The sequence below is a fragment of the Musa acuminata genome, chromosome BXJ3-3 (genome assembly GCF_036884655.1).
Source record: "Musa acuminata AAA Group cultivar baxijiao chromosome BXJ3-3, Cavendish_Baxijiao_AAA, whole genome shotgun sequence".
Lineage (NCBI taxonomy): Eukaryota > Viridiplantae > Streptophyta > Magnoliopsida > Zingiberales > Musaceae > Musa > Musa acuminata.
Window position 1 is genome coordinate 33,147,793 of NC_088351.1, and position 72,089 is coordinate 33,219,881.

General features: G+C 36.6%; 7 protein-coding genes across 8 annotated transcripts in view; all 7 read right to left on the bottom strand.

The window, feature by feature from the left end:
- Positions 1-4,454: 4,454 nt before the first annotated feature.
- Positions 4,455-6,980, bottom strand: LOC135632543 (uncharacterized). The gene has a single exon (XM_065141154.1). The coding sequence runs from the start codon at positions 6,978-6,980 to the stop codon at positions 4,455-4,457; it is 2,526 nt and encodes an 841-aa protein (XP_064997226.1).
- LOC135632544 (putative disease resistance protein At3g14460) lies at positions 6,861-18,222 on the bottom strand. Its single transcript, XM_065141155.1, has 3 exons — positions 14,508-18,222; positions 13,933-13,984; positions 6,861-9,587 (listed from the first exon to the last, which is right to left on the bottom strand). Exons 1-3 carry the CDS (start codon positions 18,192-18,194, stop codon positions 7,006-7,008), a joined length of 6,321 nt encoding a protein of 2,106 aa, XP_064997227.1. The 5' UTR covers positions 18,195-18,222; the 3' UTR covers positions 6,861-7,005.
- A 6,370-nt stretch (positions 18,223-24,592) lies between these two features.
- On the bottom strand, positions 24,593-29,793 carry LOC135634172 (putative disease resistance RPP13-like protein 1). Its single transcript, XM_065144447.1, has 2 exons — positions 25,283-29,793; positions 24,593-24,771 (listed from the first exon to the last, which is right to left on the bottom strand). Exon 1 carries the CDS (start codon positions 29,494-29,496, stop codon positions 25,303-25,305), a length of 4,194 nt encoding a protein of 1,397 aa, XP_065000519.1. The 5' UTR covers positions 29,497-29,793; the 3' UTR covers positions 24,593-24,771; positions 25,283-25,302.
- A 3,838-nt stretch (positions 29,794-33,631) lies between these two features.
- Positions 33,632-39,235, bottom strand: LOC108952084 (putative disease resistance RPP13-like protein 1). Its single transcript, XM_065141853.1, is given in 3 exon segments — positions 33,632-33,877; positions 34,412-38,008; positions 38,011-39,235. Coding segments are annotated over 3 exon segments (4,761 nt in total). The 5' UTR covers positions 39,116-39,235; the 3' UTR covers positions 33,632-33,818.
- Positions 39,236-44,698: 5,463 nt separating this feature from the next.
- LOC135633384 (putative disease resistance RPP13-like protein 1) lies at positions 44,699-47,382 on the bottom strand. Of its 2 annotated transcripts, XM_065142775.1 has the most exons (2): positions 45,528-47,373; positions 45,050-45,445 (listed from the first exon to the last, which is right to left on the bottom strand). In XM_065142775.1, exons 1-2 carry the CDS (start codon positions 47,120-47,122, stop codon positions 45,367-45,369), a joined length of 1,674 nt encoding a protein of 557 aa, XP_064998847.1. In that variant the 5' UTR covers positions 47,123-47,373; the 3' UTR covers positions 45,050-45,366. The 2 variants fall into 2 exon arrangements, with proteins under 2 accessions (XP_064998845.1, XP_064998847.1); XM_065142773.1 differs by having other exon boundaries at positions 44,699-47,382.
- A 6,122-nt stretch (positions 47,383-53,504) lies between these two features.
- LOC103979585 (putative disease resistance RPP13-like protein 1) lies at positions 53,505-60,006 on the bottom strand. The gene is made up of 2 exons (XM_065141274.1): positions 54,284-60,006; positions 53,505-53,731 (listed from the first exon to the last, which is right to left on the bottom strand). Exons 1-2 carry the CDS (start codon positions 59,847-59,849, stop codon positions 53,655-53,657), a joined length of 5,643 nt encoding a protein of 1,880 aa, XP_064997346.1. The 5' UTR covers positions 59,850-60,006; the 3' UTR covers positions 53,505-53,654.
- An 11,650-nt stretch (positions 60,007-71,656) lies between these two features.
- LOC135634335 (putative disease resistance RPP13-like protein 1) overlaps positions 71,657-72,089 on the bottom strand; it is a 5,265-nt gene continuing 4,832 nt past the window's right edge. Inside the window, exon 2 of the mRNA XM_065144747.1 lies at positions 71,657-71,864. The gene's annotated coding sequence lies outside the window, so the exon portion shown is untranslated. The remainder of the gene's footprint in view (positions 71,865-72,089) is intronic.

The window sequence follows — 72,089 nt, forward strand, 5'->3', positions numbered from 1 at the left end:
TCGAAAAACAATTGAGTTTATTAGACAGTGGCTTGATGATAGTGTCTTTCACCATGTTTCTACTGAAATTTCTGCATATTCTCTTTGGAAAAAATTGGAAAGTCCTTATGAAAGAAAAACAGCTGGCAACAAAGCTTTTTTGATCAGAAAACTTGTGAACCTAAAATATAGAGAGGGTGCTTCTATTACTGAGCATTTGAATGAAATGCAGAGTATTACTAACCAGTTATCCTCTATGAAAATGTCTCTTGATGATGAGTTGCAGGCATTGTTACTTCTTAGTTCATTACCAGAAAGTTGGGAGACACTGGTGGTTTCCCTTAGTAATTCTGCGCCAGATGGTATTGTCACTATGAGTCAAGTAACAAGCAGTTTGTTGAATGAGGAGTTGAGAAGAAAGAGTTCGGTAACATCTCAGAATGATTCACAGGCACTTATCTCAGAGAACAGAGGAAGGTCAAAGTCTAGAAGCAGTTCACGTATGGGTATGAGCAAGTCAAGATCAAGAAAAGATATTGTTTGCTATAACTGTGGTGAGAAAGGACATTACAAGAACCAATGTAAGCAACCTAAAAAGAACAAGAAAAAGAGAAAAGAAGTGGAGTCTACAGAGTCAAAGAATAATACTACAGCTACAGTGCATGGTGGTGATTATTTGATTTTGTCTCCTTCTGATGATATTTTTTCTTGTGTGTGTCAGGATCTTGAGTGGGTGATTGACACAGGTGCTTCTTATCATGCTACACCTCGGAGAGAGTTTTTTGCTACATACATGTCTGGAAACTTTGGTGTTGTCAAGATGGGCAACTATGGCACAGCAGACATCATTGGCATGGGTGATATCCATTTAAAGACCAACCTTGGCTGCAAGTTGGTGCTTAAGGATGTGAGGCATGTGATTGACTTGAGGCTGAATTTAATTTCAGTTGGAAGACTAGATGATGAAGAGTATGAAAGCAGATTTCACAGAGGGCAATGGAAGCTCTGTAAGGGTTCTCTTGTTATAGCTAGTGGAAAGAAATGTCATACTTTGTACAGGTTGCAGGCTAAAGCTTATGGTGAGCAGTTAAATGCTACAGATAAAGACTTCAGTATGGAGTTGTGGCATAGGCGATTGGGACACATGAGCGAGAAGGGGCTACAAGCTCTTTCCAAGAGAGAGGTATTACCAGATCTCAATGGTATACATCTGAACCCTTGTATTGATTGTTTGGCTGGTAAACAATATAGAGTTTCATTTGCTAGTGCTGCTTTGTCTAGAAAAATGCATGCCTTAGACCGTGTTTATACAGATGTATGTGGTCCTTTGAGGACAAAAACTCCTGGTGGATCTGTTGATGTTCTTTGTATAAGTGGTGCACTTTATTTTGTCACTTTTATAGATGATTTTTCTAGGAAAGTTTGGGCTTATACTTTGAAAACCAAAGATCAGGTTATTAATGTCTTCAAAGAGTTTCATGCCAGGGTTGAAAGGGAGACAGAAAGGAAATTGAAATGCATAAGATCAAATAATGGTGGTGAGTATACGGGATTGTTTAATGACTATTGCAGGTCACATGAGATCCAACATGAGATGACAGTTCCTGGTACACCTCAGCATAATGCAATTGCAGAGAGGATGAACCGCACCATCATGGAAAAGATCAGATGTATGCTTTCACAGGCCAAGCTACCCAAAAGGTTTTGGGATGAGGCTTTGAGGACTGCAGTTGATGTGATCAACTTATCACCATGTACAACCCTAGATGGTGATGTTGCAGAGCATGTATGGTCAGAGAAAGATGTTTCCTACATGCATTTGAGAGTATTTGGTTGTCGTGCATTTGCACATTTTCCAGATAATGAGAGGTCCAAGCTGGATGGTAAGACTAAAGAATGTATTTTTCTTGGTTACTCACATGATCAGTTTGGTTACAGGCTTTGGGATCCAGAAAAGCAGAAGGTGTTCAGGAGCAGAGATGTGGTCTTCTTTGATGATCAAACCTTTGAGGATTTGAAGAAGAAGGAACCAGCCAAGACTTTTGTAGAAGGATTAGCAGATTGTGACCCAGTTATTCCTCCAGTATATCAGGGTGATGGGGGAGATGTGTAGGAAAATAGTGTAGAGCCTGATGTTGATTTACCTGCAGGACATGTTGAGCAAGAAGAAGTAGGAGACCAGGAGAGCAAGTTCCCGCAGAACCTCAATTGAGAAGATCTTCTAGACAACGTCAACCTTCCAGAAGATACTCTACAGATGAGTATGTGATGCTTATTGATGCAGGTGAACCAGAGAGTTACCAGGAAGCAGTTGAGAGTGAGCAGAAAGAGAAGTGGTTAGTTGATATGCAGGAAGAGATGGATGCTCTTCAGAAGAACCACACTTATGATTTGGTGCTGCTACCAAATGGAATGAAGGTCTTGAAGAACAAGTGGGTTTTTAGGTTGAAGACTCAAGAATATTGTTCTCAACCAAAGTACAAAGCTAGATTGGTTGTGATAGGCTTTGGTCAAAAGAAATGTATTGACTTTGAAGAGATATTTTCTCCTGTTGTTAAAATGTCTTCTATTCGTGTTGCTCTTGGTATTGCTGCTAGCAATGACTTAGAGGTTGAGCAGTTAGATGTGAAGACAGCTTTCCATCATGGTGATTTGGAGGAGGAAATTTATATGGAGTAACCAAAAGGCTTCAAAGTCAAAGGTAAAGATAATTTTGTCTACAAGTTGAAGAAGAGCTTGTATGGGCTAAAGCAAGCTCCAAGACAGTGGTACAGAAAGTTTGATTCATTTATGACAGAAAATGGATACAAAAGAACGGCTTCAGATCATTGTGTGTACATCAAATGGTTTGGTGAGGATTTTATTATTCTCTTACTTTATGTTGATGACATGCTTATTCTTGGGAAAGATATGTCTAAAATTGACAGGTTGAAGAAGGAACTGAGTGAGTCTTTTACAATGAATGACATGGGGTCAGCAAAGCAAATACTAGGCATGCAGATTTCTCGTGACAGGAAAAGCAAGAAGATATGGTTGTCATAGGAGAAACACATCGAGAAGGTATTGGAAAGATTCAGTATGAGCAATGCTAAGCCAGTTGGTTCTCCTCTTGCAGGTCACTTCAAGTTATGCTCAGAACAGAGTCCGTCAAGTGATGAGGAGAATGAGAAAATGCAAAAGGTTCCTTATGCTTCAGCAGTTGGAAGTTTAATGTATGCAATGGTATGTACGAGACCGGATATCGCATATGCAGTGGGTGTTACTAGCAGATTTCTTGCAAATCCAGACAAAGAGCACTGGGCAACAGTGAAGTGGATTTTTAGATATCTCAGAGGGAGCTCTAAGGTTTGTTTAAGCTTTGGAGGTGGACCACATGTGTTAACAGGTTACACAGATGCAGATATGACAATAGATATAGATACGAGGAAGTCTACTTCAAGTTATGTACTTACTTTTGCAGGGGGAGCTGTGTCATGGCAATCCAGGTTACAAAGGTGTATTGCTCTCTCCACCACAGAAGCAGAATATATTGCTGCTACAGAGGTATGCAAAGAAATGTTATGGATGAAAGAATTCTTACAAGAATTGAGGCTGAAACAGGAAAATTATGTGGTGCATTGTGACAGCCAGAGTGCCATCCATTTGTGTAAGAACCCAATGTTTCATTCCAAGTCAAAGCATATAGATGTCAGATACCACTGGATTCGAAATGTATTTGAAGAGAAGCAGTTGCAGCTTCAGAAAATTCATACAGATGACAACGGAGCAGACATGTTGACGAAGACCTTACCAAAAAAAAGACAGGAGATATGCCGACAGTTGGTCGGCATGGCTTCACATTGAGGAGTCATGGGACAGCCTCCCTTATGGGCTGAAGGGGGAGGTTGTTGGGCTGATGGCCCATATTCAGCCCATGTGGGCTTTATCAGCCCACAGCCCACACCCTCTCTTAACCTAACCCTAATTAAGATTAGGGGGGTGTGGTGGCTGCGTTTTAGAGGCAGATTAAGGCTATAAAAAGGCAGCAACAAGACAGATCTTGGAAGCCACGAGATTCCAAAGAGAAGAAGGAGAACAAGGCAGAAAAGGAAGAGAAAGAAAGGGAAGAAAACAAGGACAACGCAGAGAGACTATTCACAATCATCTAGCAGTGTTCTCATCTCAGGTTAGATCAAATCTACAGTAGGCTCTTGCTGTGATTACTTGGGAGGTTTTAGATATTGTGGGCAGTAACGTGATCCTTGTATCCCAGTTATTCTCTTGTGGTTGTTGCTTGGGTTTTGGGCAAGAGATTGAGATTTGTATATTCATTATTCTCATAGTGGATTATCTCTAGTTTGCCCCGTGGTTTTTACCCTTCACATTGAAGGGGTTTTCCACGTATATCTTGGTGTTCTGTTTGATTGTGTTTCCATTTTATTCCGCTGCGTATTTTGGTCTTCTAGTATTTGTTCCTATACAAAGGTTATTCCTGTTTATATCCCCATCACAGACATCGTCGGTCGACGAAAGTTTGAGATTTTGAGAATACGAACGGATGGAAGTGTCCTTCTTAAGAGCGATAGTTTGAACAGGGCTGTGTCGTCGATGCATAATTCAGTTACCGACGAACCCTCCACTTGCTCATTCCCTTCGTTCAGCAACAACTCGTCTTTTGATCTCAGCTCACCACATTTCCAAAATTTCAGATATCGAAGTCGTTTCAGGTGAAGCAGCAACGTCGCTGGCAGAGACTCTATGCACCGGCAGTCGCCTATTTCCAATCGAGTGAGTGAGGTCAGGTTGTGCAGGCAGCCCGGTAGCAATTTTCCCAGATTCCCACAGTCAGACAGCACTAGTTCCTTGATTGTGGGTGGAAGGAGGATGTCATTGTCCCCATCTCGCGTCATGCTCAAGAGCTTCGGGCAACTGCGGATTGACAACTTCTTAAGGGAGGTGAGTTCTTTAAACTCCTTCACCGGCAGCAACACGAGTTCCGCGCATTCCAATATCGCAATGTCACCGATATTTGGGAAGTTGTGCGATAGCAACCCTTCTTCCAGATTTCTTAGATTTGGACATTTATATATTACCAATGATGAAAGAGAAGCAGTTATACAACCGCCGCCTCCATGGATTCCTTCCCATAACCCTGGCAGTTCTGTCAATCCGACATCATCTATTTCTAATGTTTCAAGTGGAGGAGGGAGGGGAGGCAACCTCTTAAGCCTCGGGCATCTTTCAATTTCAAGTTTTCTCAAGCAGGGAAACAGCTGTCGGCCATCAGCCCAAGACCACTCTTCCCATTCTCGCATGTTCCTGAACGTGAGCTCCTCCAAGCTAGGAAAACACTTGTCTTGGTATCTAGAACCAAAGAATTCATCGCCCAACTTCTTCACTGCTGGCATTCTCTCGATGCGAAGAACCTTGAGATACGGCAGTCGTCCAAGACAAGGGAGTCTCTCACATTCTGGGATGTCCATCAGCTCGACCCTTTCAAGACTAAATTCTGTAAAACATGCAGTCATACTGTTGCTACTTCCGTCGATTCCTTCCCATAACCCTGGCAGTTCTGTCAATCCGACTTCATGTAAATTTAATGTTTGAAGTGGAGGAGGGAGGGGAGGCATCCTCTTAAGCCTCGGGCACCGTACAATTTCAAGTTCTCGCAAGCAGGGAAACAGCTGTCCGCCATCAGCCCAAGACCACTCTTCCCATTCTAGCATGTTCCTGAACGTGAGCTCCTCCAAGCTAGGAAAACACTTGCCTTGGTCTCTAGAACCAAAGAATCCATCGCCCACCTTCTTCACTGTTGGCATTCCCTCGATGCGAAGAACCTTGAGACTCGGCAATTGTCCAAGACAAGGGAGTCCATATTCTGGAACAGTCATACTGCTACTTCCATCGATTTCTTCCCATAATCTTGGAACTTCTATCGACTCGACTCGACATAATGACAGTGATTCAAGTGAAGGAGGGAGGGGAGGCAACCTCTTAAGCCTCTGGCACTGTACAATTTCAAATTTTCGCAAGCAGGGAAACAGCTGTCGGTCATCAGCCCAAGACCACTCTTCCCATTCTGGCATGTTCCTGAACGTGAGCTCCTCCAAGCTAGGAAAACACTTGCTTTCGTCTCTAGAACTAAAGAATCCATCGCCCACCTTCTTCACTGTTGGCATTCCCTCGATGCGAAGAACCTTGAGACTCGGCAATTGTCCAAGACAAGGGAGTCCATATTCTGGAACAGTCATACTGCTACTTCCATCGATTTCTTCCCATAATCTTGGAACTTCTATCGACTCGACTCGACATAATGACAGTGATTCAAGTGAAGGAGGGAGGGGAGGCAACCTCTTAAGCCTCTGGCACTGTACAATTTCAAATTTTCGCAAGCAGGGAAACAGCTGTCGGTCATCAGCCCAAGACCACTCTTCCCATTCTAGCATGTTCCTGAACGTGAGCTCCTCCAAGCTAGGAAAACACTTGCTTTCGTCTCTAGAACCGAAGAATCCATCGCCCACCTTCTTCACTGTTGGCATTCCCTCGATGCGAAGAACCTTGAGACTCGGCAATTGTCCAAGATAAAGGAGTTCCTCACAATCTGGGATGTCCACCAGCTTGATCTCTTCAAGACTATATATTTTCAATTCTGAAACGATCATACTGCTGCTACTTCCATCGATTTCTTCCCACAATCTTGGAACTTCTGTCAACCCGACTTGACATAATGACAGTGATTTAAGTGAAGGAGGGAGGGGAGGCATCCTCTTAAGCCTCGGGCATTTTTCAATTTGAAGTTTTCGCAAGCAGGGAAACAGCTCTCGACCATCTGCCCAAGACCACTCTTCCCATTTTGGCATGCCGTTGAACCTGAGCTCCTCCAAGCAAGGAAAACACTTGCCTTGATCTCTATAACCAAAGAACCCGTGGCCCACCTTCGTCATTGTTGACATTTGATCGATGCGAAGAACCTTAAGACACGGCAATTGTCCAAGACTCGGGAGTTCCTCCAATGCCACCATGTTCTCCAGCACTAGCACTTCCAGATTAGGCAAGAACTTGCTCTCTGTACTTAATCCATGACTTATTTGTTTCACTGCAGGCATTCCCTTCACGTAAAGTTTCTTGAGATTCGGTAGCTGTCCAATACATGAAATATCCTCCCATGCTTTGCAATTTTTCAAACCAAGAGTTATCAGTGTACCCTCTGATCGTCAAACGTTTGAGAGCCTGATGTGGTTGGAGACCTTCCAGTACCTCCTTCGACATAATTAATTCATTGCCGTCATCCGATGTCCATTCTAAGACCAGTTTTTCAAGATACTGTTTGTTGTTCAGATTAGCCTTGCTTGCTTCTTGTTTACTCTCAACGTTCTCCAGGTTGGTAATTCGAAGTTGTCGAAGTTGTTTCAGACTGCCTAATTGGGCAACCTCGTGTCCCTGATCCTTGAGTACTTTAAATGAACACAGTTCTTGAAGAGAAGTCAGCTTCCCAACATCATTTATCTCGGAAATTATTTTGTCTTCTACAATAAGATGCATCAAGTTGATCAACTTACTCATGCCGTGCGGTAAACTCTGCAGGTCACATTCAGACAGATCCAGTACTCGCAAATTATAAAGATCACATAATGACTCCGACAGCCACTTAATGTAACGGTTGTAGGATATGTCAAGGTAGCGGAGGTGTATCAAGCCACCAATTTTCTCAGGCAACTCCCGCAGGCCACAGTTGCGCAATATCAACACTCGAATGTTTTTTAATTTTTCAAACTGAATGAACAAAGGGCTCTCGACTCCAAAGCTAAACCAATGACTTTTGGAATTGATCATGAGGGTCCGCAATTTATCATAACAGGAGAGCTCCATTAACTTAGTTCCATCGGTTAATGTTGCTGATATATGACGAGTCGTATTAGGGATCTCTTTCGACTCATCATCATCGATCCTGCAAAACTCTCCCTTTGAAATAAACTGAGCAAGATCGTGTATCAAATCATGCATCACATATGTCGATCCCCAAGGAGCTTCCTGAAAGAAAGACCTGTTCACTAACTCATGGAAGTAGTCACTTCCTACAGCCTCCAACGTCATATTGTCTTTCATATTGTCTTGATCAACGTAGCCTTCTGCCATCCAAAGTTGGACCAAGTGCTCTCCATCAAACCGATTATCTTTGGGGAAAAGGGAACAAAAAACAAAGCACCGCTTAAGGTGTGGGGGAAGACATTGATAGCTCAATTGTAGGACTGGCAGGACACCATTTTCGTCATGCTGTAGTTGCCATATTTCACTCCCTGCGATGTTTCTCCAGTGCTTCTCATTCATCTGCGCTTTCAACAACCCGCCTACCGTCCTTGCCGCAAGTCGCAACCCCTTCAACCTGCCAGCGATCTTCTTTGCTATGGCTTCTAGCTGTGGAAATTCACCGGCGTCTTCGGAACCAAATGCACATTTTTTGAAAAATTCCCAATAGCTGGCTTCATCCAGACCTCCTAGAGGGATCGGTTTGCCAACCATTTCTGCAATCTTTTTAGAGCGAGTTGTAACCAAAATCTTGCTTCCTTGTTCTCCGTACCTCAATGATGCACAAAATCTTTCCCATTTCAGGCCGTCCTCGTTCCACACATCGTCGAGGACAAGCAGGAACCTTTTTGAGGTCAGCTTCTTCTTAACAACCACTTGAAGTGTATCAAGGTTGCTGAGATCACACTTTTCCTCGGTTATGGATTCTACGATGTCTTTGGTAAGCCTCTCCACGTTGAAGTTATCCGATACACAGAGCCAGACCTTAGGATGAAAATAGTCCTTCACCCTCTCGTGGTTGTAGGCTTGCTGAGCAAGAGTAGTCTTTCCGACCCCTCCGATCCCAACAATAGTTACGGTAGAGATGCTACTGTTGCTGGATCCGGATCCATCGGCAGATTTCATCAACTGTTCCAGAAGGTGATTCAGCTGTTCGTCTCGTCCGAATACTAGAGTTTCTATCGGAAAGGAAGTGGTGGTTCGAGGCACTACTGACGTTATCATCTGTTTCCCTTCAGCATCTAATGTATTAATGAGAACCTCGATGCAAGTATTGATTTCATCTAACTTTTTCCGATTTTCCCTCACTCTATTTACATAATCTTCTCTACCGACGAAGCGACTGGTAAATTTAGGAACCGAAATTCTCATCTTTTTCCAACGAGAGAGACCGGGAGCAGAAGATGATTGGTTACTTGCCTCATCACCCTGAGCTCCTTGTTGCTCGATCGGTTTCTTCAGAACCCAGAACTGGATCTCGTCAAGCAAGTCCTCAGTGTCATAAGCAGTGTCCTTCAGTTCCATCACCAATTCCTTCAATTGCTTTTTCGTGTCTTCATCTTTAATCCACATGTTCTCGACTCCGCCGATGATGTTCTTAGTCTTGGTAAGAGTAGTCTTCAGCTTGAGGAGGTCAGTTCCGTCTCCGGGATTAGCTCCGACTCCGAACACCTCCGAAACACTTTCGATCACATAGTCGGTGATCTTACCTATCAAGCTCCCGATGAAAGCCTCTCCGAGCGATCCCAAGCCTGGTAGTATCCACGACGACATCGCAGTGCAGGGCTGATCCTTCTTTCTCCAAGCACAAAGGTTAGAGGATTCTCAGAGTAGAAGGATATTTGCAGCTACAACGACTTCTCCTCAAGAAGCAGCCCTCAAAAGTGCGGTTGGCAGCATCAAGTATTGGAGGCTGCACGTGCTACGCACCAAACTTCTTCACTAGTCTGATCTAAGCCAATTCTCCACCACTTGGCTTTCTGGGAGTGTTTGTTTAGTCCACCAGCTGTAGTTGGCCTTTCGACGATGCGAAAGCCAATCCCACCAATTTAGCCATCTCACCATCGAGAATCAGATGCCTGATATGATAACAACTTTTGTCTCCTCGTGAAATCTGATGAGAGTCTTTTCCGGTCGTCGACAGAAGAATTAGTTTTATTTTCTGAAATGAAACTCAACTTTAGGACAAGAAACACATAAATAAATAAATTTCTTAGATGAAAAGTATTTTTTTTATTTAAAAGTATGCAAATACTATGCTATATGAAAGAATTAAAATCTTAGCCAAACGTATTTGACAAGATTGTCTGAATTAAAAGATAAATTTTAATTGAATTAGTTCTGTGACTCAAATTTTACATATAGTATTCAGTGTCATCTATGTGCTTAGTCCTTTGGACATTATCTCACAACATAAAATGATATTAATATTTTATAATTTAATTTTAGATAATTAATTTATCATGCATTGCTTTTAAGCTTCAATGATAAACTTCAATGTCTTGGATCGATTTCTTCTTGAATGATATCATCTTATCCTTAGTTGTATTACTCTACTTGCTATTGTGTATCGTGCTTTACTTCTTCGATGTCATGGAGGTGTTTGACAATGAAGTTTCTGTCCAAACCTCTTCTACCAAAAACTGAAACTTGTTTTGGCATTTTAATTTCTTTTAATTCTTCTAATTATATAGCATCATTAACTCTCTGATCACACGTCCAATCTTGCACACGCACTTACGGGTAAAGAGAATGTAAATATCCTGTAATTATTTTCGACACTAATAAGATAAACATATTGTCTGAAATCAATTGTTATGCCCATGTGATTTTTTTATTTATAGTAAATCGTTCTTTTGTCATGCAGGTGAAACATTTGTTATGTGCTAAAAAAAGAAAGATGTGCTACGAGATATATATAGAAAAACTAATCTTTGTGTCACTTAAATGCAAAGTATGGTGGCATAGAAGAGTGTGTAGCATCAAATTCTATTAATATAGTAAGTGGCACATGACAAAGTAGAATTATTATACATTGCATAATTGTTCCCAAAGCTTGAGAATCCTGATGAGTCAGACCAAAAGCTAAAGCTATTACTGATGTGAGATGTCTACTGGTAGTCCTTTGGATTGTGATCAGATGCCGACAATGGAAGCATACTCGTGCTGTCGAGCAACTCGAGGAAACATGATTAGTTTTCCTATAATTAAAATATCTCACCACGATTCGCCCGGATGCACTCATCTGTTTCTACTATTGAAGTTGATGCAGAATATTGTGGTCATGTGGAAACATGACGTGGACCCTCGTGTTTACCATGGAAATTCTTTAGTCTTCTGCTTTAAGCTGCATCAAGTTGATCAACTTGCTCATGCCATGTGGGAAACTCTATAGTTTACGGTCCCGCTGATTGCAAATTATAAAGACCACATAATGACTTCGATAGTCTCCAAATCTAATTTGACTATTGTACGATATGTCAAGGTAGCGAAGGTGTATCAAGTCACCAATTGTCTCAGGCAACTCCCGCAAGTCACAGCTCCGTAATATCAACACTCGAATACTTTTTAATCTTTCAAACAAGACAATTCCATTAACTTAATTTAACGGTTAATGTTGCTAACAAATGATGAGTCGTATTAGGTATCTCTTTCGACTCATCATCATCGATTCTACAAAGCTCCCCCTCTAAAATAAACTAAGCAAGATCGTGTATATGTTCATGTATCATATATGCCCATCCCAGAGGAGCTTCTTGAAAGAAAGACCTGTTCACTAACTCAAGAAATTAGCCGCTTGTTACATCCTCCATCGTTATATTGTCCCGAGTGACGTAGTCTTCTGCCATCTAAAGCCGGATCAAGTCCCGTTCGTCAACCCGATGATATTTGGAGAACAGGGGAACAAAATACAAAGTACCACTTAAGGTGTGTGTGAAGGCATTGATAACTCAGTTGTACGACTCGGAGAACACCCTCTTCGTTTTGCGATAGTCAATTGTGTTCTTTTTTTTTTTATAGAATATATACATTAGATCGACATTGTAATATGAAATTTCAGGTATAAAATGAATTCTACACCAACCTGCTCAAAAATGTCAACTGTCTCTATTAATTAGATTCATTTCTCTAAATTTTCGGGTGTAGGCTTGTCAACTTTAACAATATCTTGATCGAAATCAATGTAAAATTTTTCTATTTTACCTTGAAAATTATTTAAACTTGGTTGCTTATAAATGTCAAATAGAAATCAAGCTGGACCTACTTATAGAGCTAATTTATATGAGCTGGGAATCACATTTTGAGTTTTCTAGATCTGATAGTAACACAGTGTGTATCTACTCCACTGAACTTTAAGAACGAGTTAATTAATAATAGCATTAAGGAGAAAGAGCCCTGAATCACTGTCCACCAAAATCTTTTGCGATTGTCGAAATGATATTTTTATCTCATTGATGTATCTTGCTGTATTACAGAAGTAATGAAGGAAAGATACATCTACTTGATATTTGTTTATCATGGATACTATTAAATAAATCACAATAAAGGTTTACAGTGGCAGTGTTGTAGGAAATTTAGTTAATCATTGTGCTCCAATGTGAACTCAAGCATACAAGAGAAGAGAAGTATTCACAAAGATACCGGTCTCAGTTTGTGAAACAAATGTGAAGTTCATAGATCACTCCTATAGCTAACAGACGGGGAAGTGTTGATTTCTGAACCTGACAATTTCAAGATTGATTTTAGTTTGTTTACGAGTTAATGGCTTAATATCTCATATGTATATTTGCTAATTAAATGGAGAAGCGTTTGTTAGAAAAGTAAAGTTTGATAGTGTGGTGAAATAATTAATTCTTGTGTCTATATTGCCAATGATTTTTAGTAAGTATTTTCAATTTATACTGATTTTAAAGTACTTTAAGCTTCACATTGTAAAATGAGAATAATTCGTGTCCAAGGACATGGGTCATTCCTTACCTACGGCCAGTATTTTAAGTTTTCACTATCTTATTTCTTAACAAAGTGTTGTGATGTATAGAACATAGTTTTTATAATGACAAACATTTTGGCTCTTGATGCATATCTTTGAGTATGTATGTCACTAATCTTGGTTGATGTTACATGGGGGTTGGATTAGTTGTTTCACTAGTTTACTAGTTCTTGTTCTTCATATATATTGTGGTATGAATATAGATAGAATAAATTTTCAAATTAGAATATAAATTATCCTGTTTTGCTGAAAAAAAAAAAGGATTGTCAACCACCATGAGGTATGACTTTAAGAGACAAGTTTAGATGCAAAATCCATCAAAAGGTCAATGGGATTGACAAGATGCCCCTAAATCTCTATTCAAATGATCATGAGATAAGCTATGTCAGCCTGCTACCTCCTCTCACAATGCATATGATAATTTCATTATGATTTTTGACATGATATATTATGTTCATTGAAAAGTTGTATGATACAGTGCTATAGTATCAACTTCATAATCAATTACATGCTTAGAGATAGCTTAAAATCATGTTGCGTGTTCTGAAATGTACCACATTAATAAAGATTTTGATTCTTAAGAATAAAAGACAAATTCTCATGCGGACCAGCTTAAGTTTTATGACAAGGATTCTATAATTAGAATAATAACGATTTCCCTAATTAAAGCATTTATTGGACAAAAGATAGACATGGAAACTTGAAATTGACGACATACCATACCAAAATATCTAACTTTCTACAATTTCTACATCCTGTCTTAAAAATAAAATAAATATCTAAAATGTTATATATGAACTTGAACATGAGTTCTATCACTTGTTGTGCATGATACATTAATCAATCGAATGTCTCGAAAACATAATTTTTATATATTATTGTAAAATAATTTTATTTATAAAAAAATAATTTGACAATCAAAATGGAAAGCTATAACGCCCTAGCTAGTAGAAAGCTTGCATCGGTCCAACCTCACAAAGTTATAAATTTGCCTACAGAAATATAAGATAAAAAAAATGTAAACAAATAATTTTCATATAACATTTATTACATATTTCAATATATAATCAATCCACTCACAATACATACAGAAAATTCAATAACTCCTTAAAAGGTCATAACATTCAACTCCAAATAACACATATAAAAAGTAATCTAAATGTACAATACTGTTAAACGTACAATCCTCTTAAATAGTCCTTCAAATGATATCCGAGCTACTCCTTTTATCTGAAAATTAAAAAGAAAAATTTTATGAGCAAAGAAAACATTGCAACTCTCATACAGACAAAATTTATCCTAATTAAGTATTTTTTTAAAACATAAGAATTTTGTAAATGCATGCGTTCTACAATATACATAAATCTCAATTTTTTATACACATAATTTACAAAACTTAAACTTTATATGTATTTTAAATGCTAAATAAAATGCTTCTCATACTTTTTCTTAAAAGCAACATATATTTACATATATTTTCACAATACAAGCGTAATACAAGTAAAATAATTGTAGTATAAAGAATTGCCAATAACTAGTCATAAAAAACATAAATGTAGTGAAATAAATTGTGCCTTTTACAATTAAACCCTTACTAAGTCTTGTATTTAGTTATATGTTCTTGCATAAAAATCTAGCTATTACTGAGTGGTCTCACAGACTTGGAAGGAAAACCATCCGAAAACAACGAAAACCCAATGGTTGGATGTGATGTACCTTCACGTATCTCCAATGGATCAACAGCCAAAAATCAACCCGAGCTCTTCATCTCGGCCAAGTGCTTTTCCAGCTGCTCCCTCAGCATCCGATGGCAATAACTGAAAATTAGATTCGTGAGGGACGTCGGTAGCCCCTTCTCAGGTAGCACCTGAATCTTCGGACATCTAATTATTTTTAAAAGCCGGAGGGAGGAAAGGGCATGCAACTCTCTCGGTAGCGATTGTAGATTCTCGCAATTGAAGAATTCTAGCGATCTGAGAGCTGTGAGGCTTCGCAACAACTGCTCCTCCTCATCAGACATCGTCGCTCGAGGAAAGTTTGAGATTGTGAGAGCACGGACGGATGGAAGTGTCCTTCTTAAGAGCGATAGTTTGAACAGGGCTGTGTCGTCGATGCATAATTTAGGCAGCGACAAACCCTCCACTTGCTCATTCCCTTTATTCAGCAACAGCTTGGGACATAGTTTGATGGTCAATTCTCTGAGGGATTCCAGAACTCGCAACCCGTCTATTGATCTCAACTCACCACATTTCCAAATCTTCAGATATTCAAGTCGTTTCAGGTGAAGCAGCGACGTTTCTGGAAGAGATTCTATGGACGAGCAGCCGCATATTTCCAATCGTGTGAGTGAGGTCAAATTGTGCAGGAAGCCCGGTAGCAATTTTCCCAGATTCCCACAGTCAGACAGCATTAGTTGCTTGATTGAGGGTGGGAGGAGGATGTCATTGTCCCCATCTTGCGTCATGCTCAAGAGCTTCGGGCAACTGCGGATTGACAACTTCTCAAGGGAGGTGAGCTCTTTAAACTCCTTCACCGGCAGCCACACGAGTTCAGCGCATTCCAATATCGCAATGTCACGGATATTTTGGAAGCTGTGCGATAGCAACCCTTCTTCCAGATTTCTTAGATTTGGACATTGAATTATTTCTAATGATGAAAGAGAAGCAGTTATACAACTGCCGCCTCCATGGATTCCTTCCCGTAACCCTGCAACTTCTGTCAATCCGACTTCATCTAATCTTAATGTTTCAAGCGGAGGGAGGGGTGGCAACCTCTTAAGCCTCGGGCACCGTACAATTTCAAGAATTCGCAAGCAGGGAAACAGCTGTCGGCCATCAGCCCAAGACCACTCTTCCCATTGTGGCATGCCCCTAAACTTGAGCTCCTCCAAGCTAGGAAAACACTTGTCTTGGTCTCTAGAACCAAAGAATCCATCGCCCACCTTCTTCACTACCGGCATTCTCTCGATGCGAAGAACCTTGAGATACGGCAGTTGTCCAAGACTCGGGAGTTCCTCCAGTGCCACCATGTTCTCCAGCACTAGCTCTTCCAGATTAGGCAAGAACTTGCTCTCTGTACTTAATCCATGACTTATTTGTTTCACTGCAGGCATTCCCTTCACGTAAAGTTTCTTGAGATTCGGTAGCTGTCCAATATATGAAAGATCCTTCCATGCTTTGCAGTTTATCAATCTAAGAGTTCTCAGATTCGCTAACAATTGTGCCTGCAGCCAACTGGGTGATCTGACACCAATGTACCCTACGATCATCAAACGTTGGAGAGCCTGATGTGGTTGGAGACCTTCAAGTACCTCCTCCGACCCAACTAATTCGTTGCCGTCCAAACTGGAGCCATCATCCGATGTCCATTCTAAGGCCAGTGCACCAAGGTACTGTTTGTTGTTCAGATTAGCCTTGTTTGCTTCTTGTTGACTCTCAACGTTCTCAAGGCTGGTAATTCGAAGTTCTCCATGAAGATATTTCAGACTGCCTAATTGGGCAACCTCGTGTCCCTTATCCTTGAGTACTTTAAATGAACACAGTCCTTGAAGAGAAGTCAGCTTCCCAACATCATTTATCTCGGAAATTATTTTGTCTTCTGCATTAAGATGCATCAAGTTGATCAACTTACTCATGCCGTGCGGGAAACTCTGTAGTTCACAGCCCCACAGATCCAGTACTCGCAAATTGTAAAGACCACATAACGACTCCGGCAGCCTCCTAAAGTAGAAGTTGTGAGATATGTCAAGATAGCGGAGGTGTATCGAGCCACCAATTGTCTCAGGCAACTCCCGCAAGCCACACCTCTGTAATATCAACACTCGAATGTTTTTTAATCTTTCAAACTGGAGGAACAAAGAGCCCTCGACTCCAATGTCATGCCAATGACTTTTATAATTGATCATGAGGGTCCGTAATTTCTCATAACAGGAGAACTCCATTAACTTAGTTTTATCGGTTAATGTTGCTGACAGATGACGAATCGTATTAGGGATCTCTTTCGACTCATCATCATCGATCATGCAAAACTCCCCCTCTGAAATAAACTGAGCAAGATCATGTATCAGGTCATGCATCATATATTCCCATCCCACAGGACCTTCCTGAAAGAAAGACCTATTCACTAAGTCAATGAAGTAGAGGCTTCTTGTATCCTCGATCGTCATATTGTTGTCTTGAGCAACGTAGCCTTCTGCCATCCAAAGCCGGACCAAGTCATCTCCTTCATAAAATCGATGATCTTTGGGGAACAGGGAACAAAAAACAAAGCACCGCTTAAGGTATGGGGGAAGACATTGATAGCTCAATTGTAGGACTGGCAGGACACCCTTTTCGTCATGCTGTAGTTGCCAGATTTCACTCCCTGCGATGTTTCTCCAGTGCTTCTCATTCATCTGCGGCTTCAACAACCCGCCTACCGTCCTTGCCGCAAGTGGCAACCCATTCAACCTGTAAGCGATCTTCTTTGCTATGGCCTCTAGCTGTGGACATTCACCGGCGTATTCGGAACCAAATGCACATTGCTTGAAAAATTCCCAATAGCTGGCGTCATCCAGACCATCTAGAGGGAACGGATTGCCAACCATGTCTGCAATCTTTTTAGAGCGAGTCGTAACCAAAATCTTGCTTCCGGGTTCTCCGTGCTTCAATGGTGCACAAAATCTTTCCCATTTCAGGCTGTCCTCGCTCCACACATCGTCGAGGACAAGCAGGAACCTTTTTGAGGTCAACTTCTCCTTAACTACCACTTGAAGTGTATCAAAGTTATTGAGATCACACGTATTCCTGGTTAAGGATTCTATGATCTCTTTGGTAAGCCTCTCCACGTTGAAGTTGTCGGATACACAGACCCAGACCTTAAGCTGAAAACAGTCCTGCACCCTCGCGTGGTTGTACGCTTGCTGAGCAAGAGTAGTCTTTCCGACCCCTCCGATCCCAACAATAGTTAAGGTTGAGATGCTACTGTTGCTAGATCCGGATCCGTCGGCAGATTGCATCAACAGTCCCAGAAGTTGATTCAACTGTTCCTCTCGTCCGAATACTCGAGTTTCTATGGGTGAGGAAGTGGTGGTTCGTTCCACTACTGACGTTATCATCTGTTTCTCATCAGCATCTAATGTATTAATGAGATCATCGATGCAAGTAGTGATTGTGTCTAACTTCATCTGAGTTTTCCTCACTCTATTCACATCATCTCTACCGAAGAAGCGACTGATAACTGCAGGTACCGAAATTTTCATCTTTTTCCAAGGAGGGAGACCGGAAGAAGAAGATGATTGGTTACTTGTCTCATCCCCAAGAGCTCCTTGTTGTTCGATCTGTTGCTTCAGAACCCGGAACTGGATCTCATCAAGCAAGTCGTCAGCGTCATAACCAGCGTCCTTCAGTTCCATCACCAATTCCTTCAATCGCCTTTTCGTGTCTTCATCTTTAATCCACATGTTCTCGACTCTGCCGATGATGTTCTTAGTCCCGGGAAGAGTAGTCTTCAGCTTGAGGAGGTCAGCTCCGACTCCGGGGTCCTCCAACAATAGTCCGATCGCACGGTCGTTGATCTTTTCCATCAAGCTCCCGAAAAAGGACGATCCGAGAGATCCCAAGGTTACTAGCATCCACGACATCGCAGTGCAGGGCTGATCCTTCTTTCTCCAAGCACAAAGGTTAGAGGATTCTCAGAGTAGATGGATATTTTCAGCCACAACAACAACTCCTCGAGAAGAAGCCTTCGAAAGGGCGGTTGGCGGCATCAATTATTGGAGTCTGCACGTGCTACGCACATGAGGAGGGTGCAGCATCAATTATTGGAACCAATTTTCCACCACTTTCGTTTTCTGGGAGCGTGAGTTCGACCGGTTGTAGGACTTTCGAGGATGAGAAAGCAATTCCACCAAATTCTCTTCTGTCCACTTTAGCCATCTCACTATCAAGAATCAGATGTATGATATGGTAACAAGTTTTATCTATAAGAGTCGTTTTCCGATCGTAGACACAATAATTATTTTTATTTGCTGAAATTAAACTCAACTTATAGAAAATTATCTATTTGATGTATGTTATGATAATTTAATATGTCCTACTATTTGGCGTTCGTGCAAAGTCGAAAATAAAATAAATATCCACTAAAATATATGGTACACTATGAATGAATAACTTTTTAGGATGTAATAAAACGATTTACATGTAAATTACTTTTTCTAATATAATTTTTCTAATATAAATTATTAGATTATTTCTCTTAAAAAATTTATTTTTCATTATCTCATACCAAGTGTATCATATTTGTCTTTTCCTATATACTATCTATTCTTTTATAAAATATGAAAATACCTTTGATATTGACCTAGCCCAATAAAGAAAATGGTTGGGTCAATAGTAGTTAAAGCGAAAAACAAAAATCAGTTCAAAGTAAATCGATTATTTTTCTCTCTCTCTCTCTCTTCTCTTGATGAATCAATTTGTTGATATCTCTCTTCTCTTGATGTATCTCTAGGTGGGAACCTTCTTGATGAGAAGACTCCATAAGGAATTCTTTTGAAGTACTCTTTACAAAAAGTATCTATAAAATATTTATTATAATAATTTAATATGTGATATTATTTGGTATTTTTGTAGAGTTGAAAATAAAATAAATGATTACTAAAATAGATGATATACTCTAAATGCTTTTTAGGGTGTAGAAAAATGATTTACATGCAAGTTTAAATTTCGAATGGATGAATATAATTTTTTTTAATATAAATTATTGGATGAGTTCTCTAAAAAAAACTATTTTCCCTTAATAAAGTATCTCATGCTTTCTTTTTCTCATATAATACTTTTTTTTTATAAAATACAAATACCGTTGACATTAACATAACCTTACGAAGAAAATGGCTTACGAAAATGGTCATTAAACTAGAAAAAAAAATCAATTTAAAGTGAATCGATTTGATATGATCTCTCGATAAAAATTCTTTTCTTAATCCTATTGAGTCAATTTTATCTTTGTCTTTATATATTTATCTGTCTTCGATATATCTCTAAATACATACTTGAAAGGAATTCTCTAAATACAACAATAATCGCTGATCTGATCCTTCACTCTCCCGATTAAGGCGTGTTCGAGAGATCCCAAGCCTGCTAATATCCACGACGACATCGCAGTGCAGGGCTGATCATTCTCTCTAAGCACAAAGGTTAGAGGATTCTCAGAGTAGATGGATATTTTCAGCTGCAAGGACTTCTCCTCCTCAAGAAGAAGCCTTCGACAGGGCGATTAACGGCATAAATTATTGGAGTCTGCACGTGCTACGCACATGAGGAGGGTGCAGCATCAATTATTGGAACCAATTTTCCACCACTTTCGTTTTCTTGGGAGCGTGAGTTCGACCAGTTGTAGGACTTTCGAGGATGAGAAAGCAATTCCATCGAATTTTCTTCTGTCCGCTTAAGCCATCTCACTATCATGAATCAGATGCATGATATGGTAACAAAGTTTTGCCTATAAGAGTCGTTTTCCGGTCGTAGATACAATAATTATTTTTATTTGCTAAAATTAAATTCAACTTATAGAAAATTATCTATTTGACGTTTATTATGATAATTTAATGTGTCTTCTTACTATTTGGTATAGGTGCAGAGTCGAAAATAAAATAAATATCCATTAAAATAGATGGTACACTCTGAATGAATACCTTTTTAGGATGTAATAAAACGATTTGCATGTATATTACACCAAGTGTATCATATTTCTCTTAAAAAAATTATTTTTCATTATCTCATACCAAGTGTATCATATTTCTTTTTACCCATGTATTATCTATTCTTTTATAAAATATAAAAATACCTTTGATATTGACCTAGTCCTATAAAGAAAATGGTTGGGTCAATAGTGGTTAAAACAAAAAACCAAAAATAAGTTCAAATGGATTCTTTTTTTTCTCTCTCTCTTCTCATGTTGATGAATCAATTCGTCGATATCTCTCTTAATCCAAACCTTATTAAGTCAATTTTATCTTTTTCTTTATATCTTAATCTTCGTCTTCTCTGTATCTCTAGGTGCAAACTCTACTAGAAGACCCCACAAGGAATCCTTTTGAAGTCCACTTTACAAAAACTATCTATAAAATATTTATTATAATAATTTAATATATGATACTATTTGGTGTTTCTATAGAGTTGAAAATAAAATAAATGATCACTAAAATAAATGATCACTAAAATAGATGATACACTCTAAATACTTTTTAGGATGTAGAAAAATGATTTACAAGCAAGTTTAAACTTCGGAGGGATGAATTTATTTTTTTAATATAAATTATTGGATAAGTTATCTAAAAAAACTATTTTCTCTTATCTCAATGAATTGTCTCATGTTCTTTTTTTCTTATATAATACTTTTTCTTTTATAAAATACAAATACCCTTGATATTAACATAGCCTTACAAAGAAAATGACTTAAGGTAAAGAGTCGTTAAACTAGAAAATGAATCAATTTAAAGTGAAACGGTTTGATGCGATCTCTCGTTCTCGCTGCCCTACCAATACGAATTCTTAATCTTATTGGATCAATTTTATTTTTGTCTTTATATCTTTGTATCTCTAGGTAAAGGAACTCTCTTGAGGCTCTCTGGATGAGATGTACCTCCACAAGAAATTCTCTAGGTTTTCATGTTGATTCCTATCATCTCGTATTGATCACTTTCTAATGCTTTTTGAAGTACTTTAGATAATATTTTTATCAAAAAACGCTAGATGAATTTTTAAAAAAATAGGGTCTCAACTACACTGATTTTCCACATGGTTATACTGATTTTGATCCTCTGTTTAAAATCAAGAAAATCCTATTTAAAATTAGAGTAAATCAAGCCTTTTTTAATTAACTCACCCTCCAATCACCTTTAAACTTTGAGAATCAGTTAAGTGAATTTTGATCCATTTTTTCTTTTTTATTTATTCAAAATGTGAATTTACAGTTATTTGATCCCACGTAAGGTTGAAATTGTTTTTTTTTTGGGTCAAATAATGCTTTGTTTACTCTTTTTCCCTCAAAAACCTTGATGATTATTTTTTTTATTTTTGGTCAAATAATTGTACTTTGCATTGATATCCAAGAAATCTTGATGATTTTTTAAAAAAATTTGAGTTACAATGATTTTTTTTTTACAGAGTTAATATTATTTCTGGTCCTTTATTAGAAAGCAATATAACCCTATTCAAAATAGTATAACTCATATATCATAAAAAATATTTTTTTTCATGTTAGAAAGCAATATAAACACGTCTTGTAAACAACATTTTTCTGAAATCAATTGTTATGTTCATGTTTTGTATTTTTTTTATATAGTAAATAGTATAGGCAAAATATTTGTTATGTGCTCAAAACGCGAGATATAGAAAAACTTTGTGCAACTTAAATGCAAAGTATGGTGGAATAGAAAAGTGTGTCGAGTTATAATACATTGCATAATTGTTTCGGAAGCTTGAGCATCGTGATGAGTCCGAGCAAAAGCTCAAGCTTGTTTTCCTCGTTATCCTCTCATCTTTTACTGATATGAGATCTCTACGATTAATCCTTTAGATTGTGATCAGAATGCTGACAATGGAAACGTATTCGTCCTGTCGAGCAACTCGAGAAAACATGATTAGTTTTCCTACAATTAAAATATCTCATCTCATCTTTTTCTACTATTGATGTTGTGGTGGTGGTTGGATGGTTGTAAGCCTTCTTTGCATGTCCCCCCTACCATGAAAAGGAGAACTCGCTCCCTGTGATGGTGTAGACTTAAATGTGAGCCTCAGATCTTTTCTTTTATGATCTGTTTGACCAATTCTTCGTAAGTTGATAACTCAAGGATGGCCACTCGTTTTGCAATAAAGAGACATAAGATTTCGGTTCTATAGCATTAGGTGCATCCAAATATTCTCAAAATGTCGATACCAAGCTGTCGTTCCTCTGCAAACCACGGTGCAGAATATTGTGGTCATATGGAAACATGGCGTCGACACTAATGTTCACCATGATCAAAGCCCACGTCCGACTCAACGAGTACTAGTCACTATCACCTAATATTATTAAAGTTATTTCAATATTTTGTACATTATGATTTAGTTTCAAATTTCTATACATTGCTAAATACCATAAAAAAAATTATCATATCCTAAAAAGCTTTCCGATTTACAATTATTAAAAGTTACTAACAAATTAAGATAGTATCACTACATAAAATTAATACCACTATCTTCGGATTCAAGTTTAAAGTCTTAGTGACAATACTAGTTTTTTAGACTTATTATCATCGACAATGAAGATATAAAATTTATTTTAAAAAATGATATTAGTGTACCTTGGTGCATGTATGTTGAAAAAGAAGAGTGTTTTTTATAGTGAGATTATTATTGTCAACAGTGATTTATCGGTTGTTGTTTAAGACGAAAAGTCAGACTCCAATGTATGCGTGTGCATGTTATGCAAAATTATTCTTACCTCTTGGATGATAAGAAATTTAGAAGATATTTGATATATCCTTATATGTCTTGATTTTTTTTTTATAATGTATGTATATAGAAAAAGGAATGAGACTACTAATTGACCGACCACATATGTTATATTATATAGAAATATATATTATTTAGAGAGAAGAGTAGTTCTCTCAGCTAATTAATTTTTTATGCAATGTTCTATAGAGCTCTTTTGCTAACTCTCCATTTTAACTAATAAATTGTAGTTTTAGAACAAAGAAGTGGACTATTTGGTGTCAGTTTGGTTCTTGGCATTTTATGATTAGTGAACAAGTTCAAATAATTGAAAGATTGGTGGGTAGATCTCATATACTTTATGGACAAGATGCGAATCACCTAATTAAGGGTGATTTAGTACATGTAGCTCGTGCCAATGCATAATCTAAGGGTCAATGTTTTTTTTTTTTTGCTTCTTTCTGTTATTTTTGTATTCTAAAAAATATTTTCTACCATACAAGCATATGCTCCATGACTTGTAAGTTATAATTAATATGGTAAGTACTTTATGATCATCCTTACTTCTTTTTTGCGTCAAACCACAAGTAAGTCGCTTTATTTGTAGAGATGTCTGCTAAAACAAAAAAGAGTTGCCAGCCCCATGTGGTATGACTTTAAGAGGTGAGTTTAGATGCAAAATCCATCTCAAGAAACAAAAAAGAGGTAAATGAGATTGACAAGATGCTCCTAAATCTCCATAAAATGACCATGAGATAAGTTACGTCAGCATGCTACCTCCTCTCACAATGCAGATGATAATTTCATTATGATTTTTGACATGATATATTATGTTCATTGAAAAGTTCTATTGTGTCAACTGAAACAGTGTTATAGTATCAACTTCATAATCAATTGATCAATTACATGCTTAGAGATAGCTTAAAATCATGTTGCGTGTTCTGAAATGTACCACATTAATAAAGAATCTGATTCCTAAGAACAAAAGACAAATTCTTATGAAAACCTACTTAAGTTTTATGACAATTATTCTATAATTAGAATAATAATGGTTTCCCTAGTTAAAGCATTTATTGGACAAAAGATAGATACAGAAACTTAAAATTGACGACAGACCATACCAAAACATCTAATTTTCAATAATTTCTACATCCTGTCTTAAAAATAAAATAAATATTTATAATGATATATATGAACTTCAACATGAGTTCTATCACTTGTGCATGATACATTAATCAATCGAATGTCTCAATATATATATATATATATATATATATATATATATATTTGCCTATAGAAATATAAGATAAAAAAATATAAACAAATAATTTTCATATAAAATTTATTACATATTTCAATATATAATCAATCCACTCACAACACATACAAAAAATTCGATAACTCCTTAAAAATTCATAACATTCAAATCCAAATAGCACATAAAAGTTCATAGCATTCAGATCCAAATAGCACATATAAAAAGTAATCTAAATGTACAATACTGTTAAAGGTACAATCCTCTTAAATAGTTCTTCAAATGATATCCAGAACTACTCCTTTTATCTGAAAATTAAAAAAAATTATATGAGCAAAGAAAACATTGTTACTCTCATACAGACAAAATTTATCATAATTAAGTATTTTTTTAAAACATAAGAATTTTGTAAACATTCAATGCCTGCGTTCTAAAATATACATAAATATCAATTTTTCATACACATATAATTTACAAAACTTAAACTTTATATGTATTTTAAATGCTAAATAAAATGCTTCTCATACTTTTTCTTAAAAGCAACATATATTTACATATATTTTCACAATAAAAGCGTAATACAACTAAAATCATATATCAGATCATAAATCATTATAGTATAAAGAATTGCCATTAACTAGCCATAAAAAACATAAATATAATGAAATAAATTGTACCTTTTACAATTAAACCCTTACTAAGTCTTGTGTTTAGTTTTATGTTCTTGGATAAAAATCTAGCTATTACCGAGTGGTCTCACAGACTAGGAAGGAAAACCATCCGAAAACAACGAAAAACCAATGGTTGGATGTGATGTACCTTCACGTATCTCCAATGGATCAACAGCCAAAAATCAACCCGAGCTCTTCATCTCGGCCAAGTGCTTTTCCAGCTGGAAGAGACGTCGGTAGCCCCTTCTCAGGTAGCACCTGAATCTTCGGACATCTAATTATTTTTAAAAGCCGGAGGGAGGGAAGGGCATGCAACTCTGTCGGCAGCGATTGTAGATTCTTGCAATCCTTGAATTCTAGCGATCTGAGAGCTGTGAGGCTTCGCAACAACTGCTCCTCCTCATCAGACATCGTCGCTCGAGGAAAGTTTGAGATTGTGAGAACACGGACGGATGGAAGTATCCTTCTTAAGAGCGAAAGTTTGAACAGGGCTGTATCGTCGATGCATAATTCGGTTACCGATGAACCCTCCACTCGCTCATTCCCTTCATTCAGCAACAACTCGTCTTTCGATCTCAGCTCACCACATTTCCAAATCTTCAGATATTCAAGTCGTTTCAGGTGAAGCAGCGACGTTGCTGGAAGAGACTCTATGCACCGGCAGTCGCCTATTTCCAATCGAGTGAGTGAGGTCAAGTTGTGCAGGCAGCCCAGTAGCAATTTTCCCAGATTCCCACAGTCAGACAGAACTAGTTCCTTGATTGAGGGTGGAAGGAGGATGTCATTGTCCCCATCTCGCGTCATGCTCAAGAGCTTCGGGCAACTGCGGATTGACAATTTCGCAAGGGAGGTGAGTTCTTTAAACTCCTTCACCGGCAGCCACACGAGTTCCGCACATTCCGCTATCTCAATGTCACTGATATTTGGTAAGCTGTGCGATAGCAACCCTTCTTCCAGATTTCTTAGATTTGGACATTTACGTATTGTCAATGTTGAAAGAGAAGCAGTTATGCAACTGCCGCCTCCATGGATTCCTTCCCATAACCCTGGCAGTTCTGTCAATCCGACTTCATGTAAATTTAATGTTTGAAGTGGAGGAGGGAGGGGAGGCATCCTCTTAAGCCTCGGGCATCTTTCAATTTGAAGTTTTCGCAAGCAGGGAAACAGCTGTCGGCCATCAGCCCAAGACCACTCTTCCCATTGTGGCATGTCCCTGAACGTGAGCTCCTCCAAGCTAGGAAAACACTTGCTTTCGTCTCTAGAACCAAAAAATCCATCACCCACCTTCTTCACTGCTGGCATTCCCTCGATGTGAAGAACCTTGAGACCCGGCAGTTGACCAAGACAAGGGAGTTCCTCACATTCTGGGATGTCCACCAGATTTATCACTTCAAGACTATATATTTTCAATTCTGAAACGATCATACTGCTGCTACTTCCATCGATTTCTTCCCACAATCTTGGAACTTCTGTCAACCCGACTTCACATAATGATAGTGACTCAACTGAAGTAGGGAGGGGAGGCATCCTCTTAAGCCTCGGGCAACTTCCAATTTCAAGATTTCGCAAGCAGGGAAACAACTGTCGATCATCAGCCCAAGACCACTCTTCCCATTGTGGCATGTCCCTGAACGTGAGCTCCTCCAAGCTAGGAAAACACTTGCTTTCGTCTCTAGAACCAAAAAATCCATCACCCACCTTCTTCACTGCTGGCATTCCCTCGATGTGAAGAACCATGAGACCCGGCAGTTGACCAAGACAAGGGAGTTCCTCCAGTGCCATCATGTCCTCCAGCACTAGCCTTTCCAGATTAGGCAAGAACTTGCTCTCTGTACTTAATTCATGACTTATTTGTTTCACTGCTGGCATTCCCTCCACGTAAAGGTTCTTCAGATTCGGTAGCTGTCCAATACATGAAAGATCCTTCCATGCTTTGCAGTTTATCAATCTAAGAGTTCCCAGATGCACTAACAATTGTGCCTGCAGCCAACTGGGTGATCTGACACCATTGTACCCTCTGATCGTCAAACGTTTGAGAGCCTGATGTGGTTGGAGACCTTCGAGTACCTCCTCCGACACAACTAATTCATTGCCGTCCAAGGTACTCTTTGTCCATTCTAAGACTAGTTCATCAAGGTACTCTTTGTTGTTCAGATTAGCCTTGCTTGCTTCTTGTTTACTCTCAACGTTCTCGAGGTTGGTAATTCGAAGTGGTCCATGAAGTTGTTGCAGACTGCCTAATTGGGCAACCTCGTGTCCCTGATCCTTGAGTACTTTGAATGAAGACAATCCTCGAAGAGAAGCCAGCTTCCCAACATTATTTATCTTGGAAATTATTTCGTCTGCTGCGTTAAGATGCATCAAGTTGATCAACTTGCTCATGCCGTGCGGGAAACTCTGTAGTTCACAGCCCTGCAGATCCAGTACTCGCAAATTGTAAAGACCACATAGTGACTCCGACAGTCTACAAATCTGACAGTTGTAGGATATGTCAAGGTAGCGGAGGTGTATCAATTCACCAATTGTCTCAGGCAACTCCCGCAAGCCACACCCGTGCAATTTCAACACTCGAATGTTTTTTAATTTTTCAAACTGAATGAACAAAGGGCTCTCGACTCGAAAGCCAAACCAAAAATTCTTGGAATTAATCATGAGGGTCCGTAATTTATCATAACAAGAGAGCTCCATTAACTTAGTTCCATCGGTTAATGTTGCTGATAGATGACGAGTCGTATTAGGGATCTCTTTCGACTCATCATTGATCCTGCAAAACTCTCCCTCTGAAATAAATTGAGCAAGATCGTGTATGAGGTCATGCATCACATATTGTGATCCCCAAGGAGCTTCCTGAAAGAAAGACCTATTCACTAATTCAAGGAAGTAGCGGCTTCCTGTATCCTCCGTCGTCATATTGTTGTCTTGAGCAACGTAGCCTTCTGCCATCCAAAGCCAGCTCAATTCCCGTTTATTAAACGGATAATCTTTGGGGAACATGGAACAAAAAACAAAACATCGCTTAAGGTGTGAGGGAAGACATTGATAGCTCAGTTGTAGGACTGGCAGGACACCCTCTTCGTTTTGCGGTAGTTGCCATATTTCATTCCCTGCGATGATTCTCCAGGCCTCCTCATTCATCTCCGCCTTCAACAACCCGCCTACCGTCCTTGCCGCAAGTGGCAACCCCTTCAACCTGCCAACGATCTTCTTTGCTATGGCTTCTAGCTGTGGAAATTCACCGGCGTCTTCGGAACCAAATGCACATTTTTTGAACAATTTCCAATAGCTGGCTTCATCCAGACCTCCTAGATGGATCCGATTGCCAACCATTTCTGCAATCTTTTCAGAGCGAGTTGTAACCAAAATCTTGCTTCCTGGTACTCCGTACCTCAATGGTGCACAAAATCTTTCCCATTTCAGGCTGTCCTCGTTCCACACATCGTCGAGGACAAGCAGGAACCTTTTTGAGGTCAACTCCTCCTTAACAACCACTTGAAGTGTATCAAAGTTGTTTAGATCGCACTTATTCCGGGTTAAGGATTCTATGATCTCTTTGGTAAGCCTCTCCACGTTGAAGTCGTCGGATACACAGAGCCAGACCTTAGGATGAAAATAGTCCTTCCCCCTCTCGTGGTTGTAGGCTTGCTGAGCAAGAGTCGTCTTTCCGACCCCGCCGATCCCAACAATAGTCAAGGTAGAGATGCTACTGTTGCTGGATCCGGATCCATCGGCAGATTTCATCAACTGTTCCAGAAGGTGATTCAGCTGTTCGTCTCGTCCGAATACTTGAGTTTCTATCGGAAAGGAAGTGGTGGTTCGAGGCACTACTGACGTTATCATCTGTTTCTCATCAGCATCTAATTTACCAATGAAATGCTCGATGTCAGTAGTATATTTATCTAAATTCGTCTGAATTTTCCTCACTCTAATCACATCATCATCTTCTCTACCGAAGAAGCGACCGACACGTTCATAAATTTTTCTTTTTTTCCTCGTAGGGAGACGAGAAGAAGAAGATGATTGGTTACTTGCCTCATACCCCTGAGCTCCTTGTTGCTCGATCTGTTGCTTCAGAACCCGGAACTGGATCTCATCAAGCAAGTCGTCAGCGTCATAAACAGTGTCCTTCAGTTTCATCAGCAATTCCTTCAATCGCTTTTTCTTGTCTTCATCTTTAATCCACATGTTCTCGACTCTGCCGATGATGCGCTCAGTCCCGGAAAGAGTGTTCCTCAGCTCGTGGAGGTCAGCGACTCCGGGATCCTCCAAAACTCTTTCGATCACATAGTCGCTGATCTTACCCATCAAGCTCCCGATGAAGGACGATCCGAGCGATCCCAAGCCTGCTAATATCCACGACGACATCGCAGTGCAGGGTTGATCCTTCTTTCTCCAAGCACAAAGGTTAGAGGATTCTCAGAGTAGATGGATATTTTCAGCTGCAACGACTTCTCCTCCTCGAGAAGAAGCCTTCGACAGGGCGGTTGGCGGCATCAATTATTGGAGTCTGCACGTGCTACGCACATGAGGAGGGTGCAGCATCAATTATTGGAACCAATTTTCCACCACTTTCGTTTTCTGGGAGCATGAGTTCGACCAGTTGTAGGACTTTCGAGGATGAGAAAGGATATGGTAACAAAGTTTTCCGATCGTAGACACAATAATTATTTTTATTTGCTGAAATTAAACTCAACTTATGGAAAATTATCTATTTGACGTTTATTATGATAATTTAATGTGTCTTCTTACTATTTGGTGTAGGTGCGAAAATAAAATAAATATTCACTAAAATAGATGATACACTCTGAATGAATACCTTTTTAGGATGTAATAAAACGATTTGCAGGTAAATTACACTAAGTATATCATATTTCTCTTAAAAAAAATATTTTTCATTATCTCATACCAAGTGTATCATATTTCTTTTTACCCATGTACTATCTATTCTTTTATAAAATATGAAAATACCTTTGATATTGACCTAGTCCTATAAAGAAAATGGTTTAGTCAATAGTGGTTAAAACAAAAACCCAAAAATCAGTTCAAAGTGAATGGATTCTTTTTTTTCTCTCTCTTCTCTTGTTGATGAATCAATTTATCGATATCTCTCTTTCTCCGAACCTTATTAAGTCAATTTTATCTTTTTCTTTATATCTTAATCTTCGCCTTCTCTATATCTCTAGGTGCAAACCCTACGAGAAGACCCCACAAGGAATCCTTTTGAAGTCCACTTTACAAAAACAATCTATAAAATATTTATTATAATAATTTAATATATGATACTATTTGGTGTTTCTATAGAGTTGAAAATAAAATAAATGATCACTAAAATAGATGATACACTCTAAATACTTTTTAGGATGTAGAAAAATGATTTACATGCAAGTTTAAACTTGGGAGGGATGAATATATTTTTTTAATATAAATTATTGGATAAGAAATTCTCTAGGTTTTCATGTTGATTCCTATCATCTCGTATTGATCACTTTCTAATGCTTTTTGAAGTACTTTAGATAATATTTTTATCAAAAAACGCTTGATGATTTTTTTTAAAAATAGGGTCTCAACTACACTGATTTTCCACATGGTTATACTAACTCAAGATAGTATAACTCACCCTCCAATCACCTTTAAACTTTGAGAATCAGTTAAGTGAATTTTGATCAATTTTTTTTTATTTTTTATTTATTTAAAATGTGAATTGACAATTATTTGATCCCACTTAAGGTTGAAATTGTTTTTTTTTTTTTTGGTCAAATAATGGTTTGTTTACTTGTTTTCACTCAAAAACCTTGTACTTTACATTGATATCCAAGAAATCTTGATGATTTTTAAAGAAAACTTGAATTAGACTGATTTTTTTTTTTTACAGGGTTAACATTATTTCTGGTCCTTTATTAGAAAGCAATATAACCCTATTCAAAATAGTATAACTCATGTATCATAAAAATTATTTTTTTTCATGTTAGAAAGCAATATAAACACGTCTTGTAAACAACATTTTTCTGAAATCAATTGTTATGTTCATGTTATGTTTTTTTTATATAGAGTAAATGGTATAGGCAAAATATTTGTTATGTGCTCAAAACGCAAGATATAGAAAAACTTTGTGCAACTTAAATGCAAAGTATGGTGGAATAGAAAAGTGTGTCGAATTACTATTATACATTGCATAATTGTTCCCAAAGCTTGAGCATCTTGATGAGTTAGAGCAAAAGCTCAATCTTATTTTCCTGGTTATTCTCCAAGCTATTACTGATGTGAGATCTCCACGGGTAGTCTTTTAGATTGTGATCAACAGGATGCTAATAATGATAGCGTACTCATCCTCGACGAGCAACTCGAGGAAACATGATTAGTTTTCCTACAATTAAAATATCTAACCTCATCTTTTTCTACTATGGATGTTGTGGTGGTGGTTGGATGGTTGCAGCAGGCCTTCTTTCTACCATGAAAAGGAGAACTGGCTCCCTGTTATGGTGTAGACTTAAATGCGAGCCTCAGATCTTTTCTTTTATAATCTGTTGACCAATTCTTCGTGAGTTGATAACTCAAGGATGGTCACTTGTTTTGCAATAAAGAGGCGTTGGCCTTCGGTTCTATAGCATCAGGTGCATTTAAATATTCTCAAAATGTCCACACCAAGCTGTCGTTCCTTTATAAACCACGGTGCAGAATATTGTGGTCATCTGGAAACATGATGTCGACACTCATGTTCACCATGATCAAAGCCCACGTCCGACTCGACGAGTACGATTCACCATCACCCAACATTATTAAAGTTATTTCAATATTTTGTACATTATGATTTAGTTTCAAATTTCTATAGATTGCTAATACCATAAAAAAATTATCATATCCTAAAAAGCTTTCCGATCTACATTTATTAAACGTTATTAACAAATTAAGATAGTATCACTACATAAAATTAATACCACTATCTTCGGATTCAAGTTTAAAGTCTTAGTTACAATACTAGTTTTTTTAGACTTAATTGTCATCGACAATGGAGATATAAAATTTATTTTAAAAAATGATATTAGTGTACCTTGGTGCATGTATGTTGAAAAAGAAGAGTGTTTTTTTATCGTGAGATTATTATTGTCAACAGTGATTTATCGGTTGTTGTTTAGAACGAAATCAAGATGATTTAGGTGAAGTCAGACTCGTATGTATGCGTGTGGATCTTATGCAAAATTATTCTTACCTCTTGGATGATAAGAAATCTAGTTGAAGATATTTGACATATCTTTAGGTGTCTTAATTTCTTTTTTATAACGTATGTATATAGAAAAAGGAATGAGACTATTAATTGGCCGACCACATATGTTATATTATATAGAAATATATATTATTTAGAGAGAAGAGTAGCTCTCTCAGCTAATTAATTTTTTATGCAATGTTCTATAGAGCTCTTTTGCTAACTCTCCATTTTAACTAATAAATTGTAGTTTTAGAACAAAGAAGTGGACTATTTGGTGTCAGTTTGGTTCTTGGCATTTTATGATTAGTGAACAAGTTCAAATAATTGAAAGATTGGTGGGTAGATCTCATATACTTTATGGACAAGATGCAAATCACCTAATTAAGGGTGATTTAGTACATGTAGCTCGTGCCAATGCATAATCTAAGGGTCAATGTTTTTTTTTTTTTGCTTCTTTCTGTTATTTTTGTATTCTAAAAAATATTTTCTACCATACAAGCATATGCTCCATGACTTGTAAGTTATAATTAATATGGTAAGTACTTTATGATCATCCTTACTTCTTTTTTGCGTCAAACCACAAGTAAGTCGCTTTATTTGTAGAGATGTCTGCTAAAACAAAAAAGAGTTGCCAGCCCCATGTGGTATGACTTTAAGAGGTGAGTTTAGATGCAAAATCCATCTCAAGAAACAAAAAAGAGGTAAATGAGATTGACAAGATGCTCCTAAATCTCCATAAAATGACCATGAGATAAGTTACGTCAGCATGCTACCTCCTCTCACAATGCAGATGATAATTTCATTATGATTTTTGACATGATATATTATGTTCATTGAAAAGTTCTATTGTGTCAACTGAAACAGTGTTATAGTATCAACTTCATAATCAATTGATCAATTACATGCTTAGAGATAGCTTAAAATCATGTTGCGTGTTCTGAAATGTACCACATTAATAAAGAATCTGATTCCTAAGAACAAAAGACAAATTCTTATGAAAACCTACTTAAGTTTTATGACAATTATTCTATAATTAGAATAATAATGGTTTCCCTAGTTAAAGCATTTATTGGACAAAAGATAGATACAGAAACTTAAAATTGACGACAGACCATACCAAAACATCTAATTTTCAATAATTTCTACATCCTGTCTTAAAAATAAAATAAATATTTATAATGATATATATGAACTTCAACATGAGTTCTATCACTTGTGCATGATACATTAATCAATCGAATGTCTCTATATATATATATATATATTTGCCTATAGAAATATAAGATAAAAAATATATAAACAAATAATTTTCATATAAAATTTATTACATATTTCAATATATAATCAATCCACTCACAACACATACAAAAAATTCGATAACTCCTTAAAAATTCATAACATTCAAATCCAAATAGCACATAAAAGTTCATAGCATTCAGATCCAAATAGCACATATAAAAAGTAATCTAAATGTACAATACTGTTAAAGGTACAATCCTCTTAAATAGTTCTTCAAATGATATCCAGAACTACTCCTTTTATCTGAAAATTAAAAAAAATTATATGAGCAAAGAAAACATTGTAACTCTCATACAGACAAAATTTATCATAATTAAGTATTTTTTTAAAACATAAGAATTTTGTAAACATTCAATGCCTGCGTTCTAAAATATACATAAATATCAATTTTTCATACACATATAATTTACAAAACTTAAACTTTATATGTATTTTAAATGCTAAATAAAATGCTTCTCATACTTTTTCTTAAAAGCAACATATATTTACATATATTTTCACAATAAAAGCGTAATACAACTAAAATCATATATCAGATCATAAATCATTATAGTATAAAGAATTGCCAATAACTAGTCATAAAAAACATAAATATAGTGAAATAAATTGTGCCTTTTACAATTAAACCCTTACTAAGTCTTGTATTTAGTTTTATGTTCTTGGATAAAAAATCTAGCTATTACAGAGTGGTCTCAAATACTAGGAAGGAAAACCATCCGAAAACAACGAAAAACCAATGGTATCGATGCGGAGAAGCAATGGTTGGATGTGATGTACCTTCACGTATCGCCAATTGGTCAAGAGCCAAAAATCGACCCGAGCTCTTCATCTCGGCCAAGTGCTTCTCCAGCCGCTCCGTCAGCATCGCATGGCAGCCTCCGAAACGTAGTTTCCTGAGGGACGTCGGTAGCCCCTTCTCAGGTAGCGCCTGAATCTCCGGACATCCAATTATTGTTAGAAGACAGAGGGAGGGAAAGGCATGCAACTGTGTCGGTAGCGATCGTAGATTCTTGCAATCCTTGAATTCTAGCCATCTGAGAGCTGTGAGGCTTCGCAACAACTGCTCCTCCTCATCAGACATCGTCGCTCGAGGAAAGTTTGAGATTGTGAGAACACGGACGGATGGAAGTATCCTTCTTAAGAGCGATAGTTTGAACAGGGCTGTGTCGTCGATGCATAATTCAGTTACCGACGAACCCGCCACTTGCTCATTCCCTTCATTCAGCAACAACTCGTCTTTTGATCTCAGCTCACCACATTTCCAAAATTTCAGATATTTAAGCCGTTTCAGGTGAAGCAGCGACGTTGCTGGAAGAGACTCTATGCACCGGCAGTCGCCTATTTCCAATCGAGTGAGTGAGGTCAGGTTGTGCAGGCAGCCCGGTAGCAATTTTCCCAGATTCCCACAGTCAGACAGAACTAGTTCCTTGATTGAGGGTGGAAGGAGGATGTCATTGTCCCCATCTCGCGTCATGCTCAAGAGCTTCGGGCAACTGCGGATTGACAATTTCGCAAGGGAGGTGAGTTCTTTAAACTCCTTCACCGGCAGCCACACGAGTTCCGCACATTCCGCTATCTCAATGTCACGGATATTTGGTAAGCTGTGCGATAGCAACCCTTCTACCAGATTTCTTAGATTTGGACATTTACGTATTCTCAATGTTGAAAGAGAAGCAGTTATGCAATTGCCGCCTCCATGGATTCCTTCCCATAACCCTGGCAGTTCTGTCAATCCGACTTCATCTATTTCTAATGTTTCAAGTGGAGGAGGGAGGGGAGGCAACCTCTTAAGCCGCGGGCACTGTATAATTTCAAGTTCTCGCAAGCAAGGAAACAGCTGTCGGTCATCAGCCCAAGACCACTCTTCCCATTCTGGCATATCCCTGAACGTGAGCTCCTCCAAGCTAGGAAAACACTTGCCTTGGTCTCTAGAACCGAAGAATCCATCGCCCACCTTCTTCATTGCTGGCATTCTCTCGATGCGAAGAACCTCGAGACTCGGCAGTTGTCCAAGACAAGGGAGTTCCTCACATTCTGGGATGTCCTCCAGCTCAACCACTTGAAGACTATATATTTTCAATTCTGAAACAGTCATACCGATGCTACTTCCATCGATTTCTTCCAGTAATCTTGGAACTTCTGTCAACCCGACTTGACATAACGACAGTACTTGAAGTGACGCAGGGAGGGGAGGCGTCCTCTTAAGCCACGGGCATTGTACAATTTGAAGTTTTCGCAAGCAGGGAAACATCTGTCGGCCATCAGCCCAAGACCACTCTTCCCATTTTGGCATGTCGATGAACGTGAGCTCCTCCAAGCTAGGAAAACACTTGCCTTGGTCTCTAGAACCAAAGAATCCATCTCCCAAATTCTTCACTGCTGGCATTCTCTCGATGCGAAGAACCTTGAGACTCGGCAGTTGTCCAAGACAAGGGAGTCCCTCACATTCTGGGATGTCCTCCATCTCGACCTCTTCAAGGCAATATATTTTCAATTCTGAAACGGTCATAACGCTGCTACTTCTATCGATTTCTTCCCATAATCTTGAAACTTCTGTCAACCCGACTTGACATAATGACAGTGATTGAAGTGAAGGAGGGAGGGGAGGCATCCTCTTAAGCCTCGGGCATTGTACAATTTGAAGTTTTCGCAAGCAGGGAAACAGCTCTCGACCATCAGCCCAAGACCACTCTTCCAATTCTCTCATGTCCCTGAACTTGAGCTTCTCCAAGCTAGGAAAACACTTGTCTTGGTCTCTAGAACCAAAGAATCCATAGCCCACCTTCTTCACTGCCGGCATTCTCTCGATGCGAAGAACCTTGAGACTCGGCAGTTGTCCAAGACTCGGGAGTTCCTCCAATGCCACGTCCATCAGCACTAGCCTTTCCAGATTAGGCAAGAACTTGCTCTCTGTACTTAATTCATGACTTATATGTTTCACTGCAGGCATTCCCCCCACGTAAAGGTTCTTGAGATTCGGTAGCTGTCCAATACAAGAAAGATCCTTCCATGCTTTGCAATTTTCCAAACCAAGAGTCATCAGGTTCGCTAACAATTGTGCCTGCAGCCAACTGGGTGATGTGACACCAATGTACCCTACGATCATCAAACGTTGGAGAGCCTGATGTGGTTGGAGACCTTCAAGTACCTCCTCCGACACAACTAATTCATTGCCGTCTAAACTGGAGCCATCATCCGATGTCCATTCTAAGGCAAGTGCATCAAGGTACTGCTTGTTGTTCAGATTAGCCTTGCTTGCTTCTTGTTTACTCTCAACGTTTTCAAGGTTGGAAATTCGAAGTTGTCCATGAAGCTGTTTCAGACCGCCTAGTTGGGCAACCTTGCGTCCCTGATCCTTGAGTACTTTGAACGAAGATAATCCTTGAAGAGAAGTCAGCTTCCCAACATCATTTATATCGGAAATTATTTCGTCTTCCGCATTAAGATGCATCAAGTTGATCAACTTGCTCATGCCGTGCGGGAAACTCTGTAGTTCACAGCCCTGTAGATCCAGTACTTGTAAATTGTAAAGACCACATAATGACTTTGGCAGCCTCCTAATGTAACGATTGTGGGATATGTCAAGGTAGCGGAGGTGTATCGAGCCACAAATTATCTCAGGCAACTCCCGCAAGCCGCAGCTCTGCAATATCAACACTCGAATATTTTTTAATCTTTCAAACCGAGGGAACAAAGAGCCCTTGACTCCAAAGCCATACCAATGACTTTTGTAATTGATCATGAGGGTCCGCAATTTATCATAACAGGAGAACCCCATTAACTTAGTTCCATTGGTTATTGTTGCTAACAGATGACGAGTCGTCCTAGGGATCTCTTTCGACTCATCATCATCGATCCTGCAAAACTCCCCCTCTGAAATAAACTGAGCTAGATCGTGTATCAGATCATGCATCACATATGCGGATCCCCGAGGAGCTTCCTGAAAGAAAGATCTGTTCACTAACTCACGGAAGTAACTGCTTCCTATAGCTTCCAGCGTCATATTGTCTTTCATATTGTCTTGAGCAACGTAGCCTTCTGCCATCCAAAGCTGGATCAAGTCTCGTTCATAAAACCGACAATCTTCGGGGAACAAGGAACAAAAAACAAAGCACCGCTTAAGGTGTGGGGGAAGATATCGATAGCTCAATTGCAGGACTGGCAGGAGACCCTCTTCGTCTTGCGGTAGTTGCCAAATTTCACTCCCTGCGATGTTTCTCCAGTGCTTCTCGTTCATCTGCGCCTTCAACAACCCGCCTACCGTCTTTGCCGCAAGTGGCAACCCCTTCAACCTGCCTGCGATCTTCTTTGCTATGGCTTCTAGATGTGGAAATTCACCGGCGTCTTCGGAACCAAATGCACATTTCTTGAACAATAGCTGGCTTCATCCAGACCTCCTAGAGGGATCGGATTGCCAACCATTTCTGCAATCTTTTTAGAGCGAGTTGTAACCAAAATCTTGCTTCCTGGTTCTCCGTACCTCAATGGTGCACAAAATCTTTCCCATTTCAGACTGTCCTCGTTCCACACATCGTCGAGGACAAGCAGGAACCTTTTGGAGGTCAAGTTCTTAAGAACCACTTGAAGTGTATCAAGGTTGCTGAGATCACACTTATTCTCGGTTATGGATTCTATGATCTCTTTGGTAAGCCTTTCCACGTTGAAGTTGTCTGATACACAGACCCAGACCTCATGCTGAAAATAGTCCTTCACCCTCTCGTGGTTGTAGGCTTGCTGAGCAAGAGTAGTCTTTCCGACCCCTCCGATCCCAACAATAGTTAAGGTAGAGATGCCACTGTCGCTAGATCCGGATCCGTCGGCAGATTGCACCAACAGTCCCAGAAGGTGATTCAGCTGTTCCTCTCGTCCGAATACTTGAGTTTCTATCGGAAAGGAAGTGGTGGTTCGGGACACTACTGACGTTATCATCTGTTTCTCGTCAGCATCTAATGTAGTAATGAGATCCTCGATGCAAGTAGTGATTTTATCTAACTTCATCTGAATTTCCCTCACTCTATTCACATCATCTTCTCTACCGAAGAAGCGACTGGTAAATTTAGGAACCGAAATTTTCATCTTTTTCCAAGGAAAGAGACCGGAAGAAGAAGAAGAAGATTGGTTACTTGCCTCATCACCCTGAGCTCCTTGTTGCTCCATCTGTTTCTTCAGAACCCGGAACTGGATCTCGTCAAGCAAGTCCTCAGCGTCATAAGCAGTGTCCTTCAGTTCCATCACCAATTCCTTCAATTGCTTTTTCGTGTCTTCGTCTTTAATCCACATGTTCTCGACTCTGCCGATGATGTGCTTAGTCCCGGTAAGAGTAGTCTTCAGCTTGAGGAGGTCAGTTCCGTCTCCGGGCTTAGCTCCGACTCCGAACACCTCCGACAACCTCGGGATCGCATCGTCGCTGATCTTTTCTATCAAGCTCCCGATGAAAGCCTCTCCGAGCGATCCCAAGCCTGCTAGTATCCACGACGACATCGCAGTGCAGGGCTGATCCTTGTTCTCCGAGCACAAAGGGCAGAGGATTCTCAGAGTAGATGGATATTTGCAGCGGCAAGGACTTCTCCTCCTCAAGAAGAAGTCTTCTTCGAAAGCGAGGTTGGCAGCATCAATTCGGAGGCTCCTATTGCTACGTACATGAGGAGCGTGGTCAAACGCCACCCACAACACTCTCACACAGCACGGCCAAATATCTTCTTCTCGGAAACTCTCCCAACTTCTTCGTTTGACTGATCTGAACCAATTCTGCACCACGTTCTGGAAGTGTGTATTCAACCAGCTATAGGACGTTCGAGTATTTCCACCAAATTTTCTTCTGTCCACTTTAATAATCTCACCAAATTCCACGAAACCAATTTACTTTCGTGGAATTCCACCATATGAGAACAAGTTTTGTCTCCTTGTGAAATCTTATAAGAGTTGTTTTCCGGTCGTAGACACAAGAATTAATTTTATTGGTTGAAATGAAACTTGACTTGTAGAAAATTATCTCTTTGATGTTTATTATAATAATTTATTGTGTCATACTATTTGACGTTGGTTAAGAGTCAAAAATAAAATAAATATCCACTAAAATAGATGATACACTATAAATGCTTTTTTAAGGATGTAGAAAAATGATTTACATGCAAATTATAACTTCAGACGGATCAATATAAATTATTAAATAATTTTTAAAAAATTCTATTTTCTATTATCTCCTGAGAAATATCTCATTTTTTTTCCATATAATATTCCTTCTTTTTTAAAATATAAAAATATCCTTGATATTGACCTAGCCATACAAAAAAAATGACCAGGGTCAATAGTAATTAAACTAAACAAAAATATATCAATTGAACATGAATCAATTTGATGCAACCTTTCTTTCTCCATGTCCGATTTTGTCTTTTTCTTCGTATCTTCACGATTTTGTCAATTTGATGCAAGTCTTCTCAACAAAAAGACCCCCATAAGGAATCCTTCTCAAGTTCTCTTTATAAAAATTATTTATAAAATATTTATTATAATAGTTTAATATATCATACTATTTGGCATTTGTGCAGAGTTAAAAATAATATAAATATTTACTAAAATAGATGGTACACTATAAATGCTTTTTAGGATATAGAAAAAAGATTTACATGTAAGTTTCAACTTTGAATATAAATTTCTTAATACAAATTACTAGATAAGTTCTTAAAAAAAAACTTGTGTTTTCTTATCTCACACGAATTGTCTCATGTTTTCTCTTTTCAGCATAACACCTTTTCTATAAAATATAAATACTTTTGACATTAACATAACCCAAAAATGGCGCGGGTAAATAGTAGTTAAACTAGAAAAAAAATCAGGTAAATATTAAGTTGACTTCATCTTTGTCTTTATATTTTTGCCTTTGTCTTTAATACTTGTCAAAGTACGCTCGACTAAGAATTTTCTAAAAGAAACTCTCTCGAAGTCCAAAGTGTCCCATAAAGAATATTTCTAAAACCCTCTTGATAAAGTCTCTAGTAAAGAATCTTTCCGAAGTCAACTGGATAACTTTTGTGTTTCACAATCTCATGCTAGTCACTTTCTAATGCTTTTTGGAGCACTTTATATATTTTTTTGTCAAAATATGAAATTACAGGGTTAAAAATTTAAGATTTGATATATTCTCCAAACAATGCTTAATTTAGAATTACACGCATTGCTTATGATGACAAAAAGACTTTTAGGAAAAGTACATATCGAAAATATTCCTTCTAATATATCAGCCATTTGTTTGTGAAAAAAAAAGTGAATGTTTTTATCAGCTTGCTTAATGTGAAAAACAGAAATATTGTTGTTTGCTAAGAAATGAAAAAAAATTGTGGTTACACAAATTCTCTCATGTACTTCTGATACTTGTTTCATGTAATTGAAATGATTTTTGATATACAAATATTTTAATTTCAGTTTAAATTAACTAAGAAAAGTAAGATAGGCATGAATTCAGCCTTTTAAATGATTGAATTCACTTATAAGAGTTCAATATAGAAAAAATATTCTTTTTTTAGAAATCACCCTAGATTTACCTCGTATCATTGAGAATGGATTATGAATTGAATTTAAACCACTTTTCTAATTTTTTGTTCATTTTAATTAAGAATTTAAATTATTTGATTCAATTTAAGATTGATATTAGTAAATTATTGGTTTTTGGGGCAGTTAATGTTTCATTTTCTTTCGACAATCTTTTCCAATGACTTTATACAAGTTTTTTCAAAAATAGGATCTCTATTACACTGATTTCAAAAATCCTATCTAAAATTAGGGTAAATCAAGTCTTTTTTTTTTTACTAATTTTCTTTTGAATCACCTTTAAACTTTGATAATAAGTTAAGTGAATTGATTCTTTTTTTATTTTTTATTTATTTAAAATGTGAATTGACAGTTTTTTATCCCACTTAAGTTGAAATTGTTCATTTTTTTTATTTTTGGGTCCAATAATGCTTTGTTTAATCTTTGACTCAAAAACCTTGTACTTAGATAATGTATTGCCATGGCTCTTCGTGATTTAAAAGAAAAAGCATAAGATACACCGTTTTTTTTTATATATGATTACATTATTTCTGATCCTTTATTAGACAGCAATATAACCCTATTCAAAATAGTATAACTCATGTATCAAAAAAAAATTCAAAACCCTAGTGAACTTTATCCCACGCATTTAAAGTTATTTTTGGTAAAAAAAATCTTTATGATTTCAACTTAGATAAGCCAAGAAAAAGAAAAGGGTAAAAAAAATTGAACTTTTAAATGTTTGATTTCAGTGAAATCCAAATTCCTATCTAGAGATATATGGTTACTCACTTTTATATAAATTTATATTAACAATGATTATGTCTATATTATCGGTACTATAAATATTTTTTATTTATCTTGCCAAATATATAGATCCGATTCTTACCTTTTATTTCCCTTATAGCTTGTACCATTGTTGGGTCTAATAGGTTAACTAATTTATTAATTTTATTTTACTTAAATAATTAGTCAAAATACATAAGCTAAAGTTTATAGTAATATACTCGTCGGACTCTTATAAGTTAATCTTAATTTTATTCTGATATATGTCTAGTTAGGGTGTTACAATCATATTTCTCTAAAGTAATAAGTTGTAACCATCTTTTTATCATATCCATGTTATTTACTTTTAGTGAAAAATATGACTAATTGGGGTGTTACAATCATGTTTCTCTAAAGTAATAAGTTGTAATCATCTTTTTATCATATCCGATGTTATTTACTTTTAGTGGAAAATATTTTATCATTGTAAGTATTATTATATGTTTCAACTGTATAATTTTTTTCATAAAATGAAAATGAATTAGTATTTTTATACCTAGTAGTAACCATGGCATGAGAGCTAAAATTCTATAAATATCAAAACAATGACAAATAATTTGTTTTCTCAAAGCTACTATATGATCTCTACACTTGTAATTTATTGTGGGTGTGAGGAAAATTATCATGTCCCTTCTTCTTCAACTTACTTATATGATAGTTGATAAAGTATATTTTGATAAAGTATATTTTCATTCGTGAGCTACTTGACAATAAATGTAGAACTATTTGATAATTTTTCTTCTTATCATTTTAATCATATAAGTAATAGGTAAGTCATGAATATGCTTTAGTAATGAATTTATATTTTTTAAATCCATTTGTTATAAGTATGATATACAATATTGTTGCTTATTTCTCCTTCTTAACTTTAGATATGGAATAAAAACTATTTTTTAAAATAATTTTTGCATGTATCTATATGGTAGTGGCTTTACAATAGTCCAGATAGTATTTTTTTTCTTGTACATCAGTCATTGTATTTTTTAAAAGATGAATCATACAATAATCATAATTTATTTTTGGAAAGATCTCCTTCACAATTTTATTAGAAAAATCATATATATGGTTTATACCTAACCAATGAAAAGATCATTTGAAGCAAAATTATCATCTTCATTATAATAAACCATGATATATAACAAGAAAATATCATCTTGGCTACCATTGTTTTCAACCAGCATTCCTTCAATATTATTATAATAATATTCTCACTTAAACTAGCTTGCTCACTAACAACATCAAATAAAGTATAAATATTAGGATCAATATTACCTTTCTTCAGTCAATCCATTTTCAAACACATCATCACTTTTATCATCTTCCTCAGAACAAATGAGTTATTTAAGTCTAAGTTGTAATTGTCAACCCATGAGATATCTGACATATCATTTTAGCCTAGTCTTGATATCTCACCTAATGTTTGGTTAACAATGCCATCATGAATAACAAAAACTGCTTAGTAAAGAGGAGCATCCTATAACGAGACCATTAGAACAATAATAACAACAACAAGGATTATAAGCTTAAATTTAATAAAATACAAGCTATAAGTGTCATAAATCTAAAAACATTTATAAAAAAAATCGCATTCTTGAGTTTCATAAAACATCAAACTATAACTATAGTATACCATTTTAATCATTTTATGAAATCCCTGACAAAACAAAAAATAGTGATTACTAGAAGATGAAACAAATCTTTTCACTTTGAATCAAAGTTTTTCTTTAATCTCATTGATGAGCTTCACGCATAAGTAAAAAGGATGAAATCAATAAACCATATTCAATAACTAATAAAACAATAAAAGGAATGTCCAAGTCTATCAAAAAAATATTTCTAATACTAATAACCTCATAAAACCTCTATATATATTTTTTATAATTCTTAATAAATAACAAGGACTAATAACAAGTAGGGAGGTATATTTAACTATAATTTCTCATATATACTTAGATAAGAAATATCAAATGTAGCTCATAAAAAATAGTAAGAGAAAGAGAAGGATAATGATAGGATGAAGTAGGAGAATGAGAGGCAAGTCTCCCTTTAGTTCCAGAAGAAGCACAAAAGCCACACCTCACACCACCTTTGAACCCATTTTGAATCAGAGCAAAAGAATTCTTATAGAGCCAAAGTGAACTCATGAGACTGGTGGTCAATTAATTAGCCATTGTTTGTGCAGAAAAATAAAACACACTATAAGTAAAACTGTAAAGTAAGAAAAAAATAAGAGGATTTTGTTTGAAGGAAATCTCCATATTTACTATCTATATTATGATGCATATAAAATCTTTCTTTTTCACTACTCCTAATTAATAATATTTTTTTATGTATTCTTCTATCATTTTATTGTTCGGTCTTTGTGAAATCACTCGGTCCATCGAGGAGTGGTGGAAAGCTTCTCCATCGCGAGACGGTCATGGCATCCGCCTTCGAGTGGGATCGGCTCCCCTATAATCTTCAACGTTCTAGTTGATCGGTCTTGATATGTCATTATGTAAATACAGGGCAATCTTTTATTTATTGTGGAAAGCTTTTATAAACTTGAAGCCTATTTCATGTGTATTTTTGATTCTGCTATGCTTAAACCAGATGACTAGTTTTTCCCATAAATGTTGTTTAGTGCAATTTGTTGAAGAAGCATCTTAATGTTCTTTTCATCCATCACTCTTTAGATTTTTACTAATTGATAGCATAATTAGCAGATTGATGGAACAAAAATGGGCAATAGGGTTATTTGTTTCTTGCTTTAAGGCAAGAAACATCCGATGTCCATTCTAAGACCAGTTTTTCAAGATACTGTTTGCTGTTCAGATTAGCCTTGCTTGCTTCTTGTTTACTCTCAACGTTCTCGAGGTTGGTAATTTGAAGTCGTCCATGAAGCTGTTTCAGACTGCCTAATTGGGCAACCTCATGTCCCTGATCCTTGAGTACTTTGAATGAAGACAATCCTTGAAGAGAAGTCAGCTTCCCAACATTATTTATCTTGGAAATTATTTCGTCTGCTGCATTAAGATGCATCAAGTTGATCAACTTGCTTATGCCATCCGGAAAACTCTGTAGTGGACATTGAAACAGATCCAATACTTGCAAATTGTAAAGACCACATAATGACTCCGGCAACCTCCAAATCTGACAATTGTAGGATATGTCAAGGTAGCGGAGGTGTATCAAGTCACCAATTGTCTCAGGCAACTCCCGCAAGCCACACCTCTGCAGTATCAACACTCGAATGTTTTTTAATCTTTCAATCTGGACACCAGTCAACAAAGAGTCCGCCACTCTAAACCCATACGTATAACTTTCATAATTGATCATGAGCGTCCGCAATTTCTCATAACGGGAGAACTCCATTAACTTAGTTCCATTGATTACTGTTGTTAACAGATGACGAGTCGTCCTAGGGATCTCTTTCGAGTCATCATCATCGATCCTGCAAAACTCCCCCTCTGAAAGAAACTGAGCAAGATCATGTATCAGGTCATGCATCATATATTCCCATCCCATAGGACCTTTCTGAAAGAAAGACCTGTTCACTAACCTAAGAAAGTAGCGACGTCTTACATCCTCCATCGTCATATTGTTGTCTTGAGCAATGTAGCCTTCTGCCATCCAAAGCCGGATCAAGTCTCGTTCATCAAACAGATGATCTTTGAGGAAGAGGGAACAGAAAACAAAACACCTCTTAAGGTGTGAGGGAAGAAAATGATAGCTCAATTGTAGGATTGGCAGGACATCCTCTTCGTATTGCAGTAGTTGCCATATTTCACTCCCTGCGATGAGTCTCCAGTGCTCCTCAGTCATCTGCGCCTTCAACAACCCGCCTACCGTCCTTGCCGCAAGTGGCAATCCATTAAACCTGTAAGCGATCTGCTTTGCTATGTCTTCTAGCTGTGGAAATTCACCGGCGTCTTCGGAACCAAATGCACATTGTTTGAACAATTTCCAATAGCTGACTTCATCCAGACCTCCTAGAGGGATCGGATTGCCAACAATTTCTGCAATCTTTTTAGAGCGAGTTGTAACCAAAATCTTGCTTCCTGGTTCTCCGTACCTCAACGGTGCACAAAATATTTCCCATTTCATGCTGTCCTCGTTCCACACATCGTCGAGGACAAGCAGGAACCTTTTTGAGGTCAACTTCTCCTTAACAACCTCTTGAAGTGTATCTAAGTTGTTGAGATCACAGTTTTTCTGGTTTAAGTTTTCTATGATCGCTTTGGTAAGCCTCTCGACGTTGAAGTTGTCGGATACACAGAGCCAGACCTTAAGCTGAAAATAGTCCTGCACCCTCTCGTGGATGTAGGCTTGCTGAGCAAGAGTAGTCTTTCCGACCCCTCCGATCCCAACAATAGTTAAGGTAGAGATGCCACTGTCGCTAGATCCGGATCCGTCGGCAGATTGCACCAACAGTCCCACAAGTTGATTCAGCTGTTCCTCTCGTCCGAATACTTGAACTTGAGTTTCTATCGGCCAGGTAGGAGTGGTTTTTCGGGACACTACTAACCTTATCATCTCTTTCTCATCATCATCTAATTTACCAATGAGATCCTTGATGTCAGTAGTATATTTATCTAACTTCATCTGGATTTCCGTCACTCTATTCACATCATCTTCTCTACCGACGAAGCGACTGCCAAGTTCAGAAAATCTTCTTTGTTTCCTCGGACGGAGACCGGAAGAAGAAGATGATCGGTTACTTGCCCCATCCCTCTGAGCTCCTTGTTGCTCGATCTGTTGCTTTAGAACCCGGAACTGGATCTCGTCAAGAAAGTCCTCAGCGTCATAAACAGTGTCCTTCACTTTCTTCAGCAATTCCTTCAATCGCTTTTTCGTGTCTTCATCTTTAAGCAACATGTTCTCGACTTCGCCGATGATGCGCATAATCCTGGTAAGAGTATTCATCAGCTCGCCGAGGTCATCTCTGACTCCGAGCTCCTTGAAAAATCCTCGGTTCGCAAAGTCTCTGATATTATCCATCAAGCTCCCAATGGACTCTCTGAGCCATCCCAAGCCTGCAACGACTCCGGGGTCCTCCAGAAGCCGTCGGATCAAATAGTCGCTGATCTGATCCTTCACGCTCCCGATTAAGGCCTGTCCGAAAGATCCCAAGCATGTTAACATCCACGACGACATCGCAGTGCAGGGCTGATCCTTCTTTCTCCAAGCACAAAGGTTAGAGGATTCTCAGAGTAGATGGATATTTTCAGCTGCAACGACTTCTCCTCAAGAAGATGGTTTCCAAGGGCGGTTGACGGCATCAATTATTGGAGGCTGCACGTGCTACGCACATGAGGAGGGTGCATCATCAATTATTGGTACCAATTTTCCACGACTTCGGTTTTCTGGTAGCGTGACTTCGACCGGTTGTAGGACTTTCGAGGATGAGAAAGCAATTCCACCAAATTTTCTTCTGTCCACTTTGGCCATCTCACTATCAAGAATCAGATGCATGATATGATAACAAAGTTTTGTCTATAAGAGTCGTTTTCCGGTGGTAGACACAATAATTAGTTTTATTTACTGAAATTAAACTCAACTTATAGAAAATTATCTGTTTGAGGTTTATTTAATGTGTCATCGAAAATAAAATAAATATCTACTAAAATATATGGTACACTCTGAATGAATGGATGTAATAAAACGATTTGCACTTAAATTACAACTTCAGACAGATCAATGTAAATTTCTTAATATAAATTATTATATTATTTCTCTTAAAAAAAAAATTTTATTATCTTATACCAAGTGTATCATTTTTTTTTTCACATATACTATCTATTCTTTTATAAAATATGAAAATATCTTCCTAGCCCTATAAAAAAAATGATTGGGTCCATAGTGGTTAAAACGAAAAAGACAAAATCAGTTCAAAGTAAATCGATTTTTTTCTCTCTCTTCTCTTATTGATGAATCAATTTATCGGTGTCTCTCATTCTCCAAATCTTATTAAGTCAATTTTATCTTTTTTTCCTAGAAGACCCCAATCCTTTTGAAGTCCTCTTTCTAAAATATATCTATAAAATATTTATTATAATAATTTAATATGTGATACTATTTGGTGTTTTTGTAGAGTTGAAAATAAAATAAATAATTACTAAAATAGATGATACACTCTAAATGCTTTTTAGGATGTAGAAAATGATTTAGATGCAAATTTAAACTTTGGAAGGATGAATATAAAATTTTTAATTAAGTGTCTCATGTTTTCTTTTTCTCATATAATGCTCTTTTTATAAAATACAAATACCCTTGACATTAACATAACCTTACAAAGAAAATGACTTAGGTAAATAGTCATTAAACTAGAAAAAAAATCAATTTAAAGTGAATTGGTTTGATACGATCTCTCATTCTCCATACCCTACCGTTAAAAATTTTACTTTTTAATCCTATTGAGCCAATTTTATCTTCAGTATATCTTTAAATTTAAAATTTTTAGGATTTGATATATTCTTCGAAGAAGACTCAATTTAGAATTACATTGATTGCTTAAATGGTTTAAAAAAACTTTTCGGAAAGGTATATATTAAAAATCTACCTTCTAATATATCTTTCTAGCCATTTGTTTGTGAAAAAAGGTAAATATTTTTGTTAGCTTGCTTGTTCTGAAAAACAGAAAATTTGTTGTTTGGTTAGAAATGAAAAAAATTGGGGTAACAATGATTGCTTAGGATGGAAAACTTTATAGATTTCTCTCATGTACATCTGAATCTTGTCCCACGTAATTGAAATTATTTTTGACTTAAAAATATTTTAATTTCAGTTTACAGTAACTAAAAAAAAGTAAGATGACATGAATTCAGCCTTTTAAAGATGGAATTCACTTAAACTACCGAACTTATAAGAGTTAAAAATAGAAAAATATTCTTTTTTGAGAAATCACCTCATATCATTGAGAATGGGCTATGAAGTGAATTTTGACCACTTTTTCATTTTATTTGTTCATTTAAATTAGGAATTTATAATTATTTGATTTAATTTAAGACTGATATTAGTAAATTATTAGTTTTTGGGTCAATTAGTGTTCTATTTTCCTCTTCATTTTACTTTGACAATGTTTTCCTATGACGCTAGATGAATTTTTTTAAAAATCAATAAAATACTATTTAAAATTAGAGTAAATCAAGCCGTTTTTTTTACTAACTCACCCTCCAATCACCTTTAAACTTTGAGAATCAGTTAAGTGAATTTTGATCATTTTTTTCTTTGTTATTTATTTAAAATGTGAATTGACAATTATTTGATCCCACTTAAAGTTGAAATTGTTTTTTTATTTATTTTTTGGTCAAATAATGGTTTGTTTACTTGTTTTCCCTCAAAAACCTTGTACTTTACATTGATATCCAAGAAATCTTGATGATTTTTAAAGAAAAACTTGAGTTAGACTGATATTTTTTTTTTTACAGGGTTAACATTATTTCTGATCCTTTATTAGAAAGCAATATAACCCTATTCAAAATAGTATAACTCATGTATTAAAAACTTATTTTTTTCATGTTAGAAAGCAATATAAACACGTCTTGTAAACATTTATCTGAAATAAATTTTTATGTTCATGTTATGTATTTTTTTTTATAGTAAATGGTATAGACAAAATATTTGTTATGTGCTTAAAACGAGAGATATAGAAAAACTTGGTGTCACTTAAATGCAAAGTACGGTGAAATAGACGAGTTGGTCACCCGGTCCACGCTTCGCGCTACAACTTCGGTGCAGCGCTTGCCCGCGAGTCCCCTGCACCAGGCGCCGACATCGTGATTCCGGTCCCGGACTCCGGATACAGAGCAAAAGCTTAATCTGTAAATTTCAAATCCGGGGACATTGTAATCTAAATGTAATCTAAATGTAATCACGATATGCAGAACTACTCCTTTTCAAATCTGCCGACATTGTAATCTAAATGTACAATACTATTAAACGTACAATCCTCTTAAATAGTTTTCAAATGATATCCAGAGCTACTCCTTTTATCCGAAAATTAAAAAATATATATATCAGCCATTTGTTTGTGAAAAAAGAGTGAATGTTTTAATCAGCTTGCTTGATGTGAAAAACTGAAATTTTGTTGTTTGCTAAGAAATGAAAAAAATTGTGGTTACACTGATTGCTTAGGATGTAAAAACTTCATAGAATTCTCTCATGTACTTCTGATACTTGTTTCATGTAATTGAAATTATTTTTGACTTAAAAATATTTTAATTTTAGTTTAAATTAATTAAAAAAGGTAAGATGACATGAAGTCAGTCTTTTAAAGATTGAATTCACTTAAACTACCTAATTTACAAGAGTTAAAAATAGAAAAGAGGTTCTTTTTTTAGAATTCACCCTAGAATTACCTCATATCATTAAGAATGGGTTATGAAGTGAATTTGACCACTTTTTCAATATTTTTGTTCATTTAAATTAAAAATTTATAATTATTTGATTCAATTTATGATTGATATTAGTAAATTATTGGTTTTTGGGTCAGTTAATGTTCCATTTTCTTCTTCATTTTACTTTGACAATATTTTCCAATGACCCTGTATGACTTTTTTTAAACATAGGGTCTCAGTTATACTGATTTTCCATATGGATATACTGATTATCTATGATCCATTATTTAAAATCAATGACATCTTATCTAAAATTAGGGTAAATCAAGTCTTTTTTTTACTAACTTTTCTTTGAATCACCTTTAAACTTTGATAATCAGTTTAGTGAATTTTGATTTATTTTTAATTTATTTAAAATATGAATTGATAGTTTTTTTATCCCACTTAAGTTGAAATTGTTCACTTTTTTAATTTTTGAGTCCAATAATGCTTTGTTTAATCTTTTGACTCAAAAACCTTGTACTTTACTTCGATAATGTGTTCCCATGACTCTTCGTGATATGAAAGAAAAAACTTAAGATACGCTAATTATTTTTTATACAGGATTACATTATTTCTGCCCATTATTAGAAAGCAATATAACCCTATTCAAAATAGTATAACTCATGTATCAAAAAATTTATTTTTTTTTAAAACCCTAGTGAACTTTATCCCATGTATTTAAAGTCATTTTTGGCCAAAAACAATCTTTAGGATTTCAACTTAGATAGGCCAAAAAACAGAAAACGGTAAAAGAAATTTAACTTTTTAAGTGTTGATTTCATTGAAATCCAAATTCATATATAGAGATATATGGTTACTCACTTTTATATAAATTTATATTAATGATGATTATGTCTATTTTATTGATATTATGAATAATTTTTATTTATCTTGTCAAAATATATAGATCCGATTTTTGCCTTTTATTTCCTTTATAGCTCATACCATTATCGATTCGGACGTAATAGGTTAACTAATTTATTAATTTATTTTACTCAAATCATTAGTCAAAATATTGAGGTTAATTGTAATATACTCATCAGACTATTATAAGTTAATCCTAATCTTATTCTAATATATGACTAATTGGAGTGTTACAATCATGTTTCTCGAAAGTAATAAGTTGTAATCATCTTTATATTATATCCAATGTTATTTATTTGTAGTGAAAAGTATTTTATCATTGTAAGTATTATTATATGTTTCAATTGTATAATATTTTTCATAAAATGAAAATGAATTAGTATTTTTATACCTAGTAGTAACCATGGCATGAAAGCTAAAATTCTATAAATATCAAAACAATGACATAAAGAATTTTTTTCTCAAAGCTACTATATGATCTCTAAACTTGTAATTCATTGTGGGAGTGAGGAAAATTATCATAGTCCCTTCTCCTTCAACTTATTTATATGATAGTTGATAAAATATATTTTCATTCGTGAGCTACTTGACAATAGATGTATAACTATTTGATAATTTTTCTTCTTATCATTTTAATCATATAAATAATAGGTGCCATGAGTATACTTTACTAATGAATTTATATTTTTTCAATCCATTTGTTATAATTATGATATGCAATATTGTTGCTTATTTCTCTTTCTTTAAGTCTAGATATGTAAGAAAAACTATTTTTTAAAAATATTTTTTGCTAAATTTTTGCATGTATCTATATGGTAGTGGCTTTACAATAGTCCAGGTAGTTGCTAAATTTTTTGCATGATCAATTTTTCTTTTTTGTTTATTTAAAATGTGAATTGATTTGGTTGAAATTATTTATTTTTTTAAATTTTGAGTCAAATAATGCTTCGTTTGCTCTTGTTGACTCAAAAACCTTGTAATTTACTTTGATAATGTGTTCTGATGACTGTTACACTGACTTTTTTTTTTACAGGGTTACATCATTTCGAGTCCTTTATTAGAAAGCAGTATAACCCTATTGAAAATTGTATAGCTCATGTATCAAAAAAAATAATTTTTTTCAAAACCTCATAGAACTTTATCCCACTTATTTAAAGCCATTTTTGGCCCCAAAAATCCTTACCATTTCAACTTAGATAGGACAAAAAAAAGAGAAAAAGATTATAAAAAAAAAATCAACTTTTAAAGGGTTGATTATATATATATATATATATATATATATATATATATATATATATATATATATATATATATATATATATATATATATATATATATATATATATATATTGTAATTGATATTTGGAGGCTTCCACACTCTTCAATGATGCCATTTTATTAATCTCCAATTCTTCTAATATTCGATATTATGGGCAAATTTGCTATTTCTAAACTTTAAGAGATATACGTATAAGTTTGTTTACGAACCTCATCCTTTAAAAGAGCATAAATTATAACCAAATAGAGTGGGAAATGAGAGAATATAATGCAAGGCAGATCATAGCCAAGATTTAGTTGAATTAGGTTACATTCAGTCATATTTGGATACTAGCTTAGAGCAGTGTTTTCTTTGGTACGTTCCTGTGCTATTTTTTCACAGTCAAAGCAATAAAAGGTTACAAAAGCAAGAAGAATTCATCAATTCATATGTTTATGTAGATTTTTGTCCCACACTTTATTTTATTTCTTCAAGTATATGCTCCTACTCTTATCATGCTAATATGTGTTCGTAATTGGTACTAAACATTATGAGTGATTTGTTTTATGTTTGTCATTTTCCTTTTCAGAAAATTTCAAAATAATCTTTTCATCATCTATCTTCTGGTAGTGGATGAAGTACAAAGTAGCGAATGACATTTAAATTATAAAGGATAAAGGAACTAATTTGAACGATTTGTATTTGCACTGTTAACTCTTATAACACTTGAAATGTGGGGGCATAAATTAAAAATAAATGATTCTTTATTGTCTGATTATTTCTCCACATGCAAATTTTACATGTTATTTTAAAAATAAAATAAATAATTTAAATGACATATATGATGCTCACATATAAACTTGAACGTGAGTTCTATCATTTGTATATAATACATTGACGAATCGGATATCTTAACACAGACAATTATTATATATTACTGTAAAATATTTTTATTTATAAAAATAAAATAATTTATCAAGCTAGTAGAAAGCTTGCATTTGTCCAACATTTTGTGATAAATTTTCCTACAGAAATATAAGATGAAAAATCTAAACAAATAATTTTCATATAATATTTATTACATATTTCAATTTACAATCAATCCACTCACAACACATACGACAAATTCAATAACTCCTTAAAAATTCATAATATTCAAATCCAAATAGCACATATACAAAGAAATCTAAAAGTGCAATGCTGTTTGACGTAACTTCCATCTTGCAAGCTTCTTAAAACCATAACCCAAGCTACTCCATGTATCTGAAAATTAAAAAAAAATTATATGAGCAAAGAAAACATTGTAACTCACATACAAACAAAATTTATCATAATTAAGTATTTTTTTAAACATAAGAATCATTTAAACATTTCGATGCATGCATTCTAAAACATACATAAATATCAATTTTTTGTTTATATATAATTTACAAAAATTAAAATTTATATGTATTTTAAATGCTAAATAAATTGCTTATCATACTTTTTTTTTCAAGCAACATATATTTAAATATACTTTCATTATAAAAGCATAATACAACTAAAATCATATATCACATCATAAATCATTATAGTTTAAAAAAATGTCATTAACTAGTCATAAAAAAATAAATATAGTTGAGGATTCATTGTAGAGAAATAAAATGCACGTTTTACAATTAAACCCTTACTAAGTCTTGTATTGAGTTTTATGTTCTTGGGTAACAAAATCTAGCTATTACGGAGTGGTGTCAGAGACTCGAAAAGAAAAGCAACCGAAAACAACGAAAAACCAATGGTATCGATAAGGAGAAGAAATGGTTGGATGTGATGTACCTTCACGTATCGCCAATCGACCCGAGCTCTTAATCTCGGCCAAGTGCTTTTGCAGCTGCTCCGTCAGCCTCGGATGGCAGTCTTCGAAATGTAGATTGCTGAGGGACGTCGGAAGCCCCTTCTCAGGTAGCGCCTGAATCTCCGGACATCCAATTATTGCTAGAAGCCGGAGGGAGGGAAGGACATGCAACTCTCTCGGTAGCGATTGTAGATTCTTGCAATCCTCGAATTCTAGCCATTTGAGAGCTGCGAGGCTTCGCAACAACTGCTCCTCCTCATCAGACATCGTCGCTCGAGGAAAGTTTGAGATTGTGAGAGCATGGACGGATGGAAGTGTCCTTCTTAAGAGCGATAGTTTGAACAGGGCTGTGTCGTCGATGTATAATTCAGTTACCGACGAACCCTCCACTTGCTCATTCCCTTCATTCAGCAACAGCTTGGGACATAATTTGATGGTCAATTCTCTGAGGGATTCCAGAACTCGCAACCCGTCTATTGATCTCAACTCATCACAGTGCCAAATGCTCAGAGATTGAAGTCGTTTCAGGTGAAGCAGCGACGTTTCTGGAAGAGATTCTATGGACGGGCAGTCGCCTATTTCCAATCGAGTGAGTGAGGTCAAGTTGTGCAGGCAGCCCGGTAGCAATTTTCCCAGATTCCCACAGTCAGACAGCACTAGTTCCTCGATTGAGGGAGGGAGGAGGATGTCAATTGCCCAATCTCGCGTCATACCCATGAGATTCGGGCAACTGCAGATTGACAATGCCGCAAGGGAGGTGAGTTCTTTAAACCCCTTCACCGGTTGCCACTTGAGTTCCGCACATTCCGCAATCTCAATGTAACGGATATTTGGTAAGCTGTGCGATAGCAACCCCTCTTCCAGATTTCTTAGATTTGGACATTTTCGTATTCTCAATGTTGAAAGAGAAGCAGTTATGCAACTGCCGCCTCCATGGATTCCTTCCCATAACCCTGGCAGTTCTGTCAATCCGACTTCATCTATTTCTAATGTTTCAAGTGAAGGAGGGAGGGGAGGCAACCTCTTGAGCCTCGGGCATCTTTTAATTTCAAGATTTCGCAAGCGGGGAAACAGCTGTCGGCCATCAGCCCAAGACCACTCTTCCCATTCTGGCATGTTGATGAACGTGAGCACTTCCAAGCTAGGAAAACACTTGCCATGGTCTCTAGAACCAAAGAATCCATCGCCCACCTTCTTCACTGCTGGCATTCTCTGGATGCGAAGAACCTTGAGACTCGGGAGTTGACCAAGACAAGGGAGTCTCTCACATTCTGGGATGTCCTCCAGCTTAATCTCTTCAAGACTATATATTTTCAATTCTGAAACAGTCATACTGCTGCTACTTTCATCGATTTCTTCCCACAATCTTGGTACTTCTGTCAATCCGACTTGACATAATGACAGTGACTTAACTGAAGGAGGGAGGGGAGGCATCCTCTTAAGCCTCGGGCATCTTTCAATTTGAAGTTTTCGCAAGCAGGGAAACAGCTGACGGCCATCAGCCCAAGACCACTCTTCCCATTGTGGCATGTCCCTGAACGTGAGCTCCTCCAAGCTAGGAAAACACTTGCCTTGGTCTCTAGAACCAAAGAATCCATCGCCCACCTTCTTCATTGCTGTCATTCTCTCGATGCGAAGAACCTCGAGACTCGGCAGTTGCCCAAGACAAGGGAGTTCCTCACATTCTGGGATGTCCTCTAGCTTGATCTCTTCATGACTATATATTTTCAATTCTGAAACAGTCATACTGTTGCTACTTCCATCGATTTCTTCCCACAATCTTGCAACTTCTGTAAACCCGACTTGACATAATGACAGTGACTCAACTGAAGGAGGGAGGGGAGGCATCCTCTTAAGCCTCGGGCATCTTACAATGTCAAGATTTCGCAAGCAGGGAAACAGCTGTCGGCCATCAGCCCAAGACCACTCTTCCCATTGTGGCATGTCCCTGAACGTGAGCTCCTCCAAGCTAGGAAAACACTTGCTTTCGTCTCTAGAACCAAAAAATCCATAACCCACCTTCTTCACTGCTGGCATTCTCTGGATGCGAAGAACCTTGAGACTCGGCAGTTGACCAATACAAGGGAGTTCCTCACATTCTGGGATGTCCTCCAGCTTGATCTCTTCAAGACTATATATTTTCAATTCTGAAACGGTCATACCGCTGCTACTTCCATCGATTTCTTCCCACAATCTTGGAACTTCTGTCAACCCGACTTGACATAATGACAGTGACTCGACTGAAGTAGGGAGGGGAGGCATCCTCTTAAGCCTTGGGCATCTTTCAATTTCAAGTTTTCGCAAACAGGGAAATAGCTTTCGGCCATCAGCCCAAGACCACTCTTCCCATTGTGGCATGTCCCTGAACGTGAGCTCCTCCAAGCTAGGAAAACACTTGCTTTCATCTCTAGAACCAAAGAATCCATCGCCCACCATCTTCACTGCTGGCATTCTCTCGATGCGAAGAACCTTGAGACTCGGCAGTTGTCCAAGACAAGGGAGTCCCTCACATTCTGGGATGTCCTCCAGCACGACCTTTTCAAGACTATATAATTTCAATTCTGAAACGGTCATACTGCTACTACTTCCATCGATTTCTGCCCATAATCTTGGAACTTCGATCGTCCCGACTTCACATAATGACAGTGATTTAAGTGAAGGAGGGAGGGGAGGCATCCTCTTAAGCCTCGGGCACCATATAATCTCAAGTTTTCGCAAGCAGGGAAACAGCTCTCGACCTTCAGCCCAAGACCACTCTTCCCATTTTGGCATGCCGCTGAACCTGAGCTCCTCCAAGCAAGGAAAACACTTGCCTTGATCTCTATAACCAAAGAACCCGTGGCCCACCTTCGTCATTGTTGACATTTGATCGATGCGAAGTACCTTAAGACACGGCAGTAGTCCAAGACTCGGGAGTTCCTCCAATGCCACCATGTTCTCCAGCACTAGCTCTTCCAGATTAGGCAAGAACTTGCTCTCTGTACTTAATCCATGACTTATTTGTTTCACTGCAGGCATTCCCTTCACGTAAAGTTTCTTGAGATTCTGTAGCTGTCCAATACATGAAATATCCTCCCATGCTTTGCAGTTGTATAGATCAAGAGTTATCAGGTTCGCTAACAATTGTGTCTGCAGCCAACTGGGTGATCTGACACCAATGTACCCTCTGATCGTCAAACGTTTGAGAGCCTGATGTGGTTGGAGACCTTCAAGTACCTCCTCCGACACAACTAATTCATTGCCGTCCAAACTGGAGCCATCATCTGATGTCCATTCTAAGACTAGTTCATCAAGGTACTGTTTGTTGTTCAGATTAGCCATGCCTGCTTTTTGTTTACTCTCAACGTTCTCGAGGTTGGTAATTCGAAGTTGTCCATGAAGTTGTTTCAGACCGCCTAATTGGGCAACCTCGTGTCCCTGATCCTTGAGTACTTTAAATGAACACAGTCCTTGAAGAGAAGTCAGCTTCCCAACATCATTTATCTCGGAAATTATTTTGTCTTCTGCATTAAGATGCATCAAGTTGATCAACTTACTCATGCCGTGCGGGAAACTCTGTAGTTCACAGCCCCACAGATCCAGTACTCGCAAATTGTAAAGACCACATAATGACTCCGGCAGCCTCCTAAAGTAAAAGTTGTGGGATATGTCAAGGTAGCGGAGGTGTATCGAGCCACCAATTGTCTCAGGCAACTCCCGCAAGCCACACCTCTGTAATATCAACACTCGAATGTTTTTTAATCTTTCAAACCGAAGGAACAAAGAGCCCTCGACTCCAATGCCATACCAATGACTTTTATAATTGATCATGAGGGTCCGTAATTTCTCATAACAGGAGAACTCTATTAACTTAGTTTTATCGGTTAATGTTGCCGACAGATGACGAATCGTATTAGGGATCTCTTTCGACTCATCATCATCGATCCTGCAAAACTCTCCCTCTGAAATAAATTGAGCAAGATCGTGTATGAGATCATGCATCACATATGCCGATCCCCAATGAGCTTCCTGAAAGAAAGACCTGTTCACTAACTCACGGAAGTAACCACTTCCTACAGCCTCAAGCGTCATATTGTCTTGAGCAACGTAGCCTTCTGCCATCCAAAGCCGAATCAAGTCTGGTTCATAAAATCGACAATCTTCGGGGAACAGGGAACAAAAAACAAAGCACCGCTTAAGGTGTGTGGGAAGACATCGATAACTCAGTTGTAGGACTGGCAGGACACCCTCTTCGTCTTGCGGTAGTTGCCATATTTCACTCCCTGCGATGTTTCTCCAGTGCTTCTCGTTCATCTGCACCTTCAACAACCCGCCTACCGTCCTTGCCGCAAGTGGCAACCCCTTCAACCTGCCAGCGATCTTCTTTGCTATGGCTTCTAGCTGTGGAAATTCACCGGCGTCTTCGGAACCAAATGCGCATTTCTTGAACAATTTCCAATAGCTGGCTTCATCCAGACCTCCTAGAGGGATCGGATTGCCAACCATTTCTGCAATCTTTTTAGAGCGAGTTGTAACCAAAATCTTGCTTCCTGGTTCTCCGTACCTCAATGGTGCACAAAATCTTTCCCATTTCAGACTGTCCTCGTTCCACACATCGTCGAGGACAAGCAGGAACCTTTTTGAGGTCAAGTTCTTCTTAAGAACCACTTGAAGTGTATCAAGGTTGCTGAGATCACACTTATTCTCGGTTATGGATTCTATGATCTCTTTGGTAAGCCTTTCCACGTTGAAGTTGTATGATACACAGACCCAGACCTCATGCTGAAAATAGTCCTTCACACTCTCGTGGTTGTAGGCTTGCTGAGCAAGAGTAGTCTTTCCGACCCCTCCGATCCCAACAATAGTTAAGGTAGAGATGCCACTGTCGCTAGATCCGGATCCGTCGGCAGATTGCACCAACAGTCCCAGAAGTTGATTCAGCTGTTCCTCTCGTCCGAATACTTGAGTTTCTAGCGGAAAGGAAGTGGTGGTTCGGGGCACTACTGACGTTATCATCTGTCTCTCATCAGCATCTAATGTAGTAATGAGATCCTCGATGCAAGTAGTGATTTTATCTAACTTCATCTGATTTTCCCTCACTCTTTTCACATCATCTTCTCTACCGAAGAAGCGACTGGTAAATTTAGGAACCGAAATTTTCATCTTTTTCCAAGGAAAGAGACCGGAAGAAGAAGAAGAAGATTGGTTACTTGCCTCATCACCCTGAGCTCCTTGTTGCTCCATCTGTTTGTTCAGAACCCGGAACTGGATCTCGTCAAGCAAGTCCTCAGCGTCATAAGCAGTGTCCTTCAGTTCCATCACCAATTCCTTCAATTGCTTTTTCGTGTCTTCGTCTTTAATCCACATGTTCTCGACTCTGCCGATGATGTGCTTAGTCCCGGTAAGAGTAGTCTTCAGCTTGAGGAGGTCAGTTCCGTCTCCGGGCTTAGCTCCGACTCCGAACACCTCCGACAATCTTGGGATCGTATCGTCGCTGATCTTTTCTATCAAGCTCCCGATGAAGGCCTCTCCGAGCGATCCCAAGCCTGCTAGTATCCACGACGACATCGCAGTGCAGGGCTGATCCTTCTTCTCCGAGCACAAAGGGCAGAGGATTCTCAGAGTAGATGGATATTTGCAGCGGCAAGGACTTCTCCTCCTCAAGAAGAAGTCTTCTTCGAAAGCGAGGTTGGCAGCATCAATTCTTGGGGGCTCCTCCGTACATGAGGAGCGTGGTCAAACGCCACCCACAACACTCTCACACAGCACGGCCACATTTCCTCTTCTGGGAAACTGTCTCGTTAGACTTATCTGAACCAATTCTGCACCACTTTCTTGAAGTGTGTATCCAACGAGCTATAGGACTTTCGAATATTTCCACCAAATTTTCTTCTGTCCACTTTAATCATCTCACCAAATTCCACGAAACCAATTTACTTTCGTGGAATTCCACCATATGAGAACAAGTTTTGTCTCCTTGTGAAATCTTATAAGAGTTGTTTTCCGGTCGTAGACACAAGAATTAATTTTATTGGTTGAAATGAATCTTGACTTATAGAAAATTATCTCTTTGATGTTTATTATAATAATTTATTATGTCATATTAACGTTGGTGCAGAGTCAAAAATAAAATAAATATCCACTAAAATAGATGGTATACTATAAATGCTTTTTTAAGGATGTACAAAAATGATTTAGTTGAAAATTATAACTTCAGAGGGATCAATATAAATTTTTAATATAAATTATTAGATAATTTTTTTAACAAAAATCATATTTTATATTATCTCCTTGGAAGTGTCCCAATTTTTTTCTTCCATATAATATCCCTTCTTTTATAAAATATAAAAATATTCTTGATATTAACCTAGCTGAAAATGACCAGGGTCAATAGTAATTATACTAAACAAAAACATATCAATTGAAGTTGAATCAATTTGATGCAACCTTTCTTTCTTCACGTCCTCTTGAGTCGATTTTATCTTTTTCTTTATATCTTCATACTTCTAGATGCAAGTCTTCTCGACAAAAAGACCCCCATAAGGAATCCTTGTCTAAGTTCTCTTTATAAAAATTATTTATAAAATATTTATTATAATAGTTTAATATATCATACTATTTGGCATTTTTGCAGAGTTAAAAATAATATACATATTTATTAAAATAGATGGTACACTCTAAATGCTTTTTAGGACGTAGAAAAATAATTTTCATGTAAGTTTCAACTTTGAATATAAATTACTAGGTAAGTTCTTTAAAAAAAAACTTATGTTTTCTTATCTCACATGAAGTGTCTCATGTTTTCTCTTTTTGATATAACACTTTTTTTTTTATAAAATACAAATACCCTTGACATTAACATAACCCTATGAAAAAAATAACTCAAGTAAATAGTAATTAAACTAGAGAAAAAATCAATTCAAGGTAAATCGATTTGACACGATCAATCATTCTTTATGTCCTATCAATATGAATTATTCTTCTCAATCCTATTATGCCGACTTCGTCTTTGTCTTTATATTTTTGCCTTTGTCTTTAATACTTCTCAAAGTATACAAGCCTGCTCGACTAAGAATTTTCTAAAAAAAACTCTCTCGAAATCCAAATTATCTCATAAAGAATATTTCTAAAACCCTCAAGTCTAATCTTTCCAAAGTCAACTGGATAACTTTTCCATAGGGTTTTCATGTTGTGTTTTGCAATCTCATGTTAGTCACTTTCTAATGCTTTTTGGAGCACCTTAGATTTTATTTTATCAAAATATGAAATTTCTATTAAGTATTTCTGTTCAATAGGCATTGCACAGTTGAAAATTTTAGGATTTGATATATTCTCCGAACAATGCTTAATTTAGAATTATAAGGATTGCTTATGATGGCAGAAAAGACTTTTGGGAAAAGTACATCTAGAAAATCTGCCTTCTAATATATCTCAGCCATTTGTTTGTGAAAAAAAAGTGAATGTTTTATTAGCTTGCTTGATGTGAAAAACAAAAAATTTGTTGTTTGGTAAGAAATGAAAAAAATTTGTGGTTACATCGATTGCTTAGGATGTAAAACTTCATAGAATTCTCTCATGTACTTCTGATACTTGTTTCATGTAATTGAAAATTTTTTTGACTTAAACATATTTTAATTTCAGTTTAAATTAACTAAGAAAAGTAAGATGACATGAATTCATCCTTTTAAAGATTGAATTCACTTAAACTACCTAATTTAAAAGAGTTCAAAATAGAAAAAAATGTTCTTTTTTGAGAAATCACTCTAGAATTACCTCATATCATTTAGAATGGGTTATAAAGTGAATTTTGACCACTTTTTCAATTTTTTGTTCATTTAAATTAGTAATTTACAATTATTTGATTCAATTTAAGATTGATATTAGTAAATTATTGGTTTTTGAGTCAGTTAATGTTTCATTTTCTTCTTCATTTTACTTTGACAATCTTTTCTAATGACTTTATACAAGTTTTTTCAAAAATAGGATCTCGATGACACTGATTTCAAAAATCCTATCTAAAATTAGGGTAAATCAAGTCTTTTTTTTACTAATTTTCTTTTGAATCATCTTTAAACTTTGATAATAAGTGAAGTGAATTGATTATTTTTTATTTTTTATTTATTTAAAATGTGAATTGACAGTTTTTTTATCCCACTTAAGTTGAAATTGTTCATTTTTTTTAATTTTGGGTCCAATAATGCTTTGTTTAATCTTTGACTCAAAAACCTTGTACTTAGATAATGTATTGCCATGGCTCTTCGTGATTTAAAAGAAAAAACATAAGATACACTGTTTTTTTTTTATATATGATTACATTATTTCTGATCCTTTATTAGACAGCAATATAACCCTATTCAAAATAGTATAACTCATGTATCAACAAAAAATTCAAAACCCTAGTGAACTTTATCCCACGCATTTAAAGTTATTTTTGGTAAAAAAAAATCTTTACGATTTCAACTTAGATAAGCCAAGAAAAAGAAAAGGGTAAAAAAAATTGAATTTTTAAGGTTTCATTTCACTGAAATCCAAATTCCTATATAGAGATATATGGTTACTCACTTTTATATTAATTTATATTAATAATGATTATGTCTATATTATTGGTACTATAAATATTTTTTATTTATCTTGCCAAATATATAGATCCGATTCTTACCTTTTATTTTCCTTATAACTTGTAACGTCTGGGTCTAATAGGTTAACTAATCTATTAATTTTATTTTACTCAAATAATTAGTCAAAATATTTAAGCTAAAGTTTATAGTAATATACTCATCAGACTCTTATAAGTTAATCTTAATTTTACTCTGATATATGACTAATTGGAGTGTTACGATGATGTTTCTCCAAAGTAATAAGTTGTAATCATCTTTTTATCATATCCGATGTTATTTACTTTTAGTGAAAAATATTTTATCATTGTAAGTATTATTATATGTTTTAACTATATAATATTTTTCATAAAATGAAAATGAATTAGTATTTTTATACCTAGTAGTAACCATGGCATGAGAGCTAAAATTCTATAAATATCAAAACAATGACAAATAATTTTTTTCTCAAAGCTACTATATGATCTCTACACTTGTAATTCATTGTGGGTGTGAGGAAAATTATCATGTCCCTTCTTCTTCAACTTACTTATATGATAGTTGATAAACTATATTTTCATTCGTGAGCTACTTGACAATAAATGTAGAACTATTTGATAATTTTTCTTCTTATCATTTTAATCATATAAGTAATAGGTAAGTCATGAATATACTTTAGTAATTAATTTATATTTTTTCAATCCATTTGTTATAAGTATGATATACAATATTGTTGCTTATTTCTCCTTCTTAACTTTAGATATGTAATAAAAACTATTTTTTAAAATAATTTTTGCTAAATTTTTGCATGTATCTATATGGTAGTGGCTTTACAATAATCCAGATAGTATTTTTTTTCTTGTACATCAGTCATTATATTTTTTAAAAGATGAATCATACAATAATCATAATTTATTTTCGAAAAGATCTCCTTCACAATTTTATTAGAAAAATCATATATATGATTTATACCTAACCAATGAAAAGATCATTTGAAGCAAATTTATCATCTTCATTATAATAAACCATGATATATAACAAGAAAATATCATCTTGGCTACCATTGTTTTCAACCAGCATTCCTTCAATATTATTATCATAATATTCTCACTTAAACTAGCTTGCTCACTAACAACATCAAATAAAGTATAAATATTAGGATCAATTTTACCTTTCTTCAGTCAATCCATTTTCAAACACATCATCACTTTTATCATCTTCCTCATAACAAATGAGTTATTTAAGTCTAAGTTGTAATTGTCAACCCATGAGATATCTGACATATCATTTTAGCCTAGTCTTGATATCTCACCTAATGTTTGGTTAACAAAGAGGAGCATCCTATAACGAGACCATTAGAACAATAATAACAACAACAAGGATTGTAAGCTTAAATTTAATAAAATACAAGCTATAAGTGTCATAAATCTAAAAACATTTATAAAAGAAATCACATTCTTGAGTTTCATAAAACATCAAACTATAGTATACCATTTTAATCATTTTATAATATCCTTGACAAAACAAAAAATAGTGATTACTAGAAGATGAAACAAATCTTTTCATTATGAATCAAAGTTTTTCTTTAATATCATTGATGGGCTTCACGCATAAGTAAAAAGGATGAAATCAATATACCATATTCAATCACTAATAAAACAATAAAAGGAATGTCCAAGTCTATCAAAAAAATATTTCTAATACTAATAACCTCATAAAGCCTCTACATTTTTTTTATAATTCTTAATAAATAACAAGGACTAATAACAAGTAGGGAGGTATATTTAACTTTGATTTCTCATATATACTTAGTTAAGAAATATCAAATGTAGCTCATAAAAAACAGTAAGAGAAAGAGAAGGATAATGATAGGATGAAGTAGGAGAATGAGAGGCAAGTCTCCCTTTAGTTCCAGAAGAAGCACAAAAGCCACACCCAACACCCACTTTCAATGCACAATACTCTTAAATCGTTCTTCAAATCATATTGGCAAATGAACTACTCCTTTGATCTGAAAATTAAAAAAATAAATGATATGAGCAAAGAAAATATTGTAACTCACATAAAAACAAAATTTATCATCCTTAAGTATGTTTTAAACATTCAATGCATGCATTCTAAAATATATATAAATATCAATTTTTTTATACGGATATAATTTACAAAAGTTACACTTTATATATTTTTTTAAATGCTAAATAAAATGCTTATCATTCTTTTCTTTTAAAAGAAACATATATTTAAATATATTTTCATAATAAAAGCATAATACAACTAAAACCATATATCAGATCATAAATCATTATAGTATAAAGAATTGCCAGTAACTAGTCATAAAAAACATAAATATAGTGAAATAAATTGTGCCTTTTACAATTAAACCCTTACTAAGTGTTGTATTGAGTTTTATGTTCTTGGATAAAAAATCTAGCTATTTCAGAGTGGTCTCAGAGACTACGAAAGGAAAACCTACCGAAAACAAAACAACGATGCTTCTGCCAATCCGACTTCATCTAATCTTAATGTTTTAAGTGGAGGGAGGGGAGGCAACCTCTGAAGCTTCGGGCATCTTACGATTTCAAGCCTACGCAAGCAGGGAAACAGCTCTCCGCCATCAGCCCATGACCACTCTTCCCATTCTGGCATGTCGCTGAATTTGAGTTCTTCCAAGCATGGAAAACACTTGCCTTGATCTCTACAACCAAAGAACTCGTGGCCTACCTTCGTCACTGCTGACATTCTCTCGATGCGAAGAATCTTAAGACACGGCAGTTGTCCAATACAAGGGAGTCTCTCACAAGCTGGAATGTCCTCAAGATGTACCTTTTCTAGCCTAGGTAACCAATTCTTGTCCATGTGATTAAAGAATCCATGTCCAATCTCTTTCACTGCTGGCATTCGCTCGATGTGAAGAACCTTGAGATTTGAAAGTTGTAAAAGACTCGGGAGTTCCTCCAATGCCACCATGTTCTCCAGCACTAGCTCTTCCAGATTAGGCAAGAACTTGCTCTCTGTACTTAATCCATGACTTATTTGTTTCACCGCAGGCATTCCCTTCACGTAAAGGTTCTTGAGATTCGGTAGGTGTCCAATACATGAAAGATCCTCCCATGCTTTGCAATTTTTCAAACCAAGAGTTATCAGGTTCGCTAACAATTGTGCCTGCAGCCAACTGGGTGATCTGACACCACTGTACCCTCTGATCGTCAAACGTTTGAGAGCCTGATGTGGTCGGAGACCTTCGAGTACCTCCTCCAAAACAACTAATTCATTGCCGTCTAAATCAGAGTCATCATCGGATGTCCATTCTAGGGCCAGTGCATCAAGGTACTGTTTGTTGTTCAAATTAGCCTTGCTTGCTTCTTGTTTACTTTCAACGTTCTCAAGGTTGGTAATTCGAAGTTCTCCATGAAGATGTGTCAGACCGTCTAATTGAGCAACCTTGTGTCCCTGATCTTGAGTACTTTGAATGAAGACAATCCTTGAAGAGAAGTCAGCTTCCCAACATTATTTATCTTGGAAATTATTTCGTCTGCTGCATTAAGATGCATCAAGTAGATCAACTTGCTTATGCCATCCGGAAAACTCTGTAGTGGACATTGAAACAGATCCAATACTTGCAAATTGTAAAGACCACATAATGACTCCGGCAACCTCCAAATCTGACAATTGTAGGATATGTCAAGGTAGCGGAGGTGTATCAAGTCACCAATTGTCTCAGGCAACTCCCGCAAGCCACACCTCTGCAGTATCAACACTCGAATGTTTTTTAATCTTTCAATCTGGACACCAGTCCAAATTGAAAGATTAAAATGTGAATTGACAATTATTTGATCCCACTTAAAGTTGAAATTGTTTATTTATTTATTTTTTGGTCAAATAATGGTTTGTTTACTTGTTTTCCCTCAAAAACCTTGTACTTTACATTGATATCCAAGAAATCTTGATGATTTTTAAAGAAAAACTTGAGTTAGACTGATTTTTTTTTTTTTACAGGGTTAACATTATTTCTGGTCCTTTATTAGAAAGCAATATAACCCTATTCAAAATAGTATAACTCATGTATTAAAAACTTATTTTTTTCATGTTAGAAAGCAATATAAACACGTCTTGTAAACATTTATCTGAAATCAATTTTTATGTTCATGTTATGTATTTTTTTATTATAGTAAATGGTATAGGCAAAATATTTGTTATGTGCTTAAAACGAGAGATATAGTAAAACTTTGTGTCACTTAAATGCAAAGTACGGTGAAATAGACGAGTTGGTCACCCGGTCCACGCTTCGCGCTACAACTTCGGTGCCGCGCTTGCCCGCGAGTCCCCTGCACCAGGCGCCGACATCGTGATTCCGGTCCCGGACTCCGGATACAGAGCAAAAGCTTAATCTGTAAATTTCAAATCCGCTTTTCCTGAAACGTCGCTGCTTCACCTGAAACGACTTCAATCTCTGAAGATTTGGAAATGTGGTGAGTTGAGGTCAATAGACGAGTTGTTGCTAAATGAAGGGAATCAGCAAGTGAAACGCCACCCGAGACCATGCATGCGTGGCCAACCCACCTGCATCGTGCTTCTTGGCTCTTCGGCTTAACGCCACCCAGGACACACCTGCGCGGCCAGCCCGCCTGCGTCGTGCTCCTCGGCTCTTCGGCTTAACGCCACCCGGGACACGCCTGCGCGGCCAGCTCGCCTGCGTCGTGCTCCTCGGCTCTTCGGCTTAACGCCACCCGGGACACACTTGTGCGGCCAGCCCGCCTGCGTCGTGCTTCTCGGCTCTTCGGCTTTACGCCACCCAGGACACACCTGCGTGGCTAGCCCGCCTGCGTCGTGCTCCTCGGCCCCTCGGCTCCATTCTCCCCGAAACTGCGTTCGCACGGCCAGCCCACCTGAAGACAGAAGCCATGCATCGGACTCCCCTTGCGTGACAACCGACGCATAGCTCCTTTCGGGGGGGAGGGGGGGGGGGGAATATGATAAGGGTAAAAATGACGACGTGACGCGCCACGACATTAGCCACGCCAGGTGGACGCACTGCCTGAGGAAGCAAGCATTAATGCCGACTTGATGTGCGCCAACGTCACCAACTCTCAGCCAACAACCTCAGCATTTGACTCTATGCGCTCGACCGAGGCAAAGGAGCACGTCGACCAAGGCGTGCCCATACTCTACGGCAGCCCGGTTCTCCACACAACCCCAGTGGCAATGTCAGACTCCACGAGAGGTACTAGCCTACCTCCTGCATGCAGCCATATCAGGTAACATCAAACTCATCTATAAATACCCCAAAGTTCTAAACGAACGGGGGGAGGAGAGGAACTCACTCACATAAAAAACACTCAGAGACTCTTCTTCTGCCTCATCCACAATCCCCTCCACATCGCTGACTTGATCGTCGAAGGGGTCGGGCCGAGCTCCTGGCCCGATCTGTGTGCAGGTGCGAAGGACGGGATCGCCCCTTCCCGACACAGTGGCGGAACCACCGTGCTCGGCCGCCGGGAGACCCCGAGGGACGCCGCCCGAGATCCTCCACATTCGGACCCTCGAACCGAGCCGCGTCGGCCCCGAGGCCACGGCTTAAACAGTTGCACACCGCAACACTGACATGTAATGGTTTCCAAAATATGTTTTCTGTTCATCTACAGAGTCTTGAAATGCTTTCTAAGTATGATGAAAGTAGTAGAGCTATAGTCAGATTGCTATCTTCCTCTGTTTTCTTCCTGGTTAAAATATCTCTGCTTTCATCTCTGATCATGTTATGTTTTTGACATGCATAAAATGCAGGGTATTAAATCACTATTGGATGTATTTGATTGCAGCAAAATAATACATGAAAACTGTGTTTTTTTCTTCTTCTTTGGGTATTGGAAGAAAAATTATCTTGATTTCTTATGATCATAAAACTCTCAACCTCTGTTTCTTCTTCTGCACTGTGAAGAGACTACGAGCTAATTGGGCGTTATTACCTCCTTAGGATTTGTGCATCCATCTGATCAATGGTGCGTAGAGTGGAGGGCTGCGGTGCGTTGATCCTAATCCGTTCGTTCATCTCTGATGGCCCCGCTCCCACTTGAAATCTGACCCGTCCAAGGCTTCCCCATTGTTTAAAATGGAGAACATCCGCCACCCTGGACGTTCGTGTTCGCAGTCGTCTGCGGTGAGATTCATCTGCATTCATCGCTCGAAAGGTTTAGATCTTTTCATTTGCGCCATTTGATCTGCGGGTTTTGTTCACCATCTCGATTTCTTCGCATTCGACTTCTTGTTTTCAGGCTTTGATTCTGATTCTTTATTACCAATTTTCATCCAAGATATATGGCGAGCGAGACATTCCAAGTGCTTTGTTTTCGTCTTTTGTGGAATGGAGTGTGCCGGATTTGTAGTCGTAATCTAATGGGGAAATAGTTGGCGTTATTAATTGGTCGATTAATATGGTTATCGAGCTCATTCTTTTAATTTGTTGATAGAACTTAGTATATAGTTTGGAACTGATCAATAAGACGAGTCAATTGCGTTCTTTTTTTTTTGGAATATATACATCAGATCGACACACATTGTAATATGCAATTTCAGGTATGAATTATGAAATGAATTCTACACCAACCTGCTCGAACATGTCAACTGCCTCTATTGATTAGATCCATTTCTCTAACTTTTCGGGTTTGGGCTTGTCAACTTTAACAATACCTTGAAAATTATTTGAACTTGCTTGCTTATAAATGTCAAATAGAAATCAAGCTGGACCTACTTATAGAGCTAATTTATATGGGCTTGGAATCACATTTTGAGTTTTGTAGAGCTGGTATTAACACAATGTGTATCTATTCCACTGAACTCCAAGAATGAGGTTAATTAATAATAGCATTAAGGAGAAAGAGCCCTATATATATATATATATATATATATATATATATATATATATATATATATATATATATATATATATATACATATATACATTTTATTAGTCATTTTATTAGCATTTGGAGGCTTCCACACTCTTCAATGATGTCATTTTATTAGTCTCCAATTTTTCTAATATTTGATATCGTTCTTGAAAAATTATTTTATTTTGATGTCATGAGAGGGTAAGTGAAAAAGAAAAAAAGAAACATAATATGGTAGAGGAGAAATAATTGATAATACAACAGTTTTGTAGGAATTTAAAAATTTTATATATTTTTTAATTCAGACTAACAGTTAGCAGTGGTTAATTAGACCTTATTAGATTGATGTCAATGGGAGAAACATATGTGGAGGAACAAAATATATCGGAACATTTATGCTATATTAAAATATGTATGGACAAATTTGTTATTTCCAAACTTTAAAATGATATATATGTAAGTTTATATACAAAACTCATGCTTTAAAGGAGCATAAATTATGACCAAATAGAGTGGGAAATGAGAGAATATAATGCAAGGTAGATCATAGTCTACACCTAGGTAACTAAAGATTTAGTTGAACTATGTTAGATTTTACCAAATTTGGGTACTAGCCTAGATGAGTGTTATTATTATTATTATTTGTATGATCCTGTGTTTCTTGGGGGAATTGCTTTTTATACATTTGTGTGTAGTAAAACATGTTGAAATACCTTTTTTTTTACTGAGTTTGTGAATGTAAAGGTTTTTTTTTTCTATTAAGGAACAGATATAGTCTAGTTGAATTAATGTTAAAATCAAAGTTGATTGGATTCAAATGGCAGAAGAAGAATAATAAGAAACACATAGGTGAGAAGTCTTCTCTTTCCTTGTATCTAAAAGTATGTAAATATTATGCTATATGAAAGAATTGAAATCCTAGATAAATATATTTAAAAAGTTCTTTTGAACCCTATAGTATCTTGAAGGATAAACTTTAATTAAATTAGTTCATCTGATATGACTTAAAAATTTACAGATAATAATTAGTGTCATTTATTTATTTAGCCCCTTGAACATTATCCCATAAAATGATATTAACACTTTATAATTTGATTTAGGATAACTGATTTTATCATGCATTGCTTTCAAGTTTCAACAACAAACTTCAATCTCCTCTTACTCTTAGTTGTGTTTCTCTACTTTATTACTGTGTTTTACTTCTTCCACTCCATACTGGTGTTTGATCTATTCATCAATGGATAGTCATAAGAAGTGTGAACTTCTTCTTGCATTTTAATTTCTTTTAAAGTTTCTAATTATTTAGCATCGTTAGCTCTCTTCAGTTTCATCAATGGATAGTCATAAAAAGAATGCAAATGTCCGACAACTGTTCTTCACACTGATCAAGTAAACATGTCTTGTAGATATATTTTCTGAAATCGATTGTTATGTCCATGTGATGTCCTTTTTAGTAAACAGCTTTTTTGCCTTACAGCAAAATATTTGTTATGTGCTTTTAAAAGAGAGATGTGGTCTCAGATACATAGAAAAAATTTGTGCAAATTAAATGATAAGTATGGTGGAACGGAAGAGTGTGTTGAACCAAATTCTATTAATATATATTAACTGCTATACCTTGTGAGTTCATATTAATATATACTAACTGTGTTCATAATTGTTATGAACACAGTTAATATGTGTTCGTAGCGTATGACAGTCACTTGTGCACAATACAGTGACCAATCGGATGTCCCAACCGAGATGATTTCTACATATTACTATAAAACAATTCTATTTATAAAAACAAAAACAATTGTGTCAATCAAAAAGGGAAGTATAACAACATCCAAGCTAGTAGAAAGCTTGCATCAATCCACCGTCACAAAGTTATAAATTTTCCTACAGAAATATAAGATAAAAAAAAACCTTATTTATTACATATTACAATCTATAATCAATCCACTCACAACACATACAACAAAATCGATAACTTCTTAAAAGTTCATAACATTCAAGTTCGAATAACACATATACAAAATAATCTAAATGTACAATATTGTTCAATACAAAAGACTCTTAAATCTTTCTTCAAATCATATCCACAAATGAGCTACTCCTTCGATCTGCAATTAAAAAATATATATATGAGAAAAGCAAACATTGCAACTCACATACAAACAAAATTTATCATAATTAAGTATGTTTTTTTAAAACATAAGACTCATTTAAACATTCAATGCATGCGTTCTAAAACATACATAAATATCAATTTTTTGTTTACATATAATTTACAAAACATAAAATTTATACGTATTTTAAATGCTAAATAAATTGCTTATCATACTTTT

Excerpts from the sequence above, each read along its gene's own strand:
- LOC135632543 (XM_065141154.1), bottom strand. The coding sequence starts at position 6,980 with ATGGTGGCATTGGAGGAACTCCCGAGTCTTGGACAATTGCCGTGTCTT.
- LOC135632544 (XM_065141155.1), bottom strand. The coding sequence starts at position 18,194 with ATGTGGATTAAAGATGAAGACACGAAAAGGCGATTGAAGGAATTGGTG. Across the intron at positions 13,985-14,507 it reads CCGAGATGAAGAGCTCGGGT|ATAAAAGGAGTAGCTCGGAT; the intron begins TGATTTTTGGCT and ends TTTAATTTTCAG. Across the intron at positions 9,588-13,932 it reads ACTATTTAAGAGGATTGTAC|AATCCTCTAACCTTTGTGCT; the intron begins GTTTAACAGTAT and ends TTCTACTCTGAG.
- LOC135634172 (XM_065144447.1), bottom strand. The coding sequence starts at position 29,496 with ATGTCGTCGTGGATATTAGCAGGCTTGGGATCGCTCGGATCGTCCTTC.
- LOC135633384 (XM_065142773.1), bottom strand. The coding sequence starts at position 47,122 with ATGTCGTCGTGGATGTTAACATGCTTGGGATCTTTCGGACAGGCCTTA.
- LOC103979585 (XM_065141274.1), bottom strand. The coding sequence starts at position 59,849 with ATGTCGTCGTGGATACTAGCAGGCTTGGGATCGCTCGGAGAGGCCTTC. Across the intron at positions 53,732-54,283 it reads TCGATTGGCGATACGTGAAG|ATACATGGAGTAGCTTGGGT; the intron begins GTACATCACATC and ends TTTAATTTTCAG.